Consider the following 72,089-nt stretch of genomic DNA (forward strand, 5'->3'; position numbering starts at 1 on the left):
GCAGTGAATGTTGAGGAATGGGGTGAAGGTCAAGGCATTGGATCCAGTCGTCCTCATGGTTGGGCAGAGGTCGATGACCATCATGAGCCGAACCAGTCAGATAATACCATTCCTCATGAATCGAGTCAGAAAAGTTCATCTGAAGAAAAATTTTTCGATGAAGACGCCATAAAAGAGGCTGAAGCTGGAGGCTCGGACATTTACCCGGTGTCCTCAACATCTAAACTTTCCGCTAGTATAGGGATCGCAGAGGATACATTCATTCAAATGCAAAATGAAGACCCTGCTGCAGCCCTTCGACTCCTGTTGAACACAAGTCAAGCCAACACCTCAAGTGACAAGATTCCTGGTGCTTCGTCCTCATTTGATGCTGAAATAAACTCTTCAGTACGCCAAGATTCTCTGCTCTTGAAGTTATCAACGGAATACGCACGGAAAGATGTGCTTAAATCCATTGAAGAGAACCCCTCTGCTGCCTTTGGGCACCTGAACTTTTTGAAGAAATTGCACAACCCCCTTACCTCTGATGAGACTCTAGGCAAAGTTATCCAAATCGAGGCCATCATTGACCAATTTGCAAGTGCTGTGCAGAAAAAACGCGAAAATGGCACAAGACTAGATGCCCAGAAACAGGCACATACCCTTCTGCTCGAGAAAGCCCGAGCTGCTCAACATGAAGTCGAACGTCTCACCAAAGAGGCGAAAGAAGGGTCTTCTGAGATCAAAGACTGTGATGATAACATCTCCTCCTGGGAGGCAACTATTACGGATCTGCTGCTTCATATCGATGATCTAAGGCAGAAAATTGTGACAGAGCAGGCCAAACGCAAGGAACTCCAGGAGAAGGCCGCTAACTCGATCCAGAAACTAGTTGATGAAAAAGGGAGGGAAGGCCTGAAGGCCTTTAGTGCATCTCAGGCTATAGCAGATGAGGCAAAGGTTATGGAGAGTGCTGACCAGGTCTTAACTAAAGAGATGGCCTCCTTGAAAAAGCTGTATGGGGATTTGGTTAAGAATTTGTAGAATTTGTGATTTCTTTATTTCGAATTCTGTATTTCGATTCTACTTTTTGATGTAATATTGACAAATGCCCTTTTGTGGCAATTTACTGTTATCGCCATTTTTATGTTTCCAGTATTTCTCTTATTCTATGCTTATTTTAACTTCGAGCAGTGTTGGTTTATATTTTTTCAAATACTTACCATTTATACTCAAAGTATGTTTCTGAGGAGTTAGCTCCTCCAACTTATAAGCACCATTCGAATAGATCTGAATTATTTTAAACGGTCCTTCCCAATTTGGGGACCATTTGCCCAAGGCTCGATCCTTACTATCCATGGGCAGGATAACCTTCCAAACTAAGTCTCCAATATTAAAAGTTTTTGACTTCACTTTCTTATTATAAGCCTTAGCAATTCTTTCTTTTTGTTTAGTCAAAACTTCTAATGCTCTTAATCTCTCCTCATCTAAATCAACCAATTCATCTGACATCATTTTCCAATAATGGTCGATTGGAATGTCCATTTGTTTTTGTACCCTGGCTGATTGCAAATAAGTCAGTCGAAATGGGGTAGTATTAGTTGATTCCTTAGGAGAATTTCTACATGCCCATAGAACTTGATCTAACGTTTTATTCCAATTTCTTGGCTTTTGGGCAATGTGTTTTTTAATCAAGTTAATTACAATCTTATTGGCCGCTTCGACCTGACCATTTGCTTGCGCGTAATATGGTGTTGAGGTTAATAATCGAAAGCCAGTTTCTTGGGCAAATTCTTGCATTTTTCTTCCAGTAAAAACTGAACCTTGATCAGTGGTAATTGTTTCGGGAATACCATACCTATAAATAATATGATTTTGAATGAAACTAATTACTGCTTCTTGATCAACATTTGGCAAAGGGACTGCTTCGATCCATTTTGTAAAGTAATCGACACCAACTATGATATAACGCTGGTTCTTAGAAGAAGCAGGCTTGATTTCACCAATTAGGTCCAAAGCCCATCCTCTGAAAGGCCAAGGTTTGATTATGGAGTGTAACTCACTAGCAGGTACATGCTGTATCCCTGCATGCTTTTGGCATTCCTGACAGCCTTTAGCAAATTCTATGCAGTCTTTTAACATCGAAGGCCAATACAAACCTTGTCGAAATAAAAGCCATTTCATTTTATGGCCTGCTTGATGTGATCCACAGGCCCCACTGTGAACATGGGAAACTGCCAAGTATGCTTCTGATTCACTTAGACATTTTAGCAACACTCCTTCTGCAGTCTTTTTAAACAAATCATTTCCCATAACCACGTAATTTAAAGCCCTATATTTGACCTTTCGAGCCACATTGCCTATTGGATTTTCCAAATATTCAACAATGGACTTTCTCCAATCATTATCTAACATATTGTCAATGGCCAAAATTTGAATTTTTTCCTGGAGATCATCCATGCTTTCATCTTCATTATTTTGTGGTGTACTTGCCCCCACAAGTTTTGGCATTGGCAATTTAGTGCTTAATGGCTCTGGTAACACCAGTTTATCTTTTATTTCGATCAACTGAGTTAACTTTTCCTTCGACATTTTGTACCCTGAAGCTATTTGGGCTAAATCATTTGCTTCTTGGTTTTCTTGTCGAGGTATATGCTCAATGTTAATGTAATCGAAATGATTCAGAAGAGAACTTGCTATAACAAAATATTTTGCTAAATGTTCATTAACACATTTGTATTCTTGTGTTAATTGCCTCAACACTAATTCTGAATCACCCCTTATGTTAACATTTCTTGCCCCCAGGCTAATTAAAATTTCAAGGCCTGTAATTAGAGCCTCATACTCAGCCTCATTATTAGAACAAAGCCCTTTGATTTTATATTTGAATTTAGTTGGAACTTTATTGGGGGATATTATTAAAACTCCAATTCCAGTTCCATGTTTGTGTTTCGAACCATCGAAATACAAAATCCAAGGCTCTGTATCGACATAGTCTTGCGGCATTTCGATCACTGAGTGATCTACAATAAAATCTGCCACAATTTGACCCTTAACAGATTTCAAAGGCTTGTACGTTAAAGAATATTCTGTTAATGCTAAAGCCCATTTTCCAATTCTACTGTGTAAAATAGGTTTTGACAACATGTGCTTAATAATATCATAATGAGAATATACATAAACATCAACAGGCTTTATATATTGCTTAAGTTTTGCACAAGAGAAATACAAACAAAGACAAAGTTTTTCTATGGCAGTATATCTAGTTTCTGCATCATTTAGTACACGACTAAGATAATAAATTGCATGCTCTACGCCATCATCATCTTCCTGAGCCAACATGCTACCAATGGTCTTGTCAGACGCAGCAATATACAACTTCATAGTCTTGTTTCGACTAGGAGGCATTAACACAGGAGGCTTGATCAGATATTCTTTAATTTCATCGAAAGCCTTTTGATGCTCTTCATTCCATTTGAATGGTTCATCTTTCTTGAGTCGAAGTAATGGCGAAAAAGTTTAAGCTTTGCCACTTAGATTCGAGATGAATCGCCTCAAGAAGTTGATTTTTCCTAGCAAAGACTGAAGCTGTTTTTTGGTCGAAGGAGGCTTCGTCTCAAGAATAGCCTTTGTCTTATTTTGATTTATCTCAATGCCTTTTTTATGCACCACAAAACCAAGGAAATCTCCTGCATGCACACAAAAAGCACACTTTAATGGATTCATTTTTAATCCATGTTTCCTCATTCGTTCGAAAGATTGCCTAAGGTAATCCAAATGGCTATCTTCCGAGGAAGATTTGATGATTATATCATCAATATAAACTTGCATAAATGTGTCAATAAAATCATGAAACATGGAATTCATGGCCCTTTGATAAGTGGCCCCAGCATTTTTCAACCCAAAGGGCATAACTACCCATTCATAAGTGCCTAAAGCACCAGGGCATCGAAATGCTGTTTTTGACACATCACTTTCAGCAATAAATATTTGGTTATAACCAGAATAACCATCTAACATGCTTAAAAATTCGAAACCAGCTGCTGAATCTACCAACATTTCTGCTACTGGCATAGCATATTCATCTTTAGGTGTAGCATTATTTAAATCCCTAAAATCTATGCATACTCTAAGAGTTCCATTCTTTTTAATGACAGGGACTATATTTGCTAACCATTCGACATACCTGGCAGATATGATGAATTTACTCCTCAGCAGCCTTTCGATCTCTTCCTTAATCTTGGACATGATTTCTGGTGCGAATCTTCTTGGTAGTTGTTTTACTGGTCTTTTTCCATCCTTAATAGATAATTTCATTTCGACCATTTCTCTGCTTAACCCAGGCATTTCGTGGTAATCCCAAGCAAAACAGTCTTTAAATTCTCTAAGAAGAGGCACCAGCTTTTCTTTTAGACTTGAGGTGATATTGGCACTGATATAGGTTGGCCTTTTTATCGAGCCATCTCCAATGTCGATCTCCTCCAAAGGATCTTGAGCCTGCATCTTTGGCGCCTCACTTATGGGATTTTTTTCAAAACCCAGTGGCTCATCATCATAAATGCAGTCCAGTCTTCGATCCTTTGTTTCTTTGTTTTCATGATCTTCGATCTTGGCTTCAACTGCCATATTTTGTTGGGATTCAGCCTCAAGGGCCGTATTTAGTCTATTTTCGGCCATATAAGCCGTAATTCTGGCCCATGCAGTGGCCTTAGGCATATTAATCTTCACATATATTCCACCCAGTTGGTGGAATGACTCCATCTTTAGAGGAAACAGCATCAATTTCCTCCCTCTCCCATATAAACCCATGGGTAGGATGGAGTTTGACAGAGTGGATAACATTGTCACTTGGCTCGAAAGCAGTCTCCTTGTCACCACAAGGTGCTATGTTAGCCAAATTTTTGTCAAAAGTTTGTGGAGTAACATTATCAACCTCTGACTTATAGAAGCTTTGATCTGCCTCTATATTTTCAACAATCCCATCCTCCCTCCAAATAATGAGTTTCTGGTGGAGAGTAGATGGCACAGCCCCAACTCCATGGATTCATTCCCTTCCTAATAGCAAGTTAAAATTAGCCTTGGACTGTATCACCAGGAATAGAGTTGGTCGAACTATACTGCCTACAGCAACATCTACTTGAATGGCTCCCAAAGAATAGCCAGTTTTGCCCTCATAATTAGAGAGCACAATGTTGTGGGCAGATAGATCAGTGTCATGTTTCCCGATCTTGTAGAGCATAGATCGAGGCATTAAGTTGACAGCCGCTCCTCCATCTATGAGCACTTTGTTGATTCCAACATTCTCAACTTTTGCCCTGATGAAAAGAGGTTTGAGATGACTTTTCATTTGAAAGTCTGGCTTTTCGAAATAAGCTAATTGTTCTTCCACACAGCCATTGTTCATAACATAGTAGCACACTGGCTTTGGGTCAGCCATATCAAAATGATCGAACTCATCTTCGATCTCAGTAACCTCAGACTGTACATCATATTCAGATGGCAAGATAGATACCACACAGATGACATCAAAGTCTGGTTCAGAATCCAGTAGATCCTCATCCTCCATCTTATCTTCATCCACTGGAGGCAGGAGTCTCTCTTTTACTGGCCTCCTAGACACTTCTTTATACTGGCCCGTTTGCAGATTCTGTTGGGCCAATTTCCTCTGACGCTGGAACCTGCGCCATTGGGTCCTCGTCATAGGATTCTTTCCTTTGTAATTGTTCCTATAAGAGTACCTATTAGCCTCCTGTAGGCCAATTTGCTTCGTTCCACTCGAACCACCTACTTCCATGGCCCCTTTGTTGAACCTTATGAGTCCCTGGTGCATCCATTTTTCGACCGGAACTGAACCAGGAGGAGCGAAAGTATTCCTTCGACCAGACTTTTGATTACTGTTCGACTGCACCATAACCCTTTTGCCTTTATCGAAATGTTGGTTCTGCTCTGCCCCCTTGTTAATAACTTGGTATTTTTTTAGGCCCTCAGTAGCCTCCCTATCACATACTGCACTGCAGCGAGGGCAGAGCATCACACTCTTGCTTTCGAGTTTGCATCTGTTCAAGAAATCAATTAGATCCTCCTCAGCCTGAGGATACACAACCTTCATTTGTTCGTTGTAATCCTCTTCAGATATGCCCTGAACTTGCACCTGAGACAACTCCATTGTTTCGACCATCATTATTTCTTGGGGTTCTGCATAGAGAGTTTCAGCAGCTTTGGATGTTTCAGCATTTGCCTGGGCAACCTTTGGTTTCTCACCAAATTTGAGCCTCCCTTCGTTGAGAGCCTTTTGAACCAAATCCCTGAAAAGAACACAACGTGAGGTTTTATGGCCAAGGAAATTATGAAATTTACAATAACCCCTTTTCTTCTGTTGTTCGATTGGGGGTACTTTCAAGCCCTTAGGAACAACAATTTGGCCATCTGTGACTAATAAATCAAATATTTCATCACATTTAGTTATGTCAAATGTATAAGTTTTAGACACAAATTTATCATTTTTAGGTTCAACAGGGTTTTTTCCATTGGAAGGTCTAAGGAGTTTACAAACATAAGGAGGTCCAGGTTTTAATTCTGCTAAATCAACCTCATTGTCCTCGATATCTTCATAAATAATATCGAACTCCTGGTCACTGTCATTGGTTTCAACATATGCAACCTTTTCCTTCTTGTGGAACTTAGAATTTCTAGCCTTTTCAGCCTTCAATCGTTCGAGTTGTCGAACTCTATCAGCCAATTGAGCCATATCCCTTAAATACTGGGTATCTAATTTCTTTCTAATCGAATAGTCTAGGCCACCAGCAGCCATTTCGACTAATTCATGTTCAGGGACTTGGGTGAAACACCTTGCCTTTAAGAGTCTGAATCTGTTCAAATAATCATCAATTGATTCAGGTGCCTTACGTCGAACGCTGGCTAATTCTTTAAGGCTTATCTTAGACTGTCCCATATAGAATTGCTCATGGAAAATCCTTTCCAATTGGTTCCAATTATGTATGGAATGAGGAGGAAGGGTAGTAAACCATGTAAAAGCATTTTTAGTTAAGGAATTAGGGAAATATTTCATTCTTAAATTTTCATTATTAGCCAAGTCCCCTGCCTCGACCAAATATCTAGCAACGTGTTCGACAGTGGACTCATTTGTCTCTCCTGCAAACTTAGTAAACTTAGGGATTTTCACACCCCTTGGTAATTCTGTCTGTAACACATACTCAGATAATGGAGACACAAAATTGGGCCTGTGAAAGCCCAAGTTCAAACCATTCTGTACTAAAATTGTTTCGACCATTTGGGCCAGGTTATTCTGCCTATCGAAACGGTTTTGTTGAATATTCCCTATTACTTCATCAGCATTTTGGCTTCTATTTACCAATACTATACCAGGGTTTGGTTCGACCTGTTGGGCTGGTGGCTCTACGCGTGCCACTGGTTGTGGTGCTTGAGCCATTTGCATCCCTGGGTTGTTAGGCATCTGTATCTCTTGGACAGGCGCCTGTATTTGGATCTGTCGAATTGGTGGTTGCTGTATGGGTGGTGCCCCAAAAAAGTCAGCAATTCGACTTATTTGATTTGTTAACATTTGGTAACTGTCATTTGTATTTTGAATTAAGGGGTTAATGATAGTTCCTATTTGTTGTGTTAACATGTTAACCATATCATGGTTACTTTCATCCATTTGTTGTCTGAGTGACAAAACGGATGTATTGGTTAAATTTTGAGGAATTACCCTACCTTGATTGCCCGCTACAGACCCTGATGGAGAGAACATATTAAGATTCTCTACGTTTGGTTGAGAATTTTGCAGCCCTGCCATCAAAGATGTAGGCATGCCATATAGAGGGTTTTGAGGCGGTCGAAAGGGACTTCCACTGGGATTCCCTAAACTGGGGTTATTCCATGGGGCAAAAGCAGACGCTGACGTGGTCGAACTTGCCAACGTCATGTTGGTCATGGGAGAAGTTACCCCTGTCTGATTCATAACCGTCGAAGCGGTCGAACTTATCGTGCCAACAGTTTGGTCAGGAATTGCTCCTATGCCAGAGTTTATATTGGCATTACTGACAGATGTCTGCGTTGGTTGTCCCTCCATATTCGGAAGGTCATTGTTTTGATTATTTGGGGGTGGTCTAGCCATCTTTGTACGAGTTTTAAATTCCGTTAAGTGTGGAACAGATTTCCCACTTCTTAAATGCATACAAGATCAAAACAATTAAGAGTGCAATAAACCAACAGCACTGAATAAAACTTTAATAATAATTTAAAGCAGAAACACACAATTGACTCGTCCCACCGGGCGTGCCAATTTGTTTACGCTGAAATTTGGTAAACAATCGCTAGTCTAAGTTAATTGCTTGCGAGATCAACTAGTGAATCTCAGGAGCATGTCATTTGTGTGTTTGCATTAAATGTAAAGCCTTTAATGTTCATCGTTGCAACAAACATTCACTGGTTTGAGATTTGCAGAAAGTAAAATTCTTTGACAGAAACGAAATGCTGGAAGTAAATTGACAAGGGAAAGGTAAATTGCAGAATTTAAAGGATCAGCGAGTTCATTCGATCGAATGAACCATTTAAAAGACAGGAATTATAAAGTGAAACGTAAATTGCATTGCACTTGAAATGTAAAGTTTACAGAAACTTAAAATGGTTCACAATCATACATTCTCCTTGCGTACTCGTTTCTCTCTGCGCTGGGTACTTTGAGTGTATAAGGATTTGTAGAAATGATTTGCGACCTCGAAATCTGACTAAAAAACTGCTATATATAGACATTCGAAAATAAACTGCCCTAACGGTCGAAACACTATCCTAATGCCAAGTGTCCTGCTACGTACACCTTGCATGCACATAACTGCTCCTTAGAACGGTTATCCATATCGCTCGAAGTCGAACTAATTTTGTGAAGTTTTGTCAGAAATTGCGCTAAGTCCAGAAATCTTGTTGCCTTGACTTCGATTCGACCATACGCCAGCTCGATTCGCCCAATGGTTCGAAGCCCTCTTTCTTGTCTTAGCCTTATATTTTGTAAATACTTCCTTGAACCTGTGAATCCTTTTCAATAGACTCTTCTTTCTTTTCGATTCAAACAGAATCCGACAAAATTCGTATTTAGAGCATATTTTTAGCTCATCAAAAATATGGGCTAACAGAAGGTAAATACATCTAATTAAGAACAGAACACTTGTGGAAAAATAAAATTGATTGCTGAAATCCAGGACTACCTTGTCTAACATTGGGTTTAATTTTGGGTGCAGTATGATTGGAGCTGCTACAATAAGTATTGGATTTTATGCTGTGATGTGGGCTCAGGCTCAAGATGAAAATATGATAAATGAGAAGAATGAGAACCATGATTTTGTCACATCTTCATCTCCTCTGTTGTAAACCTAAAGCATGGATGTGCGGTAAACCAGTTGTAATTGTAAACCATTTTGTAATAAACATGGATGTGCATTTTCATCAAGCTTTTTGAGGCAAAGGTAGAAATTAACATTCAAGTCTCAAGGTGGAAAAAGCCAAGCCAGTTCTTCCGAGGCCAAGGCAACTTTAATAATGAAGGAGCTAGAGGACCAAGACCTCAATGTCAGATGTACGAAAGATTAGGACACACTGCACTAGTGTTATATCTTCTATTGGATCCACAATATCAAGTAGATCTGAGATATGGAAATAATTCTACTAATAGAACTTCATTAGCAAAAGCTAGTTACTGAATTGGAAAAGACCGAGAGCTACACAGACTCAAAGTTATCCGCTACTGTATATAGGGTTGACAACGGATAAGACATTATAGTATTTGTTCCTTTATTCGTGTTGGAAAAAATATTCATCCTCATATAGATAGCAACTTTAATTAATTCCTATCTCCCTCACACATGGCATGCTAGACTTAGTCATGTTTCTTTCCGCAATATATCTCTTGTACGGAGGAAGTGTAATATCTTTGCATATAATCATACTTAGTCATGTTTCTTTACATATTTTGCAGTAACCATGAATGGTGTGACACCCTCTACCCCTCACATATATACTAATAAGGAATAAAAAATTCAAATATTAATTAAAAGTATTTTTAAAACATTTTTTTTTAAACAAGTCATTTAAAGGGGAAAAAGACTCACATTTATTTTCTTCTAAATCATATTCAAACTTGTCCAAATAAATAATAAAGTATTCTCGACTCAACAAGGTCGTCTAAGCTTCATACAATTAATATAGAACATATATCCTAATGTCACATCCTATCAGAGCGTTGTGTTCCCGTGTCCTCTAACATGAGGTTCTTCATAGTCATCCACCTATTCATCTGTTTCCCCGAACACAAGTTCAAGATCATCACAGGATCCAAACACAACAACACATAGGGAGTGAGTTATCGCATTCCTAGCTAATAGAAAAACAAGACAATTAAATATACATATTATATAAATGAGATACCACTTGCTTAAACATAGCTCACGTAACTTCACCACTTCGTCATTCAAAATTCACTTTTCAATTATCAATCACGTTACACAAGAATCTCACACTTCGATCAAGATATAATAACACATCAATTAGCAATCATATGCAATAGTTATGCTAAGACTCAATCCTATATGCAATGTGGTACCATGTCAGTGAAAAACTACCCTGAGGCGCTTAGGAGTACATAACAAGACACACCACACAATATTTAACTTGATATTTTAAGCTTCTTTAATAAAATATAAATCTCAAGAGAATATACTTTTTAACGGTGTTATTAATCTTTCATTCACGCGTGATGCACACTAACACGATGTGATATAATTTCCAGTTCACTCTAGAGGTTTAATTTATGATTCATGAGTAAAAAATATATTTGTTGAGAGATGCTAACAGCTTAATTAATCTTAAATGTATCTTAATATCTTAATGAATTAATCGTTAATTTTTAACAAAGAATACTTCGAGTTCACCCAAAAATTCATGTGTGGTTTATGGTTAGTCGATTTTTTTTTTATATAACTAATAAAACTGCGTTGATCAAGATAATTTTAGTTAGTTGTTTTTTATCTTTTTTTTAAATTGGCCGAAAAGATTATTTGATGGTCAAGTAAATAAGTTTTTTTAATAATTTTTAATGATTTTTAAAATGTTACTTGAAATAAAATTTTATTTTTTTATATTTTTTATTTTTATCCTGAATATATTTATTTAATTTTTTTATTACTCTTTTTAAATAAATAATAATTTTATTATTTTTTAACTATTTTACAATTTTTAAATACTTTAGCCGTTAGTTTAACCAAACATTTATTATTTGTTGAGCATGAGGGATTAAGATTATAGTCATTCCTCCACCTGACTCAATTCAATATTGATTTTGATAGACTTAAGTTTTACAAAATTAGACTTAGACACTTAGTGTATTTTGAGGAAAAATTCAGATTAAACATTAGATTATCTTAACCTGATTTAATGCCATATTCTTTAAAAAAAGTATAAATATTTTTGAATAATTGAGTATTAATAAAATTTTGTATAACACAAACCATTCTCAATTGAACATGCACACAGCACAGTTTTTGCAGTTTACTTTAGAGTTCAATTTATCTTATTTTAAAAAAGGCGTTAATTTTTTTTTTCTCAAAGACAGTTTTTTTGAATGATTATTTCCCCTAAAAATAATATTTCCTAAACATATAAAAGTCATTTATTTTGTTTTCCACCTCTGTGAAGACTTGGGTTATCAAGGACTATCCTGAAGAGTTAATAGTAACAATCTGCTTGAAATCCTATCTGCCATACTAGTTCTCTTTGCAGAGGGAAATCCAAGAGCTTGGATTTACTCAGATTTGATAAGGAGTTGATAGCTGTAGTTCCATTATGTCTTGATTAGATTTGTATAGACAAAATCAAAGCTCTTCAAAAACTCAGAAGAAGTCAAGCCAGAGGCAGAGGTGGAAGAAGTCAAGCCAGTCCTATTGAGGCAGAGGCAAATCTAATAATTATAGAGTAAAAAATAATTTAATTTGATAAGAAAGTTTCAAACACATACTACTAACCAGGGGTTGAGTATATATAGTGGAAGGGTCTAATATTCCAAAACGTGACAATTGAAGGTTTCAATCCTTGCTGAAAGAACTATTCACACTTAGTATATAATAGTCTCCCGAATAGGATTACTTTCCCAAAAAACAAAAAAATATGTTTCTCAAAATTAATTACCTTACTCTTAAATTTTTGTTTTTTTTATAAAATTTGTTTATATTAGTTTTTTTCTTTGTCTAATTTATTTTTTACATTCAATTTGGTTCTTTATTCTTTTAAGTTTATTTAAGTCTTTAATTTTTTAAATTGATTCGATTTAGTTCTTTATTTTTTAAAATCATTTGATCTTGTCGTCAAAATTAATTTAAATAGTTTTGTTATCTAAATTTTATCCTCTTGTTTAATTATGTGTTTTGTAGCGGTTTAAAACCATCACTTAGACAATATAATCAAATTAAATCGATTTAAAAATTTATATAATTAAATTAAACATAAAAAATAAATAAGAGGATCAATAAGTTAATTTAACCTATAAAAAATTTAAAAAAAAAAACACGCAACTAAACATTTTTTTAAAATACTAAAAAATGAAACTCCTAATCCTAATTTTAAAATTTGACTTAAAAAATATAATTGAACACATTAAAATGATCTTTTGATAAAAGGGGACAACTTTATTTAAAATTTATCAAATGGTAATGATTTTTGAATTAATTTTTAAATGTGAGTAAGACCGAGGATTCTCATTACTTTGGTGTAAGAAGTTATAAAAAATTTCAAGACTTTTATTTTATTAGTGAAGTCATAAAAAATTTCATGACAGTTATTTTTTATTTTTTTAATTTAGTAATGTAAATTCATTAATTTCCAACTACTCTAACGTTGTACAATGTTATTTTTTAAAACAACAACCACTCTAAAATCATTTTTAATTCTATTACTTCTATATATTTGTTTTGATAAAAAAAATGACTTCAAAATCGTCGAATATATATATTAACTTCTTATATGAATAAAGTTGCTTATTATATAATACATAATATAATATAAAAAAACACATTACTTCTATTAAGGGTTCATCAATTTCTATAAAATAAAGACTATAATGCTACAGTATTAATTATAGTCTTTAGAGTAAAAGTAATTCATACTTAATTATATTTTAAACCATAATGCTACAGTAGAATAAAAAAAAACATTGGACGATTTTAAAGTGGTTGGAAATTTATGACTTTACATTATTAAGTAAAAAATTTACTTCAAGAAAATAACTCCACAAAAGTCCTTAAACTTTTTACGATTTCACTATAAATAAATAAAAAAACACTAAAAGCACATTTATGACAATAAACCTATCCATCTACTTCTTATCTAAATTGTACTAAGTGGCGTGTTGGGTGGAACAGAGAATGTTATGGTTTTAATGGGTCTTTTGACCAAAATCAAAGGAGAGAATTTTATTTGGAATTTATTAACCATAGATTATTCTTAAATAAGAATAAGTTATGGGGATGCTAAGACTAAGTCGTAAGAAGTCATAAAAAATTTCACCTTTTATTTTTTTTATTTAGTTTTAATGAAATAATAAAAATAAAGCATTTTTTGTGGTTAAGATTTCATGTAGTTTGCTTTTTATTCATGCTATAGTCGAAGAGACCTGAGAGACTAAGACTAAGAGGTGCAGAGGCAGGAAAGAAATTTGATTACAATGGCGGGGAGTTCTTCATCAGCTGCTGTGTCTCTTCTTCCTCTAACAAGGCATCATGTGTTCCTCAACTTCAGAGGGGAAGACACCCGTGACAACTTCATTAGTCACATTTATGCTGAACTACAGAGGAAAAATATTGAAACATATATAGATTACAGACTATCCAGAGGCGAAGAGATTTCACCTGCACTCCACAGAGCAATAGAAGAATCTATGATTTATGTTGTCGTTTTCTCTGAGAACTATGCATCTTCCACATGGTGTTTGGATGAACTCACAAAGATACTCGATTCCAAGAAGAGATATGGAAGGGTTGTGATCCCAGTTTTCTACAAGGTGGATCCATCAATTGTTAGGAATCAGAGAGAGACATATGCAGAAGCATTCGTTAAGCATGAACATCGATTTCAAGACAAGATCGACAAAGTGCATGCATGGAAGGCTGCTCTAACTGAAGCAGCTGGCCTCTCGGGCTGGGATTCACAAGTAACCAGGTCTTTAATAATTACGTGCTCTTTTCAGATTTTTGGACTTCTTTTAATTTACTTAGATGCTTAAATTGTATTGATCTCTCCATTAATCAAGTAATTCTCTTGTCTATTTACAAATTCAAGACCAATATTATGTATGACTCCAATATCTGTCTCTATCCAATATATGGTTTTTTTTTTTTTTTTTAGCTAGAAGTGTTTATGGAGAAGTTTATTGAAACAGACTCTGATACTTTATTTTGTTTTATTATGAGCCAGACCAGAAGCCACACTTGTTGCAGAAATTGTGAAAGATATTTTGGAAAAATTGGATAGTTCTTCCATTAGTGATCATCAAGGAATTGTTGGAATTGAAAACCATGTTACACGAATCCAGTCCTTGATGAACCTTGAGTCACCGGATATTCGGATCATAGGAATTTGGGGCTCGGGGGGAATTGGAAAGACTACAATTGCAAGGCAAATATATCACAAATTGGCGTCGAAGTTCGGTTCCAGCAGTCTTGTTTTAAATGTTCAAGAAGAAATAGAAAGACATGGAATACACCATATAATAAGCGAATATATATCAGAGCTTTTAGAGAAAGACAGAAGTTTTTCAAATAAAAGACTCAAACGGACAAAGGTTCTCCTCATTCTTGATGATGTTAATGATTCGGATCAACTAAAAGATTTAATTGGAGGGCGTGGTGATTTTGGCCAGGGCAGTAGAATCATTTTGACCAGCAGAGACATGCAGGTGCTTAAGAATGCTGAAGCTGATGAAATCTATGAAGTTAAGGAGATGAATTTTCAAAATTCTCTAAACCTTTTCAGTATACATGCTTTTCACCAAAATTATCCAAGAGAAACATACATGGACTTATCAATAAAGGTATTGCATTATGCTAAAGGGATTCCACTAGCTCTCAAGATTTTGGGCTCGTTGCTTGATGGTAGAACAAAGGAAGCATGGGAAAGCGAGTTGCAAAAGTTGGAAAAACTTCCCGATCCTAAAATTTTCAATGTATTAAAACTAAGTTATGATGGGCTTGATGAGGAGCAGAAGAATATATTTCTTGACATAGCTTGCTTTTATAGAGGTCATGGGGAGATTGTCGTGGCACAAAAGCTAGAGAGCTATGGTTTCTCTGCTACCATTGGAATGGATGTTCTCAAAGATAAGTGTCTGATATCTACTTTGGAAGGTAAAATTGAGATGCATGATTTAATACAAGAAATGGGACAAGAAATTGTTCGTCAAGAATGTTGCAATAATCCAGGAAAACGCAGTCGATTGTGGAAGGTTGAGGAAATTCATCAAGTCTTAAAAAATAACAAGGTATAGTGATCTGTGACTCAAATCACTTTCACATAATCACATGGATTTACTTTATGATAAATTGCAAAGCACTTAGCTATTAATACTATAAAACTTCTGTAGCAACTGTTTTTCAAAGTTTATTTTTCTCTAATTGTTTTATTTACTTTTAGGGGACGGATGCAGTACAGTGTATATTGCTAGACACATGCAAAATCAATGAAGTTAAACTACATTCTAAAGCTTTCGAAAAGATGGAAAATCTGAGGATGCTCCACTTTGAGTCTTATGACCGCTGGAGTAAATCAAATGTAGTTCTTCCATCATCCCTTGAAAGTCTTCCGGATGGTTTAAAAATTCTTCGTTGGGATGACTTCCCTCAGAGATCTTTGCCGCAGAACTATTGGCCACAAAATCTAGTGAGACTGGGAATGAGACATTGCCATCTTGAACAACTTTGGGAACCAGATCAGGTTTTTTAAGCTTTCTATCTTTCTTTGTGTTTTACAATTTTAAATATAAAAGTTCTACAAGATGGTTTTCTATATTGTACTGGTATATTTTAATTTTTCATAAAATTTATAAATATGCTTTGAAAATAAATTTTCCTTAAACAAATGGAAGTTAGTGATTAAATTACAAATTACGTGTTAAAATAAACTCTTTTTTTCTTCTAAAATTACAAATATATGTTCATAATCAATAAAAGACATCCAAACATAAATCAAATTATTTTAAAATCAAATTTAATTAACATTAATTTAATTTAAAATTGGCTTCAAACGCACATATAGAGGTGTAATTAAACTTTTTTTTATATATACTTTTTACATGGAAATTGACCTAGTTTTGTTTTAGATATCTAATCGTGTACTTATTATATATGGCAGAAATTACCGAATTTGAAAAGATTGGACCTGAGTTATTCTCGGAAACTAATTCGAATACCGGACCTTTATCTGTCACCAGATATTGAAGAAATATTACTGACTGGTTGTAAAAGCTTGACTGAAGTTTACTCCTCTGGATTCCTCAACAAGCTGAATTTTTTATGTTTAAATCAATGTGTTGAGCTTAGGAGTTTGAGTATTCCGAGCAATATTCTATGGAGATCATCAGGATTAATTCTTGTTTCTGGCTGTGACAAGCTTGAAACGTTTTCAATGAGTAATAGAACCGAAGTGGTTCAATTATCCGGTTGCTCACACCATGATACATTTCCGACTGGGAAAGGATCGTATTGTCAGGAATATCCCAGAGTTTGGCTCGGAGGTATTGTCGAAGGTGGATTAGAGTGTTCACACGCGGGACCTTCCCGAGTCATGCGTACTTTTAACCCCGTTGTTAATATAGACAGACATGAAGTTGAAGACAAAGAAGTGGAGAAAGCCTTAAACTTATTATACTTGGACATATTAGACTCGACAATACAGAGAGAAGGGGTGACCCCAACATTATCAAGTCCGAATGAGTTGTGTTGGTTAGATCTCTCTTACTGTGGATCCCTTACAAGCCTTTCACATGAGTTTGACCTTTCTAAGTTGAAATTCCTCAAGAAACTTATTCTCAATGATTGCTCAAAGTTCGAAATATTCCCAGAAATTAAGGACACAATGGAAAATCTAGCTGTGCTCAAATTAGACAGAACAGCAATAAAGACCCTACCTTCATCCTTGTGCCGTTTGGTAGCGCTTGAAGAATTGAGCCTGCACAGTTGCGCAAGTCTTGAGACTATTCCATCTTCCATTGGAGATCTCAGCAAACTCTGCAAGTTAGGCCTTACCAACTGTGAATCACTTGAAACTTTTCCGAGCAGCATTTTCAAATTGAAGTTGACAAAACTTGATTTGAGTGGTTGCTCAAAGCTGAGGACCTTCCCTGAGATCTTGGAGCCTGCACAAACTTTTGCTCACGTTAACTTAACAGGAACGGCCATTAAAGAATTGCCTTTTTCATTTGGCAATTTGGTTCATCTTCAAACCTTGCGCCTGAACATGTGCACCGATCTCGAGTCACTTCCCAACAGCATTTTGAAATTGAAGTTGACAAAACTTGATTTGAGTGGTTGCTCAAAGCTGAGGACCTTCCCTGAGATCTTGGAGCCTACACAAAATTTTGCTCACGTTAACTTGACAGAAACGGCCATTAAAGAATTGCCATTTTCATTTGGCAATTTGGTTCAGCTTCAAACCCTGCGTCTGAACATGTGCACTGATCTCGAGTCACTTCCAAACAGCATTGTCAATCTGAACCTTCTATCTGTACTCGATTGCTCGGGGTGTGCCAAATTAACAGAAATCCCAAGCGACATTGGTTGCTTGTCATTATTAAGGGAACTGTCACTGAGTGAGAGCGAAATTGTGAACCTTCCTGAGAGCATTGCTCATCTTTCAAGCTTGGAATTACTTGATTTAAGTGAATGCAAAAAGCTTGAATGCATCCCTCGGCTTCCCGCATTTCTAAAACAACTATTGGCATTTGATTGTCAATCTATTACAACAGTGATGCCATTGTCAAATTCACCTATTCAAATCCCATCAAATTCCAAAGAGGGTGGCTTCAGATTTTATTTCACCAATGGTCAACAACTTGATCCAGGTGCTCGTGCTAATATTATGGATGAGGCAAGGCTTAGGATGACCGAGGATGCATATAGGTCTGTGTTCTTTTGTTTTCCAGGGGGTGAAGTTCCTCATTGGTTCCCTTTTCGTTGCGAGGGACATTCAATAACTATACATAGAGATTCTCTAGATTTTTGCAGAAATGACAGGCTCATTGGTTTCGCTCTGTGTGTCGTTTTCCAACTGCCAGATACCAATGATATGGAAGGCAGATACGGTTCTTTTAGTTACTGCCTAAAATATGAATCTGATTTTCGCATACACATTCTTCCCAACAATGATAAGTTAACAAGCCATTTCAATTGGGAGGGTCGAGAGCGAAAACTTGATCAAGATCACACATTTCTTTGGAAATATAACTTAGAATCCCCAGGGATGAGTGGCATGAGCCGTATGCTCCCTCGTGCTCGCAGCTTCACTTTTGAGATCAGTCCATATATTGATGATAATTACATTCGGCGGCGACCATCTTTCTTATCAATTGTCAGAGACATCAAAGCAACTGTCAAAGTAAAAGAATGCGGAATATGCCCTCTTTATACCAAAGAGAAAGATGATGATAATAATGCTGATGCAGGTGGCAATTATGGATCTGTGAGATTTTCAAAAAATGGCATTGAAGAACCTAGTGGAAGCAATGTTGCATGGAAGGAGGAAGCCCTTTAATAAGCTACCTAGTCAGCAAATATCCTTTTCTTCTGGCAAGTAATCATTCCTTGGTGTCTAAATTGGCTTATCACTAATACTTTTTACAAGTTTTAATTGTCTAAATTTAATTTTATTTACATTTTTAATATTTGAAGCAATCAGTTGACAATGGCATTCAACAGGTTCACTCAGGTGTCTAAATTGGCATTCAGCGGGTTCATTCAAGTGTGGACAAAGAGATTTCTAAGTTGTAGCGAGATATAGTTTGATGTGTTCCCACAAAGGTAACTTGGCTTGCTCGGTTTTCCCACAGCTTCAATTTCTTGAAACTCTTTCCATTTTGGCTTCATTAACTTCTTTAGCATCTTCTGGCCAGGACATGACCAAATATTACTTCATGCTTGCATAGCAGCAAAGGCAATATGAATTTTAGAGGAGCTCCATTTATAAAGGTAATTGGTAAATCCTTTCGATAGTTTCTGTTCAAAAATGCCTTAGTTACTCAGCTATGGATGTTACTAAATAATTAATTTCCATGGACAGAGTCTTTAGGTGATGTTTTTCTGTTATATTTTATTTTTAAGAGCACTAATTCACTGTTATGGTGCTGAAAATTTTCAGTTATGCTTAAGCTCTCTCTCTATATAAAATGCAGTGTCATGCTTATAATGTGTGCTTGCATAAGAAAACCAGTCTTCTATTTTTCTGCCTTTTCATATTTTTTTTCTCAGTTTGTTATTGCTTTGTCCTTCTATATAACAACAGTTTCCTCCTTCCTATCAAGCCTTATATTCCCAGTTTTATGACAAGGTTTTGGGATCTCTAGTTGTTGTTGTAATTGAATATCATAACATTGAATTAACTTTGTGCATCGGGCGGTGAAGCCAGAAAATTCTTTGCTTGGTTAACATGGAACAGTTGATGATATGAAGTTATTTCTTATTTTTCTTGGTTTGTGGTGTGTTTCCTAGCCTAATTCACTTTCACTTTTTGTTTACCTTTCTACATTGCCATTAATAAGTGATTCCTTTGGGCAGGTAACATAGGTAATCATTTTATTTCAGGAATTTAAAATACAGCTGGATTTGGTGTATACAACTCTCATGGCATTTTCTACATTCTGGCCCTGATCGTTTAGCTTATCTGCGCTTCATGTTGAATACGAGTCCAAATTCAAATATGTTCTTTCTTCACATTGGGGAAGCTTGTTTCGAGTTGCGACTTATAAGTGCTGTTAGCATGTGATTGTTAATTGTAGTTTGATAATCAAGTTGAAGACCATTTTAATGTATAATCAAGTTGATTGAATCTCTCAATACCATTTTCTTTTTCTTTTACTTCTTTCGCGACTTTCTTTCAACATGACAAACTACAAACTATCCTTATTCGGGGGATTTTAATGGTTTCTTTTAAGATTGCAATTCTTTAATTGTTGGAATTCAAGAATGAGATAAAGTCACTGCTTGAACAACTTTAACCCTTGAGTTTTGAAATTAGACTTAGTCACGGATTAATGTCCTACTCTTCAAAAAAGTATAAATATTTTTGAATAATTGAGAATTAATAACAAAATTTTGTATAACATGATTTTATAATGATAATTTTATTTTAAAATATATAATTTAAAATATACATTAATTTAAATGTTACACTTCTTTTATCCTCCAGTTAATTATACATAACATTACAAAGAGATGGGTAAACACATGTTGGGTTTAAGTTGGATAAAAGTCTAAAATTTGTTTTAGATAAAGATAAATTTTTACATATGATTTTATGTCAAAGAAGAGTCTAGAAATAATTGTGTGCAAAATTGATTTTAAGTTTAAAGAACTTTAAGTAACTTTTAATTGAATCAATAATTTTTATTAAATTTTATCTCTAACTTGCTTTTATAATACAAACATAAATTGTATTACTTTAAAATCAATTTAAATTAAAATTAATTTTATTCAAAATTAATTTTTTCAAAAAGCTTATTCAAACATTCACAAATTTTATAAATATTTGTAATATTCATTGATATTTATCAAAATATCTGTTGGATCACAGGCTTAACGCGCTTGTTGCAGGCTTAGCGCGTGTGCTTCCTGGCCGGCTTAGCCCATGACGCACGCTGAGTGCGCGTATTGACTGGGCCTTTTTTGATTTTTTCTTTTTTCTTCATTATTTCCCACTTTTTGCTTATAGTACCTTCAATTTTTATATCTGCATCCAAAATTAAACAAAACATCAATTCTTTAATATTTAAGCGCAAATAACTGCTAAATAATTATTTTTAAAGACAATTTTACCTTATTTTCTATTATCAAAATACAATTATTTAGCAGTTATCAAAATGTTATTTTATGAATGATAATGGTTGAAAATTAACGATTGGATAAATTTATTGTACTTTTTATATTTTTGGAAACTAAATTCTAAATTTTAACAAGACTAGATTTATCAACAATTTATATATTTAAGGACAAAAATAATTATTTACCTAAAGATAGAAGTTTCTCTCAAAGCAACTCGGTCTATAGTCACACTCACACGTTCATAATCTATTAACGTCACCCCTGTAAGCATGGAATTGAAGTAGTACCGCACGCAAACCACCAACAATTAACACCCCTTATACTTTCATAATTGCCATTATTTCCAGGTGCGTTTCCAATTCTTTTGTGTTAGCATATTTTTACTTTCCGGATGCCCTTCATCGTTGCGTCAGTATCTTTTTTATATATATAAAAAATAAAGATTAATTATATATTTAACTTGATATTTTAACTTTCTTTAATAAAATATAAATCTCAAGAGAATATACTTTTTAACGGTGTTATTAATCTTTCATTCACGCCTGATTCACACTAATACGATGTGATATAATTCCAGTTCACTCTAGAGGTTTAATTTATGATTCATGAGTAAAAAATATATTTGTTGAGAGATGCTAACAGCTTAATCTTAAATGTATCTTAATATCTTAATGAATTAATCATTAATTTTTAACAAAGAATACTTCGAGTTCATCCAAAAATTCATGTGTGGTTTATGGTTAATCCAATTCTTTTTATATAATTAACAAGACTATGTTGATCAAGATAATTTTAGTTAGTTGTTTTTATCTTTTTTTTTTAATTGGCCGTAAAGATTATTTGATGGTCAAGTAAATTATTTTTTTATACTAATTTTTAATGATTTTTAAAATTTTACAGTAATATTTTTTAAAATATTAACTTTTATCTTTTTATATTTTTTTATTTTTATCCTGAATATATTTATTTAATTTTTTTATTACTCCTTTTTAAATAAATAATAATTTTATTATTTTTCAACTATTTTACACTTTTCAATACTTTAGCCGTTAATTTAACCAAACATTTATTATTTGTTTAGCATGAGTTTAACAACTTTAATCGGTATCTTTATATTTGTTGAATACTTATATTGGGGTGTTGTTAAGACTAGACTCATTCTTCTATTTGACTTAATTTAATGTTGATTTTGATAAATTTGAGTTTTGAAATTAGACATAGATACTTGGTGTATTTTGAGGAAGAGTTCAAATTAATTAAGTATTAGGTTATCTTAACTTGATTTAATGCCATATTCTTTAAAATAAGTATAAATATTTTTGAATAATTAAGTATTAATAAAATTTTGTATAACACAAACCATTCTCAATTGAACATGCACACAGCAAAGTTTTTGCAGTTTACTTTAGAGTTCAATTTATCTTATTTTAAAAAAGGCATTAATTTTTTTTTTCTCAAAGACAGTTTTTTTGAATGATTATTTCCCCTAAAAATAATATTTCCTAAACATATAAAAGTCATTTATTTTGAATGATAATGGTAACAACCTGCTGGTAAATCCCATCTGCCATGGTAGTTCTCTTTGCAGAGGGAAATCCAAGAGCTTGGATACTCAGATTTGATAAGGAGTTGATAGCTGTGTTTTGTTCAGTAAGTATAAACTTTATTAGGACTTACGTGAACCATTAATTTGACATGTCCGATTATAAGTTGGTAGCTATGTTTCAGTTTTGTTGTGGTATATTTGTTGTATCAATGCGCAGTGTTGTAAATAATCGTATGGGCATGTCAGAAGAAGGGACCGGTTTAGGCAAATTATCCTAATGGGGTTTCTTTTAGAAAGTATTTCTCATAATGGGTCTGTTTTAAAATAATTTATAACATAAGTTTGTTGTTTTACATAAAATACATGTAAACCGCCAGTGTTACTTAGTGCATGTTGTTTTGATGTTGGTTGCTTAGCACGTGTTGTTCTAACATTGCTTGCTTAGTGTATGGTGTGCGTTAAGCACGGCATTGGGTTGAGCCTTTTTTATTTTTTTTTTTTGTTATTTTTCAACCTTTTTGCTTTTTGTTACTCCAATTTTTATATCTGTAGCCAATATTTAACAAAATATCAATTCTGAACACATTAATACAAATAACTGTTAAATAATTATTTTTTAAAAGAAATTTTACTTAATTTTTTATTATTAAAGTATAATTATTTAACAATTATCAAATATATATAATGGAAGGGTCTAATATTCCAAAACGTGGCAATTGAAGGTTTCAATCCCTGCAGAAAGAACTATTCACACTTAGTATATAATAGTCTCTCGAATAGGATTACTGTCAAAAAACAAAAAAACATGTTTCTCAAAATTAATTACCTTACTCTAGAATTTTTTTTTTTTTTTTATAAAATTTGGTTAAATTTTTTTTCTTTCTCTAATTTTTTTTTTACATTCAATTTGATTCTTTATTATTTTAGCTTCATTTAAGTCTTTAATTTTTAAAATTGATTCAATTTCATTCTTTATTTTTTAAAATAAGTTTAATTTGGTCTCGCCGTCGAAATTAATTTGAATAATTATATTATCTAAATTTGTCTTGTTTTTTAATTGTGTGTTTTATAGCGGTTTAAAACTATCACTAAGTAATTTTAAATAATCATATTCAATTTAGACAATATAATCAAATTGAATCGATTTAAAAATTTATATAATTAAATTGAACATAAGTAAATAAGAGGATCAATAAGTTAATTTAACCTAAAAACTTCAAAAGAAACATGCAACTAAACATTTTTTTTAAATACTAAAAAATGAAACTCCTAATCATAGTTTTAAAGTTTGACTTAAAAAATATAATTGAACACATTAAAATTATCTTTTGATAAAAGGGAACAATTTTATTTAAAATTTATCAAATGGTAGTGATTTTTGAATTAATTTTTAAATGTGAGTAAGTCCTAGAATTTTCATGACTTTGGTTTAAGAAGTTATAAAAAAATTTACAAATTTTTTTTAGTGAAGTCATAAAAATTTGATGATTTTTGTGGAGTTATTTTTTATTTTTTTAATTTAGTAATGTAAATTCATTAATTTCCAAGTACTCTAAAGTTGTACAATGTTATTTTTTTAACAACAACAACTCTAAAATTATTTTTACTTATACTACTTCTATATATTTGTTTTAATAAAAAAAGACTTTAAAGTAGTCGAATATATATACTAACTTCTTATATGAATAAAGTTGCTTATTATATAATACATAATATAATAAAAAAACGCATTACTTCTATTTAGAGTTCATCAATTTCGATAAAATAAAGACTATAATGCTACACTAGAATTAAAAAAAAACATTGGACGATTGTAAAGTAGTTGAAAATTTATGACTTTACACTATTTTCATTATTAAGTCAAAGATTTACTTTAAGAAAATAAATAGTCATTAAACTTTTTACAATCTCAGTAAAAATGAATAAATAAAAAAGAGGACTAAAAGCATATTTATGACAGTAAACCTATCCATCTACACAATTTTATTTTTTATTTGAAATTTATTAACTAGTGAGTATTCTTAAATAAGAATAAGTTAGAGGAATATTAAGACGTAGAAGTCATAAAAATTTAACCTTTTATTTTTTTATTTAGTTTTAATAAAATAAAAAAAAATTGATAACTTTTGTGTAAAATAACTTAATAATGTAAAGTCCTAAATTTTGAACGACTTTAAAGTCGTGCAATGTTGTCAGAGTTATGTCAATAATGTGTATTTTTTTTTTAGATTTTTCTATTTGTGGGTTGATTTTAAACTATTATAAGAAAAAAAGATAAGAGGTAACAGATATTACCATATTTGAGTTAGAAATCATTACATTATGACTTTTTTAATTGAAGTTGTAATTTTTTTTATTTGAGTTTAATTTTTTTTTTATTTACGACTTTGAAATCATATATTTTTTTATGTTTAAAGTTATTTGTTTTATGATTTTTTATTTATTTGTATTTTTTTTCTTTTGCTTTCAAATTTTGATAGGTCTCACCTAACCCACTTTTACATATTAAATTCTTTTCATTTTTTCCACACTCCTTTTTTTCTTCTTCTCACTTTCTCTCATTCTCTCTCCTCGTTTGAGTTCCTCTTCTTCCTTTTTTTTTTCTTCTAACTCCTTCAATCTTTTTCTTTCTTATTTCTTCTTCCTTATCCCCTTGTTGGTAAGTCTATTTTTTTTTTTGGATATGTTTGTTTTATTGTTAGGGAGAATGAGAGTAAAAAAATATTTTTTTGTTAATCAAATTTTGAGATCTACTGAAAATTAGATCTTAAATTCTAGATCATTAGTTAAGATATGATACTCTTAGTGATATAGTACAGCTTTATATAAAAGAAAAAGTAAATGGATATGTTTATTGCCATAAATGTATATTTTAATGCAAAATAAAGCATTTTTTGTGGTTAAGATTTCATATAGTTTGCTTTTTATTCACGCTATAGTCGAAGACCCGAGAGACGACTAAGAGGTGCAGAGACATTGAACGATTCTAAAGCAGTTGGAAATTTTAATAGGTCTTTTGACCAAATTAAAGGAGACAATTTTATTTGGAATTTATTAACAAGTGATTATTCTTAGATAAGAATAAGTTATGGGGATAATAAGACTAAGGCGTAAGAAGTCATAAAAAATTTCACCTTTTATTTATTTTTTATTTAGTTTTAATGAAATAATAAAAATAAAGCATATTTTGTGGTTAAGATTTCATGTAGTTTGCTTTTTATTCATGCTATAGTCGAAGACCTGAGAGACTCAGACTAAGAGTTGCAGAGGCAAGAAAGAAATTTGATTACAATGGCGGGGAGTTCTTCATCAGCTGCTGTGTCTCTTCTTCCTGTAATTAGGCATGATGTGTTCCTCAACTTCAGAGGGGAAGACACCCGTGACAACTTCATTAGTCACATTTATGCTGAACTACAGAGGAATAAGATTGAAACATATATAGATTACAGACTAGCCAGAGGCGAAGAGATTTCACCTGCACTCCACAAAGCAATAGAAGAATCTATGATTTATGTTGTCGTTTTCTCCCAGAACTATGCATCTTCCACATGGTGTTTGGATGAACTCACAAAGATACTCAATTGCAAGAAGAGATATGGAAGGGTTGTGATCCCAGTTTTCTATAAGGTGGATCCATCAATTGTTAGGCATCAGAGAGAGACATATGCAGAAGAATTCGTTAAGTATAAACATCGATTTGCAGACAACATCGACAAAGTGCATGCATGGAAGGCTGCTCTAACTGAAGCAGCTGAGATCGCGGGCTGGGATTCACAAAAAACCAGGTCTTTAATAATTACATGCTCTTTTGAGATGTTTTAGACTTCTTTTAATTTACTTAGATGCTAAAATTGTATTAATCAAGTAATTCTCTTGTGTATTTACAAATTCAAGACCAATATTATGTAGGACTCCAATATCTGTCTCTATCCAATATATGATATTTTCTTTTTTACCTAGAAGTGTTTAAGGAGAAGTTTATTAAAACAGGTTCTGATACTTTATTTTGTTTTATTATGAGCCAGTCCAGAAGCCACACTTGTTGCAGAAATTGTGAAAGATATTTTGACAAAATTGAATAGTTCTTCCAGTTGTGATCATCAAGAATTTGTTGGAATTGAAACCCATATTACACAAATCAAGCTCTTGATGAAGCTTGAGACACTGGATATTCGGATCATAGGAATTTGGGGCTTGGGGGGAATTGGAAAGACTACGATTGCAGGGCAAATATATCACCAATTGGCGTCACAGTTCTGTTCCAGCAGTCTTGTTTTAAATGTTCCGGAAGAAATAGAAAGACATGGAATACAACGTACAAGAAGCAACTATGAGAAAGAGCTTGTAGAGGGAGGCATAAGTATTTCAAGTGAAAGACTCAAACGGACAAAGGTTCTCCTCTTTCTTGATGATGTTAATGATTCAGGTCAACTAAGAGATTTAATTGGAGGGCGTGGTCGTTTTGGCCAGGGGAGTCGAATTATTTTGACCAGCAGAGACATGCAGGTGCTTAAGAATGCTGAAGCTGATGAAATCTATGAAGTTAAGGAGATGAATGATGAAGAATCTCTAAAACTTTTCAGTATACATGCTTTTCACCAAAACCAGCCAATAGAAACTTACAAGGAGTTATCAGAAAAGGTATTGCGTTATGCTAAAGGGATTCCACTTGCTCTCCAGATTTTGGGCTCGTTGCTTTATAGAAAAACAGAGGAAGTATGGAAAAACCAGTTGCAAAAGTTGGAAAAGTATCCCGATTCCAAAATTTTCAATGTATTAAAACTAAGTTATGATGGGCTTGATGAGGAGCAGAAGAATATATTTCTTGACATAGCTTGCTTTTATAGAGGTTATTGGGAGATTTTCGTGGCACAACAGCTAGAGAGCTGTGGTTTCTCTGCTACCATTGGAATGGATGTTCTCAAAGATAAGTGTCTAATATCTATTTTGAAAGGTAACGTTCAGATGCATGATCTGATACAAGAAATGGGACGAGAAATTGTTCGTCAAGAATGTTGCCTTAATCCAGGAAAACGCAGTCGATTGTGGAAGGTTGAGGAAATTCATCAAGTCTTAAAAAATAACGAGGTATAGTGATCTGTGACTCAAATCACTTTCACATAATCACGTGGATTTACTTTATGATAAATTGCAAAGCACTTAGCTATTAATACTATAAAACTTCTGTAGCAACTGTTTTTCAAAGTTTGTTTTTCTCTAATTGTTTTGATTTACTTTTAGGGGACGGATGCAGTACAGTGTATATTGCTAGACACATACAAAATCAATAAAGTTAAACTACATTCTAAAACTTTCGAAAAGATGGAAAATCTGAGGATGCTCCACTTCTTTAATTCTCATGTCCCCTGGAGTGAATCAAATGTATTTCTTGCATCATCTCTTAAAAGTCTTCCGGATGGTTTAAAAATTCTTTGTTGGGATGGCTTCCCTCAGAGATCTTTGCCGCAGAACTATTGGCCACAAAATCTAGTGAGACTGGAAATGATACGTTGCCATCTTGAACAACTTTGGGAACCAGATCAGGTTTTTTAAGCTTTCTATCTTTCTGTGTTTTACAATTTTAAAGATAAAAGTTCAACAAGATGGTTTTCTATATTGTACTGGTATATTTTAATTTTTCATAAAATTTATAAATATGCTTTGAAAATAAATTTTCCGTAAACAAATCGAAGTTAGTGATTAAATTACAAATTACGTGTTAAAATAAACTCTTTTTTTCTTCTAAAATTACAAATATAAGTTCATAATCAATAAAAGACATCCAAACATAAATCAAATTATTTTAAAATCAAATTTAATTAACATTAATTTAATTTAAAATTGGCTTGAAACGCACATATGGAGGTGTAATTAAACATTTTTTTTACATGCAAATTGACCTAATTTTCTTTTAGATATCTAATCATGTACTTATTATGGCAGAAATTACCGAATTTGAAATGGTTGGACCTGCGTTATTCTGGGAAACTAATTCGAATACCGGACCTTTATCTGTCACCAGATATTGAAGGAATATTACTGACTGGTTGCTCAAAGTTCGAAATATTCCCAGAAATTAAGGACACAATGGAAAATCTAGCTGTGCTCAAATTAGACGGAACAGCAATAAAGACCCTACCTTCATCCTTGTGCCGTTTGGTAGCGCTTGAAGTATTGAGCCTGGACAGTTGCGCAAGTCTTGAGACTATTCCATCTTCCATTGGAGATCTCAGCAAACTCTGCAAGTTAGGCCTTACCTACTGTGAATCACTTGAAACTTTTCCGAGCAGCATTTTCAAATTGAAGTTGACAAAACTTGATTTGAGTCGTTGCTCAAAGCTGAGGACCTTCCCTGAGATCTTGGAGCCTGCACAAACTTTTGCTCACGTTAACTTAACAGGAACGGCCATTAAAGAATTGCCTTTTTCATTTGGCAATTTGGTTCATCTTCAAACCTTGCGCCTGAACATGTGCACTAATCTCGAGTCACTTCCCAACAGCATTTTCAAATTGAAGTTGACAAAACTTGATTTGAGTCGTTGCTCAAAGCTGAGGACCTTCCCTGAGATCTTGGAGCCTGCACAAACTTTTGCTCACGTTAACTTAACAGGAACGGCCATTAAAGAATTGCCTTTTTCATTTGGCAATTTGGTTCATCTTCAAACCTTGCGCCTGAACATGTGCACTGATCTCGAGTCACTTCCAAACAGCATTGTCAAATTGAAGTTGACAGAACTTGATTTGAGTGGTTGCTCAAAGCTGAGGACCTTCCCCGAGATCTTGGAGCCTGCACAAACTTTTGCTCACGTTTACTTAACAGGAACGGCCATTAAAGAATTGCCTTTTTCATTTGGCAATTTGGTTCAGCTTCAAACCCTGCACCTGAACTTGTGCACTGATCTCGAGTCACTTCCAAACAGCATTGTCAATCTGAACCTTCTCTCTGTACTCGATTGCTCTGGGTGTGCCAAATTAACAGAAATCCCAAGCGACATTGGTTGCTTGTCATTATTAAGGGAACTGTCACTAGGTGAGAGCCGAATTGTGAACCTTCCTGAGAGCATTTGTAATCTTTCAAGCTTGGAATTACTTGATTTAAGTGAATGCAAAAAGCTTGAATGCATCCCTCGGCTTCCAGCATTTCTAAAACAACTATTGGCATTTGATTGCCAATCTATTACAACAGTGATGCCATTGTCAAATTCACTTATTCAAATCCCATCAAATTCCCAAGAGTGTAACATCTTCAGATTTTGTTTCACCAATGGTCAACAACTTGATCCAGGTGCTCGTGCTAATATTATGGATGAGTCAAGGCTTAGGATGACCGAGGATGCATATAGGTCTGTGTTCTTTTGTTTTCCAGGGAGTGAAGTTCCTCATTGGCTCCCTTTTCGTTGCGAGGGACATTCAATAACTATACATAGAGATTCTCTAGATTTTTGCAGAAATGACAGGCTCATTGGTTTCGCTCTGTGTGTCGTTTTCCAACTGCCAGATACCAATGATATTAAACGCAAATGCGGTTCTTTTAGTTACTGCCTAAACTATGTATCTGATCATGGCAAACACATTCTACCCAACAATGATAACTTAAAATCCTATTTCTACTGGAGGGATCAAGAGAGAAAACTTGATCAAGATCAAGATCACACATTCCTGTGGAAATATAACTTAGAATTCCCAGAGATGAGCTGCATGAGCCGTATGCTCCCTCGTGCTCGCAGCTTCACTTTTGAGATCAGTCCATATTATGATGATAACATTTTGCAGCCACCATCTTTCTTATCAATTGACAGATACTTCAAATCAACTGTCAAAGTAAAAAAATGCGGAATATGCCCTCTTTATACCAAAAAGAAAGATGATAATAATGCAGGTGCAGGCGACTATTCTGGATCTGTGAGATTTTCAAAAAATGGCATTGAAGAACCTAGTGGAAGCAATGCTGCATGAAAGGAGGAAGACCTTTAATAAGCTACCTAGGCAGCTAATATCTTGTTCTTCTGGCAAGTAATCTTTCCTTGGTGTCTAAATTGACTTGTTACCAATACTTTTTACAAGTTTTAATTGTCTAAATTTCATTTTATTTGAAGTAATCGGTTGACAATGGCATTCAACAGGTTCACTCAGGTGTTCCCAAAGAGATTTTGAAGTTGTGGTGAGATATAGTTTGTTGTTGCTATATCAGCATAAGTTGGCTTGCTCGGTTTTTCCACAGCTGCAATGTTTCATAGTCTTGTATGGAAATACAATAAGATAGTAAGCTAGTCTCTTGTTCTTCCGGTAACTAATCTTTCCTTGATGTCAAATTGGCTTACCACCGATACTTTCTAGTTTATTAAACTTTTGACATTTTATTATCAAATTCTATTTTTTTATTTTATTTTATTTTATTTACATTTTGGATATTTGAAGTAATTGGTTGACAATGGCATTCAGCAGGTTCATTCAAGTGTGGACAAAGAGATTTCTAAGTTGTAGCGAGATATAGTTTGATGTTTTCCCACAACGTAAGTTGGCTTGCTCGGTTTTCCCACAGCTGCATTTCTTGAAACTCTTTCCATTTTGGCTTCATTAACTTCTTTAGCATCTTCTGGCCAGGAAATGGCCAAATATTACTTCATGCTTGCATAGCAGCAAAGGCAATATGAATTTTAGAGGAGCTCCATTTATAAAGGTAATTGGTAAATCCTTTCGATAGTTTCTGTCCGAAAATGCCTTAGTTACTCGGCTATGGATGTTACTGAATAATTAATTGCCATGGACAGAGTCTTTAGGTGATATTTTTTTGTTATATATTATTTTTAAGAGCACTAATTCACTGTTATGGTGCTGAAAATTTTCAGTTATGCTTAAGCTCTCTCTATATAAAATGCAGTGTCATGCTTATAATGTGTGCTTGCATAAGAAAACCAGTCTTCTATTTTTCTGGCTGTTCATATTTTTTTCTCAGTTTGTTATTGCTTTGTCCTTCCATATAACAACAGTTTCCTCCTTCCTACCAAGCCTTATATTCCCAGTTTTATGACAATGTTTTGGGATCTCTAGTTGTTGTTGTAATTGAATATCATAACATTGAATTAACTTTGTGCATCGGGCGGTGAAACCAGAAAATTCTTTGCTTGGTTAACATGGAACAGTTGATGATATGAAGTTATTTCTTATTTTTCTTGGTTCACTCACTTTTTGTTTACCTTTCTACATTTCCGTTAATAAGTGATTCCTTTGGGCAGGTAACATAGGTAATCATTTTATTTCAGGAATTTAAAATTCAGCTGGATTTGGTGTATACAACTCTCATGGCATTTTCTACATTCTGGCCCTGATTGTTTTGCTTATCTGTGCTTCATGTTGAATACGAGTCCAAATTCAAATATGTTCTTTCTTCACATTGGGAAAGCTTGTTTCGGGTTGTGAGTTATAAGTGCTGTTAGCATGTGTTAATTGTAGTTTGATAATCAAGTTGAAGACCATTTTAATGTATAATCAAGTTGATTGAATCTCTTATTATCATTTTCTCTTTGTTTTACTCCTTTCGCGACTTTCTTTCAGCATGACAAACTACAAACTATCCTTATTGGAGGGTTTTTAATGATTTTTTGTAAGATTACAATTCTTCAATGGTTGGAATTCAAGAATGAGGTAAAGTCTCATATTGGATACTAATGAAAAAGTTGAACAACTTTAATATTAAGTTCACTTATGCTAGAATACCTACATTGAAGCGTGATTAAGACTAAGACTAGACTCATTGCACTCCCTAAACAACTTTAACCCCTTATCTTTGTTAGATATCTTTGTTGGATATCCACTACCTGGCCCAAATCAATGTGGATTTTGATAGACTTGAGTTTTGAAATTAGACTTAGTCACGGGTTAATGCCCTATTCTTTAAAAAAGTATAAATATTTTTGAATGATTGAAAATTAATAACAAAATTTTGTATAACATGATTTTATAATGATAATTTTATTTTAAAATATATAATTTAAAATATACATTAATTTAAATGTTACACTTCTTTTACTCTACAGTTAGTTGTACATAACATTACAAAGAGGGGGGCAAACACATGTTGGGTTTAAGTTGGATAAAAGTCTAAAATTTGTTTTAGATAAAGATAAATTTTCACATATGATTTTATGTCGAAGAAGAGTCTAGAAATGAATGTGTGCAAAATTGATTTTAAATTTAATGAACTTTAAGTAACTTTTAATTGGATCAATAATTTTACATTAAATTCTATCTCTAACTTGCTTTTATAATACAAACATAAATTGTATTACTTTAAAATCAATTTAAATTTAAATTAATTTGATTCAAAATTAATTTTTTCAAAGCTTATTCAAACATTCACAAATTTTATAAATATTTGTAATATTCATTGATATTTATCAAAATATAAATCTAAAAGAAGTTAAAAAATAAAATAAAACTTTTAAAACATATGATAAAAATAAATAATTTTGAAATATATATTTATATTTAAATTAAATTAGGATACTTTATTTTATTTTTAATTAAAAAAGTCTAAATAATTTATTTTAAATTACCAAGGGATCTAACTTAATTAACTAAATAAGATACAAAAATTATTATAAACCCTACTACTTGTCATCAATTCTGATAAATAAAAAAATTATAAATATTTGCAAGTACAAATACCTTAATTGCTACTTACTTGGTAAGAAGTCAATATATAAAAAGAAAATATATTTACTTTATAATACAATATTACCATCTAAAATATTCAAATCCAAATCAGAAGGGGTTTTACTTGCAATAATTCATACAATTTTTTAAATAACTTGTATTAGATGAACTTGGACTATTTTCGATTAGATTCAACAAATTTCTCAAAATATCAAAATTTATTTAAGTAAATAATATCTTTTAGGTGTAAATAATTATTTTTTTCATACAGACTTACCTTAAATCTACATACTTAATGATCAAAGTTATCTACAATCATGTCAAGCCATTTCAATTGTTTTATCATCTTTATCTCCGGCCCACGTTATGACTTCTCCAACCGCATACGCATTGCTGATATCCATGAATACACCATCACTCTTTCTTTCTCAGATAAATCTATTCATATTTTTTTTTTATTGTTTCTTTGGACTTTACAATTTCTTCAACTGAGAACATCCCATCACCTCTGCACATCTCCCCTCAACCTTCATCCAGCTGCAAATCATATTATAAGTCCAATTTCCAAGTTTATCCAAACTGATTTCTATAGCTATTTAGTTCTCTAAATCTGATTAAATCAAATAAAAGAGATTTTAGGGACATTTTTATATATTTTTATATATTTTAGGGACATTTTTATATACTTTTATATATTTTATTATTCTCTGTTCAAGAACATTAATTTTATGATTTTTGTTTATAATAATATATGTTTCCCTTTTTTGCCAAGGGATATTGTTGGAACAGGGGGCTCTTGGTCAGACTTTACTGATTATTTTGTAACATCCCTCAAGTCACAAGATCTTAAGCTAGCTCTAGAGCCAGATTCGAATTCTGATGGTACTTACTTCTATTCTTTCACTACTGCAAAAGTGAGATTAATATTTTAGATTCTTGTTAGATTCAAGCTGAATAAAGCTTAACTTGATTTTACCTAATTTTATTCTTGATAATTATACATATAATACTGCATGCCAACCAGGGATTCACTGTTTTTTAAATAGAGTACCGTGTGTGAAGCATTAATGGAGTAATGTGTTTATGTGCTTGTGACGATAAAGCTTGCATGTAGGGCAATGTTAATACCTTTAATGATAACTATGAAAAGAGTGGGTTATGGTATTCATTAGCTAGGATTTTCTCTGTTTCTCTTGTACAGTTGCGCTCTCTAATGTAATTAAAGATATGCTTTTGGATTAAGATTCTCTAACATTGATTCTATGCAAAGTGTGTTTGTATAAGATGATTGGTAACCTTCCAGCTAGTAATAATTTAAGAAAAAATAGTACTTGGACACTCATGTTATAGTAAGGCAAGGTTGAGGAAGACGGATCGCAATGCCAAGGTGCATCCCTAGTTACCAAACAGGTCATAGCCTTTCTAGTTAGGCTCTCAAATTGACACTCTAGAATTGTCTTCTTATTAGAGGTGTTCATGTTAAACATATTTACCTACAGTTGAAGATGATAAGTACATATTAAAAACTTTTACCTACAGTTAGGAGATGTAAGTAGAAGTTAATGACTTTTACCTACACACTATACATAGTAGGTAAAACCTATAGTGACAAACAATTAGTCGTCATTATACGCCCCTCAAAGTTGACGGAAGAAACGTCCGTAGGAGAAAGTCTATCATACATTTACCTACGGATTTTTTACTTATAGTGACAATTTTTGTCCGTAGGTATAGGTCATTTTTCTTGTAGTATTCCATGAATTTCATGCTTGCATTTTAAAGCATTTTGTTCTCTTTCTGTTGGGAAAATAATTTTTACGTATCTTTTTTATTATAAAAAAACTACATTTATATTTTTTGTAACTGCTTACTAGAGTATTTTATTTTCTTATTCTCAGCTATATATGGTGTTAGCATCAAACAAATATTGTATATAAAAAAAGCACCAAACAATTACACATTAGAAAAATCATTTGGAAAAGAGAAAGTATTGTAATGATTGATTGAAAACCTATATAAGTAGGGCAAAAATACTAAATGGGGTTCCTTTTACAAATTATTTATCTAAATGGGTTTATTTTGAAATTATTTACCTCGTGGGTCTATTTTTTTACTACAATGCGCCTCCTCGAGAGACGCGTTCCCTGTAAAGGTGACACGTGACATGACTTAGGACGCGCCCTGCGTACAGGCGCGTTGGGTTGCGCTGGGGATCCAAGCGCGTCCAACTGGTCCGTGTAATTTGCATATATAATACAATTTGCATATTAAACAAAATCAGATAAAGTTTAGTAGTGATCATCAACAAATTGTTACATATATAATACAATTTTCTTATTAATTTAAATTAAACATGTTAAATAACTTATAAGACAATTAAGAGACATTGACTTGATTCGGGAGACAATGACTTGATTTAGATTTTAATTTTTTTTTCTTCTAAATACAGATTGTTGAACTTATCCAGTCTACGAAAGCTAATAAACTTCAAACGAAACAAAAATCACTGGTTGTGGCTTGGGGGGAAGGAGTGGCTTGGAGGGAGGACCACGGGCCAGTAGGACGCGCCTGGGTCCCCAGCGCGACCCAACGCGCTTGTATGCAGGACGCGTCCTAAGTCATGTTACGTGTCACCTTTATGGGAAACGCGTCCCTCGAGGAAGAGCATTGTAGTAAAAAAATAGACCCATGGGGTAAATAATTTCAAAATAAACCCATTTAAATAAATAATTTGTAAAAGAAACTTCATTTAATATTTTTACCATATAAGTAGGACTATTTGAGAATAGTGGTTCCCTAAAAAGCCCCAAAAGTAGTAATGAAAGTAATTGAACCAGTTGGGTCCATGATAATTGGTATTCAAGATCGAAAAATATAAAATATAAAAGATAATTTTTCAAACATAAAACAAATAAAAAGTGAAAATTGGAACACAAGCAAGACAAAACTAACCGGCCTAAAATTTAAGAATATGTTAAAACATCAATCAACGTTATTAAACTTGAAACATATATTCAATTCTTATGAAAAAAAAATATTAAATTTGGAACTTTGATATATAACTTACTTTGAAATATCAGGTTAGGTCATTGATCACTATTCACTAATTCTATGAATGATTCATTCAATAAATTAGTTAGATCGGATATATATAAAATATTATTATAAGTTTAATTTTCTTGTTAATATAATTAAAGACTTTACTATTAATTATTCAGAAATAATTTAAAATATGATTTTATAAGAAATTATTACTTTTATGTATTCATTTTTAAATTAACTAATAAGGATTAAATTATAAAACCTTAAAAAATCAATGTTATTTTTATAATTTGTGTGTAGAGATCGTTGTATAATAATAAGCAGAGAAAATAGGAAAAGTAAAGATTTACTCTCTAAAGTCGTAGATATTTAAATAAAGGAGGTCTTAGTTAATATAAATAAATAGTATAATGTGAAATTCGTTTCTAAACTTATAATAATTATGCAAATCATAAAAGTCATAAACTAATTAGGTCATTAATCATCTAATTTACTTTTTGATAATACCCAAAAAATAAAAAATAAGTATTAAAAGATTTGTAGTATGCATGTACTACTACTCAGATATGTTAGTTAGACCCCCTTATATATATATATATATATATATAGATTGATTGATTGAATGGATGACAAATAAATAAAACATATGAATAAATAAATTCAGCGCATTTAAGGAATGTGATACCATTAATTTATTGACAATTCACATTAATTTATTGACAAGTGTATCAAATGTCAAGTAATAAAGACTCATAAGTATGAGTGTCAATTTTCAAGTAGTCTTTATTTTGTTTGGACAATTTCCAATTTATAAGAGAAAGAGATAAGATGAGATATAAAAGATAAATTTAAAAGGAACATGGTATAAAATAATAACTATTAATAGAAAACAAAAAAAAAGTATGGAATTCAATGAGATGGAAATGTTATGACCTATCATGCCTTACTTGTCTAAGATGTATTATTAGTGATTTTTCTCTATCAATCAAGTGAATTTATCCTGATCACATCTATTAGAATACTTGTCTCTGATGTCTCACGATGACAAGTCTATTTTACTTATCTATCTCTCAAATGTCATTACAAAGAGTCAATAGATAAAATGCATGAAGTTCTAATTCTAGATGTTTGCTTTGATGCATGGTCATAATGCAATCACTCTATGTCTAACAATAATTTTACTAAGATACCCCTTCCTTTTAGTTCGATTAGAAATTATCCTCGATCGAGCGATAAATTCCTAAAACAGATGTATGCAAAACCTTCCTTGTTTTTCAATTAAGGATTACCCTCTGTTGAGCACCTAACTCCCCAAAAATGATGCAAAATGAATAATGCATGAAATTAAAAGTAAGAAAGGACAATAGGAAATAAAACACATTTTGACTTTTTAGGTCTGTCAGACCCTAACTAAGGATTTAATCTCTCATAACCATAAGGGGTCTTATACTAGAAAAAGGGTATAAAAAATGATGGAGGAGAATGGGTGTATAAAGGGAATAGAAAATGATGAAAGAGAAAAAAATAATTATTTAAGGGAGAGTTCTGAGACTTTAGATGTGTATTAGAGCGTTCTAAAACTCGGTGTGTCTTTTATTTTTGTCTTAACTTTCTTTTTATAGTTGTTTGAATTAACTTAGGCTTCACTATCTTTCTACGAGTGGACTTGGGCTTGATTCTATTTTTGATATTTTCTGATTTTTTTTTTCTTTTAATTCCTTATTTTCATATCTGCAAGTCATAAATAAAAAAATATCAAATCTTAATATTTAAGTCAAAAATAATTGTTAAATAAATATTTTTAAATATATTTTTATTATAAAAAATAATTAATATATTTTTATCTTTTAAATATGTAAACATTAACTTTAGTCCTTAAAAATGTGTGATATGTAGTTTCAATTTTTATAAATAAGAAACACAAAAGTAAATAAATAAAAAATTAAGGATGACCCTCTTGACACATTTTGAAAAACGAAAGATTAAAAAGAAACAATATTTTAAAAATTAAAATCATTTTTTTGTATATTTACAAAAACCAAAAATACGTTTAAACCTTAAAATAATTATGGAAATTTGGCAATTTAAAATAAGCAAGTGCCTTGGGTATAAATTAAAAAAAGTTCTCAAAGTTGTTCGTTATCATTAATAAAATGATATATGTGACACAAATATACGAATTTATCACAAAATTGATTTTCAACATGATCATGTTAAATAAATTGGACGAAAATGTTAATAAGTTATTATTATAGGATCTAAATGTTAGTAATTTTTTATTGGATGAAAATAAAAATAATTTTTTTATGAAGATATTAGTAATTTTTGGGACCAAGATCTCAATATATTTCCATTAGACAAAGATGTCAGTAAGTTATCATTATTGAATCAAAATGTTAGAAATTTTTCATTGTATCAAAATATTAATAATTTTTTAATAGACGTAAATGTCAGTCATTTTTACTAGACATAAATATTAGTATGTTTCTATTAGACTAATTTATTAAACCCTAAATTTTGTTTCATTTAAGAATAAAATATAATTTTAGGATAAATTTCTCCCAAATTTTAAATTCAAGAACAAAAATAACTATTTATTCCTTTTTATTGATAACTCAAAAGGTATGACTTTCTGAAACTAATATGATATAAAATAAATAAACTTAAAAATAAATGAAAAGTGACTATATTTTAAATAGGATTAAAAGACAGGATTGTAAATAAAAAATCACCTAAAAAAAAAGAAAAAAAACAAATAGTTTTAACAAATTTACGTTTATTATTATTTAAAATGTAAACATACTTATTTATTTCAGGTAAACTATAAATTATAGTTAAAATCTTATAAAACTTAAAAATGAATTTAATATACAATTACTTTATAAAATTATTTCATCTTTAGTTTGTTATACAATAAAAGAGTGGTTCTTTAGTAGATATTTAGTTTTAATATTTGTGTATATATTATTTAATTTGTTTCAAAATTTACAATAATATAAAATATCCAAAGAAAATTGCTCAATGACATTGATTGAAATTTTATTAGAAGAAGTCTCTTATTTAAAATTTAATATTATATCATATTTTATTTTTGTGTTAATTTTTTTGAATGTTTTATATAATTATATTAGTATATTTGTTTTACTAATAAACATTTGGGATCTAATAAATTAATCTAATAGAAATGTATTGATATTTAGGTTCAACAAGAAATAATTGACATCTACATCTAATAAAAAAACTACTAACATTTTGATACAATAAAAAATTAGTAATATTTTGATTCAATAATGACAACTTACTGACATTTTTCTCCAATATAAATTTATTGACATTTCAATCAAAAATAAAAATCAATGACATCTTCGTCCAACAAACATTATTGAGATTTTTGTTCAACAAAAAATTACCGACATCAGACATTTAGGTCCAATAATAATAACTTACTGATATTTTTGTTCAATCTATTTAACATGATTAGATGACTAATCAATTTTGTGATAAATTTGTTCATTTGTGTCACATATGCTATTTTGTGAATGATAATGGTAAAAAATTAACAGTTGAATAAACTTATTGTACTTTTTATATTTTCAGAAACTAAATTCTAAATTTTAATGAGACAAGATTTATTAACAATTTACATATTTAAAGACAAAAATAACTATTTAGCTAATATATAATTATTAAACTGAATTGAAACAATCCAAAGGTTAATAAGCCCGCATACCTCAAATGGTGTCCCAGAATAATTTATCTTTATTTATGTGTAAAATTTATTGTGAGGGAGATTTTTTTTAATGGGGGGTTTGAACATATCACTCTCTTTTTATTTCTTGTTTCAATCATTAAGTCAATCTTAATACAGAATTAGTCTCTAATTTATTGGATTGAGGGATATCATTGATCTCTAATCTTAAAAAAATAAAACTCAATTTGAAATTATCTTTTTTATATTTATAGAAAAAAATGCCCAACCATTAAAATAAGTGAAAATTTGCCATGTAAACTAAAACAAGTTCTTGTATAAAAAAAAAAAAAAAAAACTAAAACAAGTTCTCAAAGCAAATCGTTGGACAGGTGCATAATATTCACATAATCACATTCACATCACACCCGTAAAGAAATTATAGAAAATTTTCCCTATATGAATAAGTTTCTCTCAAAGCAACTTGGTCTACAGTCAGACTCAGACGTTCATAATCTATTAACGTCACCCTGTAGGCATTGAGTTGAAGTAGTACCGCACGCAAACCACCAACAATTAACACCCATTGTATTCACCAAAAGAAAAAAAAAAACACAACAATCTTCGAATTGAAGAGAGAAAGACAGACAGAGTAGTAGTGAACGAAATGCAGGGCGCAGGGGTAACCTTTGTAATGGTTGTGGTTCAGGTCTTGAGTGTGGGTTTGAACACTATGATCAAAGCATCATTGTCCAAAGGGATGAGCATTTTTGTTTTTGTTGCGTATTCAAACCTTTTCGCATTCTGTTTTCTGCTTCAAGCAACCACAATTCGTCACAGGTTTGTAACTTGTTGCTTCAAATCAAAACCAAACCACTCTTGGGAACATGTCTGTCTGTTTTCAAACAGATACAATAACATTTTTGTCTCTTTGATTTCACAGAAACAGAGCTCCCACACCGATCAATAATTCCATACTCTTCAGGATTTTTGTTCTTGGCTTGCTCAGGTATGCTAACTGTTAAAGGCAAAATTAAATGACTTTTTTTTTTGTTTAGTGTTTAATGTTTGAAAGTTATTAGAGATATGATTAAGAAAGAAAGTAAAAGAAGAAAAGTTATAAATTTGATTCTCTCTACTGATAAAAACCAACTTTCTATAACATAGTAACGTTTGAAAGAAAAAAAAAAAAAAAGATTTCATCGTTAATAATGTAATTGGTCTTCTTGTGTTAGCGTTTCCATACAGACGCTCATTTATACTGGACTTGGGTATAGCTCTCCCACTCTGACGTCAACCATGGAGGATCTTATTCCAGCTTATACTTTCATAATTGCCATTATTTCCAGGTGACATATTTTTAACTTTCTGGATGCCCTTCATCGTTGCGTTAGTATCTTTTTTATACATATAAAAAAGAAAGATTAATTTTATCTTTAACTTGATATTTTAAGTTTTATTAATAAAATAGAAATCTCAAGAGAATATACTTTTTAACGGTGTTATTAATCTTTCATTCACGCGTGATTCACACTAACACGATGTGATATAATTCCCAGTTCACTCTAGAGGTTTAATCTATGATTCATGAGAGAGAAAAAATATTTGTCAACTTTATCTCTTAAATATATGGCTAAAGGTTTAATTTATGATTCATCAGTAAAAAATACATTTGTTGAGAGATGCTACCAGCTTAATCTTAATCTTAAATATATCTTAATGAATAAATCATTACTTCTTTATTAAGTGGTTTATGGTTAGTTCAATTTTATATATATATATATATATATATATAATAAGACTATGTTGCTCAAGATAATTTTAGTTAGTTTTTTTTTTAATATTTTTTTATTGGCGGAAAAGATTATTTGACGGTTTAGTCAATAAGTAATTTTTAAATTTTTTAATTAAAATAATATTTTTTAAAATATTAATTTCTATCTTTTTATAAATTTTTTATTTTTATCCTAAATATATTTATTTGATTTTTTTATTATTCTTTTTAATTTAACCAAACATTTATTATTTTTTTATTATTTTACACTTTTTAGATACTTCAACAGTTAATTTAATCGAACATTTATTATTTAATAAGTTGATTTTCAGCTTCTAACACTCCACTAAATTTTTTAACTTTTAATTAACTTTTTAACTAATTTTGAAAAATATAATTCAAGTCTTACTTATCATTTAATTAGATTAGGTTTATAGTTGGCCTATTTTTATTTTTTTAATATTTGTATTAGTTACTTTTGCTTAAGTTAAAATTTAAAAGGTGTAGTAAATCATTTGAACCTTCTACTTGTGTACATTGTTTTAGTTCTTACACATAAAAACTCTTCTATAGCTCGTGTACAAACAATTTTTTTTTTTTACAATTTAGTCCCGATCACCAATTGCAACATAACACTTTTTTTTCATGACCAGCTAAGGTGACGGTTTCAGAAGTCTTAATTACTCATTTGCTCTTTATGCTTTCTTAAATTTTGTATTTTAGTCTTTTTATTTTAAAATTTTATGTTTTAGTGTCCATACACGTATCATTTTTATGTTTAAGTTCCAACCTTTAATTGTCAAGTAATTTCGTTAATTTTAGGTGCTCTTACCTTGCCATAAATTTTTTGGAGGTCGTTAAATTAGCAGAAATTTGGAAAAGAAGATGATTCTGCCATCCATCTCAATGAGGCAATTTTTTTTTATGGTGAAACGCCTCACCCTGATTGTTCTGTTTTTTTCCTATGTTTCCTTGTCTCTTTTTTCTCTTCCCGTGCCTTCTTCCTCTCTTTTTATAGAAACGATCAAGACACTGACCAAGCTAAACTCATATCGCATAGGCAATCTCCTAAATTGTCCATAAAATTGTAAAGCCTCAACAAATTTGCCAATTTGCGCATATCCAACCACAATTGAATTCCAAGCTACCCAACCACTAGAGAGCATATTGTTCCTAGTGTACAAATTGGTAACCTTTATTTTGTCGAACACCTTGCGTGCCTTAACGAATTGAAATTGCCATAACAGAGGTATGAGGATATAAAGTCATATCATATATTCACATATTTTAAGACATATTTTGCAAACATGTAGCATAGGAATCAACTTGGCAACCTGACATAGTATGCAATATATCGTATACAATAAACCTATAATCCAACATGTTTTAACATATAATATCCGTCCTTTATGCATTTTTTCAAAAAATATTGTTAATACATATTAAAGGGTTTTTTTTCCCATTAAATTAAGCAACATATAACTTGTATGAAATTGTTTTATTTGGTACCTTTAAGGCTCCTACTAGATTTAAGGCATAAAAACTTTAACTAACGATTGATTAATTAATTGCTCCAACTAGATTTAAAGCTTTAGAAAGTCATAGATTGCAATTGTGCATGCTCTATTTTCACGAATATTATTTTCTTAAAATTTAAGAGATTAGTGCATGCCTTGATTAATATAATGAAGATGAAGAGAAATAATGCAAATATGTATTGAGGAAGAAGGAATAAAAAAGGCAAAGAGAAGAGAAAGAACGAAAATGGATATGGACTCCATCGTCGAAGGTCACCTTAGGTAGCGGTGCATGGAAAAATCAACTTTGTGGTTGTGTTAAGCAAACCTTGTGTGCTAATAACTTTACAAGATCACTTACCCTGTGTGATCTATTACTTTGAAGCACTTAAAGTTAACAGAGTTACTTGGAAATTGATGGCAAAGACTGAAACATAAAACATTAAAACATTGTTCGTATAAAGACTAAAATATAGATTTAAAAGTTTGAGCAAATATAATGAACAAATGAATAATTAACTCATTACCCATTACCATAACATGCCAACAATGCACATGAATCGACTTATCATGGCAATGTTAGCAAAAATTTAACGGTATTACATCGGAACTAATGACAAGGACTAAAACATAAAAAAATAAAATTGCTCATACATAGACTAAAACAATTTTTATGTGTAGGAGTACGTTAAAACAAAAAGTGTGTACAAGTCTAGGAACAAATAATTAATTAAACAAATTTAAAATAATAACTTATGATATTACTTGATATTTTTTATATGTTAACTTAAGAAAAATGACTTCAAACAAGATGACAAGGATAGAGAAGAGAGATGGGAGCTAAGAAAGTGAAGAGAGAAATCAGTTTACTTCTTTTTTTAAAGTTCTTTTACTCATTTTTTTAAAAGAGAAAGGAGAGGAATAATTTTTATTTCTCAAGAAAATTCGCAAACTCTATTGGAATGATATGGAGGAAAAGATGCATAATTAAAGTTGGTGAAAGATCTATTTACCTTCTAAAATGTTAGACCAATCACCAGTTTGTACACTTATATGAACTAATTAAAAAGTAGTGTGAACCATTTGCATTGATATGTGCTTTCAGGATGGAAAAGTTGGATCTAAAACTACAAAGCTGCCAAGCAAAATCCATTGGGACTGTGATCTCAATTGCTGGAGCATTAATTATGACCTTATACAAGGGATTGCCTATGACAAGTGATGTGATGCCAAACAATGTTTTTCTTTCATCTCAACAATCCAAATGGCTACTAGGAGGATTTCTCCTTGCAGTTGGTTGCTTTTTTTGTTCAATCTCGCTTGTTATTCAGGTAAATAAATTTTACTAAACATTTAATGTATATTTGTGCTCACATTGCAAAGAAGAAAACATCATATATCTACCATACTTATTAAATATTAAATTTCTCTATGGATAAAATTTTATCTAATAGAGTTGAAATTGTATTATTGATATAAATATTCTGAGTTTATACTAATTGCATAATGTACCATATTAATAAACAAATCCATTGCTGTAGAAAATAATAATTGTATTATTATATCATATTATTATTAGTTTATCCCAACTATTTAATTTCTACGAAGAAATCATCATTCAACAGAAAATGTGATTTATCTCGTTTTGATGAAAATCAATTTTAAACAATTACCATTCTCAATATCAGTCAGCATAAACTTATAATATTTACATTAAATAATAATTTAATTTTTATTAGAAAAAGATTATATCAATTAACTAAATCCTTTTTTCTCTTAATATATAATTAAATGATATTTTCTTTCTGTAGTGTGGCACTTTCTCCTCACATCATAAAAATAGTCGTCTTTTTATGCATTATGCAGACATGGACTATCAAAGACTACCCTGAGGAGCTAATGTTGATAACCATTAGTACCAGTCTCTCTGTTATCCTATCTTTCATAGTGGCTTTCATTGCAGAAGAAAATCCTAAGGCATGGACACTTAAACTTGATATGGAGTTGGTGTGCATACTTTATTCAGTAAGTATATAAGTTTGTACAATTGGAACTTGTGACCTTATTTTATGATTATATATAGTTATTTTATGGCTTTTGTAGGCAATTTTTGTGATGTCTACACGAAATGTGGTGAATGTATGGGCGTGTCGAAAGAAGGGGCCTGTATATGTTGCTATGTTCAGTCCTTTAGGGATTGTCATAGCACTTGCCATGGGGATTGTATTTTTGGGAGATGCTTTATATCTTGGAAGGTACGTAAATGTGGTAATCAATTGTGAGGAAAATAACATTAGTGGAAAGTAGTAAAAATTGTTGATTTTTCCTAATAATTAATAAGTTGTTGGGTTTTGATTTGTTGTGCAGTTTGATAGGAGCTGCTATAATAGCTATTGGGTTTTATGCTGTAACATGGGGCCAGGCTCAAGAGGAAACAATGGGTTACGAAAAGCATGGAACTTGTAGCATTATCTCATCGCCTTCTTCTGAAACCCCTCTATTGCTGAACAAAAGCAAAGATTCAAGTTATTTTGTTTGATAGCATGCAGAGTTCGAGGATACTTTATGCCATGATGGGTACATTACGGGACAACTATGTGAATTTTTATCGTAAACATTGTCACTGTATTAGATACGACATTAGTATTGACGAATCGTAGCTGGCAGGTGGCAAGTTGTTAGCTAGGTCACTAATTAACAAATATGTTTCCTCTCCATTGCCCTTGCTATTTCCTGAAGAAAATATCTGACACATATCATACTCCTTCTAATGACTTTTTTGCCATTTGTGGGTAACTTTTTTCTAAATTATTATTATATGAGAACACTTTTTGAATTGGATAACTTTTTTTCTAAATTATTATCAAATTAGAACACTTTTTGAATTAATTCTCATTTACAAATAAATTGTAAAAGTAACTACTACTTCATAAATAGAAATCATAAATCTTTATTATTTTTTCTACCAATAATTTACCAATAAAGTATTACTTTGCAAACCCACTCGAAGAACCTAATCCAATTGGTTTTTTCTTAATAAATCATAAAAATTACTTTTATTATCTAAAAGTTATAAAAAAAATTAAAAAGAAAACATATTTTATGGTTAGCTGACTCTAAGTCCAAAAACATTTGTACACGTGGGAAAAAAGAAGTCTCATAATGTTTTCTTAATCATTTAAAGTAAAAAAAGTAAACCTAAACTAGCTTATTTCTTCATGTAAGTTTCCAAAACCTAACACACTATTACACTTCTTCTCCGTATTTGACTTGCGAAACTGAAGCTAATAAAAGAGTTTGCCTTAAAGTAAACAAACATTAAATATCCTAATAATTAAAGAAGAAAAGTTGAGGATTTGATAAGAAAGCAAATGAATCATATTCATATCAATAGTATTATTTTTCTAAATTTTCATGAAATCATATTTTTTTTTTATCTCACGATTTACCTATCCAATATTTGCAGTTGAAATTGAACTAAGGGTCCTGATCCATTTGCAAGAATATTTTTGTTTCAAACATACTTTTTCACCTGATTTCCAAACATGCACATAATCTTGTTGATAAACTATTTCCAGAAGGCTTAATGTCTAATTGTTCTTTTTCTTTGGCACATAAAATTGTGCAAGTAACTTGCTAATGCATTTAAGAGTCAGGGTATACTCAAAATGGTGGCTACAAGATCCCTTGTGCTAACTCTTATTCCCGTGCTTTTTTATTTTTTGGCAGTTGCTGGGAATGACATTGAGTGCATATTTGCATTAGCTTTGGTAATGCAAGTATAACTAAATTTGCACGTCCAATCTATGAAAAGACGCGGAAGCAACAGTTTTTAGCGTTGATATTAACGTCATCCAACACCAATCCAAACACATGGTGATGGTGGGTTCTCCAAACTTGCCTTTGTGTCTTTGGTCAGTGTGCATTTGAGAAATGGACCTCCTTGACGTTTGAGGGAAGCTACAAGACATAATATCTCATCTCAAATTTCAATGGATGGTGACAGAATTAGCAATTGAGTCTTGTTTACTTAATGGTGTGTTAAATATTGTTCATGGTATAAATGTAAGAATTTAGTTTGATATTTTCTATTCCTGTTCCGTTGATCAATTATTGTAACCGTTGATAAATTGACATTTCTTTTACTTGTAACACTGATTAACATGTTTATAAGTGCATTGCGCATAGAGATGCTAAGCCTAAATATAAATTTTGATGTTACAGCCATGGAGTGCACAACCATACTCTAGTGAAGATAAATTTGTACAGGTAGAGATTACTATCAATAAAGTTAAATAGTTTAGTTCATATACTCAGTGATCATGATTCATGGTGACATGAGATAGTTCCAATTGCCACGAGTTCCAGTTGCAATCCGCTACTGATTTGTAAACACGAAATACTTTGTGGATTGGTATGAGTAGAGTTTTAAGTTATAAGATAAGGTATATCTATATTGGAAATTGAATTTTTATTATTATTAAGGTTTAGGTAATTTAAATGTAAAGTAAAATATTACATTTTATTAAATGAATTATAGTTGAATGAATGCATTGAGAATTTGATTTTTTTATTATAGTTGGTGGTAATTTTCACTATAAATAGGGAAGATAATTAATGGAGAAATAACATATGAAGAGAGAGTGTACAAGAAGAGAGATTGTGAACCAAAGTTCCTTTGTTGAGAGAAAAGTATCTTTGTGTGAGAGTGTTATCATTTCTTGTAACCATTGAATGAGATATTCGGATTTGTAGAGTGATATACTATTTAGGGTGAGTTACAATCTTGTAATCATTTTTGTGATAGTGAAATATTTTTTGAGACGATTCGGTGGACGTAGGTAAGAGGTATCGAACCACATTAAATTATTGTGTTTGTTATTATTTTTCCTTCGGTGTAATCTTTGTTGTGTTCTCACGATCCTTTGTGGGTGTGTGCAATTTTATGAGAGCATTGATTATTCAACAATTGTATCAAAGTTATGGCTGAGAGCACACAAAGGTTTAAGATGGGGGAGAAGACATCACGAGGGTACAAATATGTTGGTTCAAAATGGGGATGTGCAAGGTGTATAAGGAGAAACACTTGGTGTTGCGAGGACAAAAAAATAAAGGTAACATTTTTTATTTGGATGGACAAGCCTTAAAGAAGAACCATGAAAGCAAAGTGATGTTTCCTAATGTTGTAAAAGTGTTGGGAGATATTTTCGATGGAAGGGGGGTTTGTTCACTTTCAAATTGATTGAAGGATATTTCTCTTTTGGCTTGAGGGGGGAGAACGATAGAGTTTCAAGTCAAAAGATAAGGTGTATGCATAATGAGAATTGAATTTTTTTTATCACTAAGGCTTAGGTAGTTTAAATGCAAAGTGAAAGATTACATTTTTCTAGATGAACCTTAGTTGAATGGATGCATTGAAAGTTGTTTTTGTTTCAACTTCTAAAAGAACTCATTTATTATAGTTGGTGACAATTTTCACTATAAATAGATAAGAAAATTAGTGGGGAAACAACACAAGAAGAGAGAGTATGTGAGAAAAAAGATTGTGAATCAAAGTCACTTTGTTAAGAGAAAAGTATTTTTATGTGAAAATATTATCATTTTTTATAACCACTGAATTAGATACTCAGATTTATATAGTGATATACTATTTGGAATGAGTTGCAATCTTGTAATCATTTTTGTGATAGTGAAATATTTGTTAAGATGATTTCGTGGACGTAAGTAAAAAGTGTCAAATTACGTTAAATTTTTGTATTTATTATTATTTTTTATACGATATAATATTTATTATATTCTCATGATTTTTTTGTAGGTGTGGATAATTTTTTTTTTGGTAATAACATGTGTTGAGATCATGGCCTAAACTGGTGTATAGTTGCTTTAGCATTAATCACATGACTGTAAAATCAAATATCAAAAGGACGTGCAAACAAAGCATTATCAAGTCAAACAGTGTGCTCAGAACTGGTGTATAGTTGCTTTAGCATTAATCACATGACTGTAAAATCAAATATCAAAAGGACGTGCAAACAAAGCATTATCAAGTCAAAAAAGTGTGCTCAGGTGACAGGAGCAGAGTAATGCACCAACACCGACAGCCTCAAGCACAAATTAACATTTTGCTTCTTAGAAGAAAAAAATTGCTACCATGCTATTCATGGATACAGGCGAAGTTTTTCTATCATGTATCAATTTTATTGATTGATTATTACAAAATGCATCAAACTATAATTGGTGGTTTACTCCATAGTTGCACAATGGAACTATGCCAATTATGCAGAATTGTGTGCAAATTTCTGCGTAATTATGCACACCGACAAGACAATATATCCCTTTATTCAACTTGTGTTGATTGTTTTTCTATTTGGAATAATGTTTCACTTGTTTCTCCCAAATTCCTCTCCTTTTAAGCTTTAAATTTGAGACCAGCAACCTGAGAAATTTAATTAGAGAGAAAATTAGCAGATTGGAACTCAACCAAAAGATTTAAAGAATAAGATGCTAAATTTCAAATATGGGACCCTCCCCATTGGGCATGTCTTTACAACAATCCGTGCCTGGCTCATAAATTTTGTAGGTGACGGTGAGATCGAAGAAGAAACGCAGCGTGTGAGTCGCAATGTTGGTGTATGATTCAGCTAGTGAAAGGGAGGAAGAGAGAAGCCTAGGGAGGGAAAAGAAGGAAAGAAAAAGATAAAAAAATCTTCATTTTGGACCATGTGACATAATTAGTTTAATCTTAAAATAAGTAATTTTAAAATAAATGTTTTTTTAAATAGAAATAATTCGGGCAAACACATTGAAAATATTTTTTTTATATTTTTATTAAAATAAGTATTTTTTTAACAAATAAATTTAAACAAATTATCAATTAATATACTAAAAAACACTATCAGTTTAAAGACCACTTAAAAGAGATAAACACTTCAAACATGGCACTTTACGTGGTAACTTTTTATCCATTGGGGCATCACTAATAAAAGATTATTAAGTGTATATTTGGATTAAAATTTATAAACTTAAATTTTTTTATCAAATAAGTTTACAAATGTATCTCAAATATTGCTTCCCTAAAATAGAGTTTGAATGCAAATTTTAGATTTGTAAGATAATTAAACATAATTTCAAACTAATTTTACTCTCATATTTTTAGACCCCTCCCACTACATACCCCTTCCTGACAGAATGTGATTTCAAGGACAATTTTGCATCAACTTGCCATTCCCTCAAACTCATGACGAATTTGCTGATTTCAAGAACTATTATTCATGTATTTGGTTTCACATTCTTGTGATAAAAGCTTCAAAGCTCGCCTATTTGACTTATACAACTGAAGCTAATAAAGTAAGAAGAAAAAGGTTAGGAGAAATGACCGGTAAGAAAGCAAACAGCTTAAATAGTTATATTATATGATTTTGCTAACCGTATAATTACTACTAAAAAAACACTTTTTTACGACACACTTTGTATGCCGGTTACAATAAAATCGTCTTAAAAAATAAATCAATGGTACTTTTGTAATTATCGAACTGAAAAAAGCCACATTCTAAGACAGTTATTGAAAATCGCCTTAGAATATGTGTTGGTCATAAAAATTACGACGAGTTTTACTAAAAAATCGTCGTAATCTCACGGTCCACATGTTGTCAAGGGCATTCACACGCTTATCTCACGGTCCACACCCCTTGGCATTCACACGCACAACCCCTCGACCTCGAAAAATGAGCAGAACCAGCGATGCAGTGACTGAAGAAGCCAAAGAAGACCAAGGGTCCGAAGCCTTAAGAACCTCTTCTCTTTGTTTCCTAAAATCAATTTTCAACTTCCTCGCAATCTACCTCCCCTACAACGAGGACGACGCCATCAAGTGTATATATGGATCTGGATCGCTACAATAGAAATCTGGACGACATACAGAGGGAGGCACAGATGATGAGCCTGATAGAGCACCCCCAACATGGTGAGGGCCTACTGCTCCTTCGTGGTGAAGCGGAGCCTATGGGTGGTGATGGCATTCATGGCGCAGGGCTCCTTCCTGCACCTCGTGAAGGCCGCTTATCTCGAGGGATTCGAAGAGGCCGCCATCGGATCTATCCTCAGGGAGACTCTCAAGGGGTTGGAGTATCTCCACCGACCCGGCCACATTCATCGCGACGTCAAGGCTGGGAATATTCTCCTCGACGATAATGACAAGGTCAAGCTCATTGACTTCGGCGTCTCCGCTTGCATGTTCGACACCGGCAACCGTTAGCGCTCCATATTATTTTTTTAAAAGCAATAATAAAATTTATACTTAATTTAAGGGGATAAACTTTTTTACTAAAGATAAAATATAAAATATAAAGATTATTTTTTAAAAGAAAGTAAGAATATTAATGCTTACTATACGGACTAAAGTATGAATAAATTATATATACTAAAGATAAAACATTAAAAGTACTATGTCAATAGAGTTTACTCTACCTGACCAGCATGAAGATGCAATTTCAACTTCATTAGTTGGTAACGAAATATAACTTCTTCTTTTTCATTTTAATTTCATGCAAACAAATTCATGTCATGTTTCTCTTTGTTATCAAATGACGTGAGTTGAACATGCATACTATGTACACAATAGAAGTTGGAGTAAAACATCATTATCCACGTTATTTAATTATAACTCTTTGTTTTTTCCTTTCTTAGTGTTAATTTAAAAAAGTATTTATGTCAAATGATCCAAAATAAGTTCTAGACTTCCAATTAATGAACTAAATTACTATTAAAACATTCTACTCCTTGACCTTATAAAAAATATTAGTCATATGTTTACTTTGTGCCAATGTCTTTGGTAAATACAAATTATTCTCCTTAACCATCAAACTTGAACAATTTTGAACATAGAATTTAACAAGTACAAAGATATTCAACAATATGCTGTTGATGACAATCTATATAAACAACAAGATTAAATTTTCATAGTATTGAATATGAAATACGGCCTTGACAATCATGTTAGCTTTGGTCTTCAATTGATTAATTATATTACTCATCTATTAATACTTCAATCATTCAGAATGGTTATACACAGATTGAACTGTTATTTTACATTTTTGGAGTATAAGCACGAAAATTTTAAAACAAATTAATACAACATCTCTGAATTTGTATGTAACTTATATAAGGAAGCTTAAATTTAATGTAATATATCAAATGAAATAACAACAAAATCATAATATCTATGATTCATGTAAGATTTCAGACATTGAAGCTCAAGAAAGTGAGCAAGATCAATAAACACAACCTCATCAGCCCTTTTAGGAGCACCCTCAATCTGTAAACTTGATAAAGTTTAAAAGAAAAAAAATATTATTTTATAGAAATGCAACACAACAATATCATAGAAGCATGTTTTTTTTGAAGCATATTAGTTGTCTCAACCACAACACAACACTAAAATATAAAATTTAGTTTTTTTTAAATTAAATCATATACTGATGCATCATTTCAGTTCGTAATAGTTTATAATAAATCAATATGTCCGTTCATCATTACACAGAGAGAGAGAGAGAGGTGAACTTTAATATAAAATTAGTTTCTTTTGTTTCTTCCTTTATCTCCGATCCTGTAATAGTATTTGTACTGGTCACAAAGAAAAGGAGAGAGAGAGAGGAGAGGTGAACGAAATGCAAGGCGCAGTAACTGCAGCAATGGTTGTGTGCCTCTTCTTGACCGTGGGTTTGAACACTCTCATAAAAGCAAACATGTCTAAAGGAATGAGCAATTTCGTTTTCGTTGCGTATTCAAACCTTCTCGCGTTCGTTTTTCTGCTACTAGCAACCACAATCCGCCACAGGTTCGTTGCCTCAGATCCAAAGTTCCAAACCACTCTTAGGAACATGTCTGTTTTCAAACATAACATGTCTCTTCGATGCATTTCACAGAAACAGGGCTCCTACACCAATCACTAATTCAATTATCTTCAGAATTTTTCTTATTAGCTTGCTCAGGTATATGGAAATGCCCAAAAAATTAAAATTGTTGTTTTTTCTTCCGTATGTAATGTTTAATCGTAAATGAAGTGTTTTTTTTCTTCTTCTTCTTCTTCTTCTTCTTCTTCTTCTTCTTCTTGTGTTAGCGTTTCTGTTCAGACGCTTTATTATATTGGACTTGGATATAGCTCTCCCACTCTTGGCTCAACCATGGAGGACCTTGTTCCAGCTTATACTTTCATTATTGCCATTGTTTCCAGGTTACAGCAATTTTAGTTTAATTTTCTTCATCCCTTTCATAGTTGTATTTGCAAAACTAACTGGCTATCCAACTTGCATATTAAAGTAGAGAAATTATGGTATTCACTTGACCTTGGAAAATAATTTTATAATATTATTAATTAATTATACATAGATAAATTTATTAATTTTTATAATGGTTATTTTAAAAAACATACTTAGACTGATTTTGTTATTAATGGACAATATAATTTTTTTTACATTTACAGTGCATGGGGATCTGATAATTGATGTAAGTTTTTTTTTTTTTTTTTTACTGAATGAGTCTTATTTATCATTTAATTCGACTAGCTTGAATTTAGCTTAATTAGATGTTATGAGAATTATCTAGTATTTTATTTTTAATTTTTTTTAAGAAAATAGTATTTTCTTTTCTTGAAAAGCATCAACTTTATTTTTTACTAGTAGTATTCTATTTCTTAAATTTCTTTTATACTTATTTTTTTTTCCTTTTATTTCTTTATTTTTCTTCATTACCTTTGTCATTTTTTTGGCATCCATCTCACACTCCGTAGAGAGGCACAAGACAATCATATTTGATAAAATAAACGAACCGTCAATTTGTTTCAAATATTTACATTCTTCATTTGAAAATTATAGTCCACAAAAAATATTAAATATTGTTTTAAGATAAAAGGGAATCTCCAATAGTAAATTTTCATTAGAACTTAGTAGGTTGTGTACTAGCGTATGAATAAGCATATGTTTTGTTATTTGCTTTGCTGGAAAGAAATCAAGGAGGGCTGCTTGTTTCAGTGGGAAGTGAAGAAGACAAAAAGACAGAGTTGACAGTGACACCCAATGGGAAAAACCTGAAGCAATTCTGTTTTTTTTTTAAAGTTAAATATTACTTTATAGTATCATATACAAATCTTAAAATAATTTTCATTATAAATATAATAATAAAAATTTATCACTTTCATTAAATTTAATTATTATTACTATTTTAAAATATAGTTTACATAATTTTATCATTCTTTTTTACTTATCCAATTATGTAGAAAGAACCTTTTTTTCAATTCCTTTTTTAATATCTCTTCATCCAAAACAATGCATATTTTTTTAATCTTATTTTAAGTCTATTTTCCTTTCTTCTAATTTTTTATTCCACCAAAAAGAAGATGAACCTATCCCAAGAAAGGTAGTAGACCTTGATGAGAAAAAATAATTTATTTGGTCTCAAATATAAAAAGAAAAAAAATGATTCATATTAATTAAAAAAGTTAATTAATTATATTAATTTTAATTAAAAAATTAATTTATTCTTCATTAGAATTTGATATTAATAAATTTTTTTTTATCAAAACTAACACCTTAATTAAAAAATATATTTTAAAAATAATAATAACATTAAATAAGATAAAATTAATTAAATTTTTTTTACATATATAATAGTTTAAGTTGGTAGAAGATTTGTTTACCTTCTTGAATGTTAGACCAATCTCCATGTCTGCGTGTATATGAATTAATTGAAAATGGAGAGTGAACTCTTTAATATATACTTAGGATGGAAAAGCTGGATTTAAAACTACGAAGTTGTTGGGCAAAATCTATTGGGACTGTGGTCTCAATTGTTGGAGCATTAACTGTGACCTTATACAAGGGGTTGCCTATGACAAGTGGTTTGGTGTCAAACGATGTGATTCTCTCATCACAACCATCAAAATGGCTGTTAGGAGGCTTTCTTCTTGCAATTGGTACCTTTTGTGGTTCAGTCTCGCTTGTTATCCAGGTAAATAAATCTTACTACTAAACATTCAAAGAATGTGTTTGTATATTTGGGTAGTTAGAATATGTGCAAAACTTTATTCTGAGTTGAGTTTTATTATATAATTAATATTAATTAGTTAGTGCTGGGTAATTAATGCTTCGACAAATAAATTTATCCATACACATAATAGATTGTGTGAAAATAATAAAGATTACACGGTAAGAAAAATAATAATAGACATAATAATTTAATGTGTTTTGACACTTTTTGTCTACGTTCACGGAACCGAGTCAAAAGTATTTTTCTATCACAAAAATTATTATAAGATTGTAACCTATCATAAATAGTGTATCACTCTACAAACTCGAGTATTCCACTCAATGGTTACAAAAAATGATATTACTCACAATGATATTTTTCTATCAACGAAGTGACTTTTTTCGCAATCTTTCTTTTCACACACTTTTTTTATGTGTTCCTTCTCCACTAATTATTTTCTTTATTTATAGTGAAGATTGTCACTAACTATAATAAATAAGTTCTCTAGGAAGTTGAAACAAAAACAACTTCCAATGTATCCATTCAAATAAGTTTCATCTAGTAAAATGTAATCTTCCATTTTACATTTAAACCGCATAAATTTTAGTGATAAAAATTCAATTCTGACTATGTATTAAATGAACCTTATATTTTGGCTTGAAACTCTACAATTCTCCCTTTCAAGCCAAAAGAGAATATATCATTTGATCAATTTGAAAGTGAACAAACTCCCCCTCCGACGGAAGTATCTCCCAACACTTCTACAATATTAGAAAACTTAACGTTCTTCTTCACTTTGCTATTATGGTTCCTCTTTAAGGCTTGTCCATCCAAATAGCAAATGTTACATTTATTTTTTTTTCCTTGCAACACCAAGTGTCTCCCCTTGTACACCTTGCATCCTCACTTTGAATCAACATACTTGTGCCCTTGTGATGTCATCTCCCCCATAGAAATCATATTGACAACAACAGAAAGTACAAATCTCACATTTGAGAAAGTTCGAATAGCACCATCATGGAGCTTCATTCTCACACTCTTTATGCCTTCAATCTTCATTTTCCACCCCATAAGTTTTCAAAGTATCAAGCCTCTCTCGATCTCTACAAATGTGCTTTGAGGCAGCATAATTCATCACCCATTTTGTTTTAGCAACCTCATTGTTTGTTGCCAAAAACACTTCATCTTCATCTTCAACACTTTTTACTACATTAGTTTGGGAGTTGGCGTCATCTTTGTTCATATCTCATAATTTTTTCAAGTCCTCCTTCATATGTTACTCATATCTCGTTGCAGAGGCGATTGCGATTTTGATCTTCCTCTTGGCCCATCATGTCTCCTTTAATGATTCCTTCCTCGCTCAGATTTCACCACAGCTATTGCATGGTGTTCATCATCAACATTTTTAGTTCTCATCATTGTCTCATTTTCTCTAAGAGCGACGATCACCTCATCCAAATTCAAAGTTGATCTTCCCACAAGCAACATTTTAATCAAAGCTTTGAAGGACCTTGGTAGTGAGACTAGCAACAACAACACTTGCTCCTCATCAGAGAGTTTACCATCTGCATTCAACAATTGACTTACTAGTTGATTGAACTTATTGACGTGGTCACGGAGATCTCCTCCCATCTCCATTTTGAATTGATACAACTCCATCTTCAAACAAAGACATTTGGTTAGCGACTTTGACGCATAGATATTCTCGAGTTTCTCTCACAAGGCCTTTGGTGTTGTCTCCTTCAACAAGTTGTGCTTTACTCGAGAGCAAGGGCTAATCGAATCGTGCTCACAAACCTCCTTTGGATCTTAGTCCACTTGGTTTCATTTATAGAAGCTGACCTTTCATCTTCTAACGTCTGATCAAGACCTTGCTGCACCAAAAAATCTTGAATAGTACTCTGTCAAATCTTAAAATTTATTTTTCTATCAAACAATGGTATCTCAAACCTTTGTGTGCTCTTGGCCATAGCTCTTATACCACTGATGGGTAATCAATGTTTCCACAAAAAAAATTACATACACTCAGAAAAGATCGTGAAAACACAACAAAGATTACACCGTAAAAAATAATAAGAAATACAAAAATTTAATGTGCTTTGGCGCTTCTTGCCTATGTTCACGGAACCGTCTCAAAAATATTTTCTTATCACAAAAATGATTACAAGATTGTAACTCACCCTAAATAATGTATCACTTTACAAGCCCTAGTACCCCACTCAATGGTTACAAAAAATGATAACACTCTCACACAAAGACACTTTTATCTCAACAAAATGACTTTGTTTCATAATCTTTCTTCTCACACACAGTCTCTTCATGTGTTTCTTCTCCATTAATTCTTTTCTCTATTTATAGTAAAGATTGTTATCAACTATAATAAGTAAGTTCTCTTGGAAGTTGAAACAAAAAAACTTTCAATGCATCCATTCAAATAAGTTTCATATAGTAAAATGCAATCTTCCACTTTACATTTAAATCACCTGAAACCTTAGTGATAAAAATTTAATTCCCCCTTTATATTAAATAAATCTTATCTTTTGACTTGAAACTCTACCATTAACACACGTATTTTATTATGTCTAGTTGCAACCAACCATCCAAACCTTTGTAATCAAACTTTAGTTACCCGCCACCTTTTTTCTTGTAATTTTAAAGAAATTCACAAACAACAACATCCATATTTGAAAGAATTAAATATGTTATTGATTTCTAATAAGTATTTAATTTTTGTGTTTATTTTCTACTAAATTTTTTACTTCATTGAATCCCTAATAAAATAATACTTTTATTTTTGGTTACTAACAACTTTTTTTCAATTCATTCCTAATAAAATAACAAATTTTATGTTTGTTTTTTAATAAAAAAATTTCATTTGTTACTAATCAGGATTAAAACAAAATTTGGTAATCTATCAAAAAGTAAGCATAAGATTCGTCAATTTATTAGTGATTAAAATAAAATATTAAGAATAAAAAATAAAATTATTATTTTATTAGAAAACTAATGTAAAATAAAAATTTATTAGAGAATAAACATAAAAATTAAATATTTATTAGATAAGAAAAATATATTTAAGCCTAATTGAAAATAACAAATCCAGCTTGTGATAAAGGGCCACCAACTCCACGTGTGGCTTGTAAAAGCTCAGATTTTTCTAACAATAACTATGTTTTTTCCCTATTATTAAATGTCATTTTCCTTTTGTAGTGGTACTTTGTCCTCACATAACAAAAATCAAACTTTTTTTTATACATTATGCAGACCTGGACTATCAAAGACTACCCTGAAGAGCTAATACTAATAACCATTAGTACCAGTTTCTCTGTTATCCTATCTTTCATAACTGCTTTCGTTGCAGAGGAAAATCCTAAGGCATGGATACTTAAACCTGATATGAAGTTGGTGTGCATATTCTATTCAGTAAGTATGGATACTATCACAAAATAGAAAAACAAAAGCTATATGTAAGACCAATAATTTTGTACTATTGGGATTTGTGACCATTTTTTTTTTTTATGATTATAGTTATTTTATGACTTTTGTAGGCAATCTTTGTGATGTCTACACGAAGTGTGGTGTATGCATGGGCATGTCGAAAGAAGGGGGCTGTATATGTTGCTATGTTCAGTCCTTTAGAAATTGTCATTGCACTTGCAATGGGGGTTGCATTTTTGGGAGACGCTTTATATCTTGGAAGGTATGGTAATTATGAGTAAAAGAATCTTATTGCTTAATTAGTAAATATTGTTTGATTTCTCCTAGTATTTTAAGATGTTGAATTTTAATTTTTTTTGTGCAGTATGATAGGAGCTGCTATAATAGCAGTTGGGTTTTATGGTGTAATATGGGGCCAAGCTCAAGAGGAAAAGATTGTCTGTGAAAATTATGAAATTAGTACCATTATCTCATCGTCATCTTCTGAAGCCGCATTATTGCTGGACCAAAGCAAGGGCAAAAGTTCTTTTGTATGATAACATGAGAATTGAGATATTTGAACGCCTAAATACTCAAATTCGTTTTCGAAAGTATATTGCGTTGATAAATGAATTTCTAAAAGATAAAAAATAAATTTAATTATTAGCATAAAAAATAAGACAAACTAATTTTATAAAAAATTTAATGATAAATTGGTCTTTAAACTTTAAAACTTAATGTTAAATTAGTTATTGAATGTTAAAGTTTAATGACAAATTTATCTCACAAATATAACAATAAAGTTAATTTGTTATATTTTTGCACATTTAATAAATAAATTTATATTTTTTTATCTTTTAGAGATCAATTTATCATACTTTTAGAGATAAATTTGATTATTTATTCTATTTTAAATCTAAATGCAGAGCATTTTAAAGTGTTAGATCACAACTAAATTTCTTTTAAGTCCTTTCTTAGGATTCATCAGTTGAAAATTTAACCGAAAAGAATCTTCGTACTTTTAATTCATACAGGACATGTTTGGCTGACCATTAAAAAACCTAGTATTTTAAAGTGCTTAACATATTTTTGGAGAATAAACATAATTTATCGCATCTTCAGTTACCTTAAAAGTATAGTTATACATTAAAATTTTGTTCGAAAATTGGGTTTTCCAAAAGTAAAACTTGAATTGCTTTTGTAAGTTTAATTTTTAAACTAAAGTTTACAAATTTTAATCCAAAGTTACTACTTAGGTTGAACGGATAACTAACGTACCTGTCCAATTTTTTAATATTTTAAATAATGAATGAAAATCGAGCAATCTGTAAATAAGATTGTAAATGCCAAATACTATCTCTATTCTAAAACAAGTATTTGAAACAAAAAATATTCCAAATTAAATATTGTATATGACTTTTTAATATATTTTTTTTACTTATATTTCTAATAAATATCATTTTAGTTTTTAAATCTAATATTAATACTACTGTGTTTCATCTATTTAATAAATTAATTTTATAAAATTATTATTTTTATCTATTTATTAACTTTTCTTTTATCTATATAAAACAACCTAACACTGTTTATTTTGAAAATAAGGGTGTATAGTGATATTATTAATCAGGAATTGGCACTAACTAGAGAGCAATATTCAATCGTATGGACTGAAATGAGAAGTTGCGAGTCTGAATGAAAGGAGGTGGGCCAAAAGGTCTCGACATTTTATCCAATTAAACATAGTACTCCAAGCATGTAATAATTAAGTATTCTATGCAGGGAACTGCTAGCACCAAGCAGTTTTACTGGTATATCTAATGTCACATGAAAATGTCAGTTTTATCCTTTTGTAAGTCCAATATGGATTGATAATCTGTAGGTTCAATAGGAATTATTAATCCATAAGCTTAAATAGTTAATCATATGGTTGTTAATCCGTATCAATTATACGGATTGTCAATATGTATGTTTTAAATGTTTTTAATATTCATTTTTTTTTCTTTGGCGACAAAAAATCATCGAATTTTACTGTATGAATCATACGGATTGTCAATTTGTATATTTTGAATTTTTTTTAAAATTATAATTTTTTATACATTATTGTATTTACAAAATTTGATATTCAATTGGATGTTGTATTTATATGTTTATTACAGTAATTAATAATTAAATAAATTTGATATTTAATTGAATGATGTATTTGAATGTTTATTATAGTGATTGAAAATTAAAAAATATAATATTTAATTAAATGATGTATTTAGATGTTTATTACAACAATTCATAATTAAATAAATTTGGTATTTTTTTACATATGTAAATTTTTATTAAACTTATGATTTTTATTTACAATTTATATATGTAAACAAATTAATTATCACAAAATTTATTATGTTAATTTACATGTGCATTAAATATACATTAAAAATTTTAGTATTATATATAGTGACATTAATTATTTTATAATATAATTAGTTTATTAATTCAGTTAATTAGTGTGTCATGCTAACGCAAAAATCATAGGTTTACGGATTAAAAATCCATGTTGAACTTATAAAAGGACAAAATTGACATTTTCTTGTTATACGGGTGTACCCGCAAAATATTAGGTGTCCCTAGGAGTTCCCTTCTATGCATCAACTCTCCCCATGTAAAAAAAATTACAGTATCACTTAATATAGTTATCATGATGTATGGTAACTTTATGAATTTTTATAATATTTATCTTTAAAATTATACTATCTAATAATTTTTTATTAGTTTAGGGTGTAAAAAATTTATGACAGTGTATAAAAGGTAAATTCATTATAATTATAAATAATCATCCATCTAAATATAAATTACTAATTGCTTTTTTAAACAACAAAACCTCTCGATTATTAGTCTTCGTCCTTTAGTGCACATCACCCTTAACCACATCATTTTTCTGAGGTAGCAAAATTAGTGGGTGGGTAATGGCTATGATGAAAACGAACGGACACCATTTCAATCATCCTTACTTTTTTATTTTTGAAAACGAAACAAGACCACTTGTATACGTAAGATAATGAAAATTATGCACATATGACTTGAACGGTACGGTGGTATGGAACATTACAAGAAAAAGAAAACGAGTATGGTTTTGTCATTATTAATTATGCCATGTAAAATAATTAATATAAGATTATTTTAATCTTGAGTTTCAATATTTTGTGGTCTACATCATGTAAGACATAAATGTGTGAAATAATTTGTTTGAGATTATTTTAACTTATTTGGTAGTGTTGAATTTGAGATTTTTTAAGTTATTTTTTTTGGAGGCAATTTTTTTTAGTCGAATAAAATTATTATAATTGATAAAGTTTTTCGTCCAAATAATTAATACTATCTATGTAAGCCAAAGGTGCGGAAAATGAGTAGTAAAGCATAGAAAACAGTAGGAGTAAAGAGAAAAAGGATGAGGTAGAGAGAAGGTGGGAGTGGCAGAGAGAAGATTACAAAGAAATGGGGAGATGGGTGAATTGTAGGGGCAATATATTCCCATTCCTGGGGATGGTGATGGCTATGCTAGCTCAAAGTGGAAGCATGGTGGTAATCAAAGTTGCCATGACTGATGGAATAAACAAATATGTCATGGTTGTGTACTCTTTGGCACTCTCCACCATCTTGCTTCTTCCCTTTGCCTTGTTTCTTCACAGGTTCTCTTTTCTCTTTTCTCTTTTCTCATCTTCTTTTTATCTCTTACATTACATGGAAGGAAATGTATCTTCTTTGTTTGAAAGAACAAAGTTTAACAGAAATATTTTTTGGTATAATTCCCCTTTTTCATTTGCAGGTCAGAGCGTCCTCCTCTTACATTCTCTGCACTTTGCAGTTTCTTCTTGCTTGCATTCTTTGGGTTGGTATTACTTCTATCACTATTATATTATGATGCTTCCATTTGCACTTGCTAGTTAATTATAATACTTTGTGTTATACCTCAATTATTTATAACTTAGGATGCTATTCTTGTCAATTATGTACTAATGTTCTTTTTTTTTTATCATATCCTATTTTCCAGCTTCTTTTCTTGGTTATATTTATTATTCATGTGGTCCTAGTTCTGATAAATGTGGAATATCTCTGATTTAGTATTTTACCGTGCAGGAGTTCAGGACAGATAATGGCTTATGTTGGCATAGATCTAAGCTCTCCTACTCTTGCATCAGCCATGCTTAATCTCATTCCAGCTTTCACTTTTATACTTGCTCTCATTTTTAGGTAATTTTTTTTTTCTATTGATGTACTAATGTGACTTTGTACAACTCAAATTGTAAATAATAGGATCTTGAGGATGCTTGTTTCTTGAAAATTTTGGAGTCTGGTGCTTAATTAGCCTTTAACCAAACCAGTAGGAAATATTTTTCTTCATAAAACCAACAGTCGATGTCATCATTAATTTGGTTTTATTTAGAAGGATTTTGAGATATGTTGTGTTATCTTCACACATGAAAAACGTCTCTCAAGAAACAAATGGTAGTTCAGTTTCGTAACTTTCCTTTTGTTTTATTTGAAATATTTTGGATTTTATTTCTGCGAAAAGGAAGAAGGAAGAAGGAGACAAAAAGACTTTCAAAGAAGTGGTCAAGTAAAATTTCACAATACAAAATGTTTTTAAAACTTTGGTTTATAACATCTCCAAATAGCATCATGTGATCCGTTTAACTTACCTAATTCAGTGAAATGTAACTTTGCTGTTACTGTTTTAGATTGCTATTTGCTATTGGGACAGCATTAAAAAATTAGAGAAATCATGGAGAATTATTCTTTTTTTATTCTTTATCTATTTTGAAGACAATCAATAAATAGATTCATATCAAGACCTCAGCAAAATTAAATCGATTGAATCCTAGTTAAACAATATGGAACTATCCTTTCTTAATTTATGTCAAACTTCTAAATTCTAATTGCACTTAATTTATGCCAAACTTCTAATTGCAGTGTTCTTTATTAATAATATCTCAATTTAATGGTTTAGGATGGAAGAAGTACATTGGAAACATTCCAGCAGCCAAGCCAAGTTCTTAGGAACAATAGTATCAATTGCTGGAGCATTTGTTGTGATACTGTACAAGGGCCCACCCATCTTTAAGACACATTTGTCAAACTCTTCGAACAAATTTCTATTTTCGCAGCAACTAAACTGGATCTTGGGAGGGATGTTCTGTGCTGGCGATTCTATAGTTTGTTCCCTGTGGTACATATATCAGGTTGGCTTAATTACTTCCTACTATATTTTTTTTTTCATCAATGAGTCTTTACCAAGAAAATAAATGAGTTAATTGAATTTTTGATCCCCCACACTTTACGTCATGTGCAATTTTAAGTCCCTTAATTTTAATTGTTGATATTCATTCCTTATAGTTTTATAACAATAAGAAAAAATATACAAAATGTTTGATAAAATTTTTTTTTATAGAATATGACAAAAGCCATTTTTTTGTATTTCTTTATCTGTGTGTCTATATATAACAAATCTATACAAACTAAAGATATATTATACGCCTTTTATATTTTTGTTAATTATTGAATGAAATTTCAGGGTAAGAAACTTAATCCGTGTAACTGGGAAGTTGAGGATTAAATATTTAGAATTTGAGTATCAAAATCATATAATTTGAATTGTTTTTTTCCTTTTGCTGCTACACGTTTCAGGCTTCGGTTGCATACAAATACCCTGCTGTAACAACCATAGTATTCTTCCAACTCTTATTTTCAACCATTCAGTGTGGAGTATTTGCCTTAATTGTAGTTCAAGATCAAACGGAATGGGAGCTGAAGTTAGATATTGGGTTGATTGGCATTGTATATCAGGTAACAGGTCATTGCCCCATCTGTCAATTTGAAAATGAGAGGATTGAAAGATGAGAAAAGGAATCATTTGACAAATGTTTCACTAAGAAATGGTTGAAAAATGAAATATTGAAATCAAGCCAGATTTTTCGGGAAATATTGATTATTAATAAAGTTAATGAATATTTTATAACTAATGTCACAATGACAAAAAATAAATAATAATCATAATAGATATTTTTTGATGTAATTATTATTAAAAGTAACAATTTACTATATATAATCATTTGTAATTAAATAAAGGTGTAAAAATCTTTTATTAAACTATTTTTTATTTATCAATAAGATCTAACTTAATTGATTAACTATGATGAATGAGATAGGTGAAATCAGTTAATAAATTATTTTCTCTTTAATTTTTAACACTGTTAAGTATTTACAAAGCATCAAATTAAAAAAGGGTAATTAATAGTTTACTACTGTGGCAATTAGCATGGTTTAGTTCGATGTCTACTCAATTTGGTTGTTGTGGTTCCTAATTTAATGCTGATTGTGAATAGGCAATTGCTGCAACATTGATACGTTACATCTTATGCACGTGGTGCGTCCTTAAAGCTGGACCTCTGTTCTGTTCTATGTTCAAGCCTGTGGCAATCATCTTCTCCGTTTTCATGGGTGCAATTTTTCTCGGGGATGACTTAAGCCTTGGAAGGTAAAATTTTATAACTAGAAAAAACCACTCTGCAACTAATTGCTTTTCATGGAGACTTCAAAAATTATTTATCAAGAAAAAATGAAACATACACTTACTTGTATGTCCAAATTATGCCAATTCCCATCAATTTGTCAAAATAATGGATTTTCTTTTCTATTACACTGACGATTAATTTTTCTATTGACTTTTTGCAGTTTGATTGGTGCGGTTATAATCGTGATAGGATTTTATGCCGTACTGTGGGGAAAATCCATAGAAGATAACAAGATTGAGAAAGGGGTTGAGAACTTGGAGTCATCGTGCCATAATGTTCCTTTATTACAAAATAGGACGTAACAGGTAGGTTGAATATTTGACATGGAGAACAATGTGATATTGCAAAACACTTAAAAAGTTAGTTAGAAGTTGTAATGTTTATGTATTGGTTTTTCATGTATCTATTTTTAATAATAATAATATTTTTGAGAAAAATGTTTTCCAAAAATATTTTTTAGCTAAATTTCACTCAAATTTTTTTCATGGGATATTGACAATCTAACTTTCCCAACTTAACATTATTCTTTTTTTATGTGAAGATATTACATTATTCTTATTGGATCACTTAATATATAATAAATAATTAGAATAACTTATAAAAATATTAGATAAAATATTATTAACTCTTTGATTCATAGGAACTTATGCAAATAATTTTAAAAATATTTATCTTCAATTAAACAAATTTTATTCATACTTGAGATTAATGATATTTTATTTTTCTTCTACCGAATGTCCGCTAAAAAGTTGGATCTGACTTTTTTGTTGTTCCTTTCTCAACTTTTCCTTTGCTGTCCCTTGAAAATCACATATTTTTAAAATTAATCACAAAATTAAATATTAACAAAACTAAATATTAACACAATTATATGGATAACACCGGACAGTTGGGAAAAGGAAAATAGAGAAACTAATTTTCTAAATAGTTAAGGTTTTTAATTGTGAACAAAGATTTTCTCACCTTCCTCACGAGTGTGGATTCAAATTCCTTTGTGTTACTTAAATTGCTTGGTGGATAAAGCTATCTAGGAAATTACATAACATGCGCATAGGACTGGTTGAGAAGTAATTGCAATTTGATGAAACTACTTGAGCTTTAAACTTGTATAATAATCTTTTAGGTGAGTCTTTCAACATATATAATATTGGTTCCTTACTTAGTAGTTTGGGAGAACCGTCCCTCTTTATCACTTTTCTTATAAAAAACCAATTAACTAAAAAATATTTAAACAAATTAGCAAATCTAATAATAATTATAGAAGCTAAATTAAATTAATACTCAAAATAGGAATTCCAAATGAAAATAAATGAGACCTAAGTCTAACGACTTTCTTGTTTATTTGAATTAACTCAGATTCTTTGTGTTTTTGAATTCTTCTTTCTTAAATGAAAACCCAAAACTAATTCTTTAATTTTTTTTTAATTTTAATTATTGTTTTCTCTCAAACAATTTCAATCTAAATTATTCTTGTGGTATTTATTAGAATTTTCTTTGGGAGTTGTGAATCGTATCATTGGATCCTTAAAAACAATATTCAATTCTTACTAAGGATAGTTAACTCTTACCGTTTCAAAATTATTACTTGCAACAACTTGAATGCACTTGTCAAAGTCTATTTAAAATGCTACTAGCTAGTATTAAACACGCTCTATTAACGCGCCGTAGTTTGTAACTTTCTCCAAAACACGCTCTATTAATTAACTTGTAAAATTCATGTAAATTTTATTAAGAATTAATTAAGTTTTTAATCTCAAAACCTTTTACATTTTTCATTTTTAGTCTTTTAACAAAAAAATTGACTGATTTTAATCTCTAGTATTTGCGTCCGTGATTTTTTTGTCCTTTTCGTTTAAATTTTCTGTTATATGTAGAGATGATGGTTAATTTTTAATTATTCAAAAATATTTCTGGTGGCTTTATTTTACTGGTGGTAAAAACTGCCGAAAATTGATTGAAACCATTTCTGACGGCCGTAGCCGCTAGAATTGTTTCTTCGATAGGAAAAAAAAACCACTAATAAATCAACATAAAGAAAATTTAAGGGTGTGTTTGGTTTACATTTTTACTTTTTATTTTTATTTTCTGTTTTTATTTTTTAAAAATTGTTTTCATTTTCAGAAGATTAGAATTTTGAAAATATGTTTGGTTTGACTTTTTGTCTTCAGTTTTCATGAAATAAAAATACTGAAAATTTATGATATAATGACTTCTTATCTTTTTGTATTTTTAGATTTGTTTAAAATTACATTAATTGTCACCACAATTTCATTTTATCCGAAATGAAGTTTATATTCTCAACTAAAAACACTGAAAACGAAAATTTATTATTTTTATTTTCGGATTGTTTCCTGTTTTTATTTTCACTGAAAATGTTTTCAGAAATCCAACCAAACACATTTTCATCACCGTTTTCTATTTACAATGAAAATGAAAACAGAAAACAATCAAACCAAACATTCACTAATCTTTCCGGTTCATCTTCAAAACAAAAGAATTTTCAGCCATATCAACAAACACGGGGCAATAATCAACGAATTGAAAAAGAAAAAAAGTTATTTATGCACGCAATATGGATTACCTTCATTTCAAATCATCATGAATATTGTAATTAACACATTATGGATTTTATTAATCAACACGGAGTATAATGCAAGGTGAAGAAAACAAAGGAGGAAGAAAAGAACAGAATTATTTATGCACGCAAACTGCTGTGCCCATGTAAGATTGATAAAAAAGTTTGAAATGCTTTAATTGAGATGGAGACTATACGATGTAGTCATATCCTATCTAAATCATGTCCTTGTATTAGGAAACGACTTTATAGTTTGACCCGCCAGTCATAACTAGGAAGTGGCAAGTCATTAGCTAAGCCACCGACAAATATTTTACTCTCGGTCCTTGCTATATTTCCTGAAGATAATATCTGTCATGTCATATATCTTTCTAATATATATATTTTTTCTGTTTGTAAGAAATATTTTTTTAAAAAAAGTTATTTCTTCTTTTAAGATTTCATTTCAATTATTTAGTGTATTAATTATTTTTTGATTAAAGTGTCTCAAATTGTTTCTTTTCCTCCCATGAAAATAGAAGAAAGATAAATAAATTTTCAATGAAATTAAGGATAAAATTGAAAAAATGCTAAAATTATGGATAAATTTAATGCTAATAATTAAATTAATCAACTTTCTTAATAAATATGACTTTGTCGGCTATGTCTTATAATTAGGAATAAAAGAAATACATATTAAAAAAATATTTCTTTCTAATTCAATATCTTATAAGAATGTGAGTTGAATTTATGTTATTTTGTTGATGTTAGTTAGTTGTAGGTAATTTATAAATATTTTTGTAATATTGGTTGTGATTTGAGACATGATTTTTTTATATAAGTTTAAAATTTAACTCGTTTAAATTTTTTGGTGAAAAATTATATATATTTCTAATAAGTGATTCCTTTGTCACCGTTATTATAATTATTGTTGTTGATCGTAATGACATTAACATCAGTTAGAGAGAAAAATTAAATTATATTAATATAATTTTGATAATTATTATATTATTTTATAACTTTCAATTGAATAATATTTTTTAAAATTCACTATAAAATTGAAAGTTCGTTTTAGATAGATCATATATATAAAATTTTATATTAATTCAAAATGATTTGTTATATTATATATATATATATTAAAATTAACATAATATAAATATTTTAAAATATACTAAAATATAGATGATTTAATTATCTTATTCTTGTTGTTCAATTTTAATATAATTTTTGACACAAATAATTTTAATAATATATAAATATAATTTAATGATTTGATGAATAAAAATCATTATATTTCAAGTAAAATAATGTAACAGATCTAAATTACCCTCATAGATCCTTCATCATATATATATATATATATATATATATATATATATATATATATATATATATATATATATATATAAAAGTTTGAACGAATTACCCCAAATATCCTTCTCTTACCATACTAAATCATATTTGACCCCATTGAAAGTATTGTGAAAGTTCCACCTGCACAAAGCACAGTGGAATGGATTGGGTGACTGACTCTTGTTTTTATTGCAAAATTAAGAATAAGGTGAGTAGGTGACCGAAGTGTGTTAGTATATTATAAGTACGTTTGGGAATATTTTGGATTTTTAAAATTAATTATACAATGAATAAATTTAATTTTGATAAATGAAAAGAAGTACTATTGAATAAAATTAATAAAAGATATAGAAAAATAAAGACACTTTAATCATTTTATTATACCCAGAGGTTCTAGACACTTTTTCCTCTTTTTTCACTCCCAAGATGGACGGACTGCTGCATAAACGGGCCCATATTACTTTTTATTCATCCTTCTTTTTTACGTAAGACACAAATAATGGAAGGATTGAAATTTATGATGGTTTTTTTCATTCTCATGAATCATGGTGTCGCCTTTCACTCATAACAAACATATTAAAAATGTTAGTACAATTGATAAGAATTAGATTTTATATCCTACAATGTGAGTTTGAATTTCATTGTTAATGTGAATAGTTGATAAATTATATGTAAATACTTATATAAATATTCTTTAAGCTTTGGTTCATGAGATATATTTTGATCTTGGTGAATCTTTCAAATCTAACTCACCTAAACTATAAACTAAAGGCTATAAAAGAAAACATATTAAAGTTAACTGAATCCTTGGTATGTTAGCATATTGTTTCATTTTTATTAAAGGGAGCTATTGTCCCATTTTCTGATATATCTCAATTGTGACGCATTCAAAAAAAAAAAAAAAGAAAGAAAAATTACATGTATTATAATCGAACACAGCATCCATGTTTTTTTATTTTTGAAAATTATAAGATGAATGAGAATCGAAAACCGCTAACCTATATATATATTGTCCCATTTTCAAACACTATTTTCTCAATTATTATTTATTCAACACCAGATGGGATGAAATGGGAAGTGGTATATACCTTGCTTCTGGATTTGGAACAATCGCAATGAGTCAATCTTTTCTAATGTGGGCAAAACCAGTGAGGATATAGTTCTTCAAATTCAATTCGCAGAATTGTGGTAGACATTGATTCATCCTTTGGGCTTAATTTGGCCACTGCCTTCTCCTATTATTAGTGATGGGTCAAAAGAAGAAGAAGAAGAAGCATATAGTAATGGGTCAAAAGCTCGGGACATTCTGTCCTACTCCAATAATTTATTTTGTTGCATGTTTGCCAAATAAATAATAATTGATGAAATGGTGTAAGAAGTCACATTTCAAAGAATTTGTAAATTGTAATTTAATCATAACATGTATTAAATTAACTTTTTTATAGTTATTATTTAAAAGTAAGCTTACTATAAATTTTTAAAAGCGACACTTACTATAAAATTTTTATTGATTAATAGTGTAAAATAAGTATGAATATTCGTACATCTAAATTACTAATTACTCACAATTACTAATTGTTTTCTTAAACAGCAAAACCTCTCATTATTTTTCCAATGCACATCATCATTAAGCACATTATGTTTGTGAGGTAGCAAAATTAGAGTATTTTTTTTATGATCTAGTGAGATTTATCAAAATTAATTATTTTCGATTAATTTTAACCACTAGTTGAGAGAGTACTAAAAAAAGTATAGAATGATTATAGCTACGTTTCTCTTTTTCATTTTACTTTTTTTTTTCTCTTTCTCTTCTTTTTACTCCAATCAATACAACCAAAATTGGGGTGTATTCTTGCAGATTTTTGTCCAAAATAAAATAAGACAGTGTATGCGCGTAACAAAAACAATTATAGCAATTAACAAATTGTTGGTGTAAGTGGTATCAGATTTTATTTTTTCAAAATCTCGGATTTAAGTTTTGTACATGAAAAAATGTAGTTAAAAAAAATTACACTAAAAATGATTAATCAAATTTTCTGATAGATTAATCATTAACAAAAATTAATAAATACTTGATATCAATAACAAGTTAATAGAAAAAAAGCTTATAGCATATCCAACAATCAATTTAACATCCATAAAAGAAAGAATTTTTTATATATTATTAAGTCATGATATAACAAGAACACAGATAAAGAAAAATTAGGAGTGTAGAATGGCAAGATATTCCAATATCATTATTCTATATGTAATTATTAGATGACAAAACTAATGCAAATGTGACGTGTATGGAACAGATAGCCCTTTAAGCTAGGGAAGGACTAAGGAGAATATTGTTGAATTCTTAGGAAGGTGTTAAGTTATCTAATCGAAACGTGGAGAGAAACAGTTATGCATAAAGAGCAATAAGAACAAAGAGTGAAAGGATGAGGTAGCTAGAGAGGGTGGGAGTGAGTGGGCAGAGAGAAGGTTTCAAAGAAATGGCCACATGGGTGAATGGTTGGGGCAAATTACTACCATTTCTGGGGATGTTGATGGCTATGCTAACTCAAAGTGGAAGCATGGTGGTAATCAAATTTGCTATGACTGATGGGATGAACAAGTATGTTATGGTTGTATATTCAATGGCACTCTCCAGCTCCATACTTCTCCCCTTTGTCTTGTTTCTACATAGGTTCTCTCTCTGTCTCTCTTTGTTTCTTTTTTTAAAATCTATATATATAATATTTTCCTTTCTTTCCTTTATATATATCTCTCTTGCACTACATGGAAGGAAAAACACACACATATATGTTTTGTTTCAGAGCACGAGTTAAGTCAACAGAAAGATTTTTGTTTAATAAAATCTTATCCTTTTTCATTAGCAGGTCAGAGCTTCCTCTTCTCACAGTTC

General features: G+C 30.9%; 5 protein-coding genes and 1 pseudogene across 8 annotated transcripts in view; all 6 read left to right on the forward strand.

Moving 5' to 3' along the window:
- The first annotated feature begins 13,651 nt into the window (after positions 1-13,651).
- Positions 13,652-32,147, forward strand: LOC114406463. Its single transcript, XM_028369172.1, has 12 exons — positions 13,652-14,199; positions 14,455-15,517; positions 15,670-15,969; positions 16,387-18,774; positions 25,873-26,396; positions 26,637-27,699; positions 27,853-28,155; positions 28,555-30,620; positions 30,735-30,897; positions 31,057-31,124; positions 31,216-31,291; positions 31,875-32,147. Exons 1-8 carry the CDS (start codon positions 13,706-13,708, stop codon positions 30,565-30,567), a joined length of 8,148 nt encoding a protein of 2,715 aa, XP_028224973.1. The 5' UTR covers positions 13,652-13,705; the 3' UTR covers positions 30,568-30,620; positions 30,735-30,897; positions 31,057-31,124; positions 31,216-31,291; positions 31,875-32,147.
- Positions 32,148-40,422: 8,275 nt separating this feature from the next.
- Positions 40,423-46,042, forward strand: LOC114410100 (WAT1-related protein At5g40210-like). 2 transcript variants are annotated; one of them, XM_028373880.1, is made up of 7 exons: positions 40,424-40,837; positions 40,941-41,006; positions 41,233-41,346; positions 44,394-44,619; positions 45,155-45,313; positions 45,392-45,543; positions 45,656-46,042. In XM_028373880.1, the coding sequence occupies exons 1-7, from the start codon at positions 40,665-40,667 to the stop codon at positions 45,825-45,827; spliced, it is 1,062 nt and encodes a 353-aa protein (XP_028229681.1). In that variant the 5' UTR covers positions 40,424-40,664; the 3' UTR covers positions 45,828-46,042. The 2 variants fall into 2 exon arrangements, with proteins under 2 accessions (XP_028229690.1, XP_028229681.1); XM_028373889.1 differs by lacking the exon at positions 41,233-41,346 and having other exon boundaries at positions 40,423-40,837.
- Positions 46,043-51,012: 4,970 nt separating this feature from the next.
- Positions 51,013-51,542, forward strand: LOC114406470 (annotated as a pseudogene).
- Positions 51,543-52,829: 1,287 nt separating this feature from the next.
- Positions 52,830-59,340, forward strand: LOC114410113 (WAT1-related protein At5g40210-like). Its single transcript, XM_028373900.1, has 7 exons — positions 52,830-53,123; positions 53,212-53,277; positions 53,406-53,519; positions 55,066-55,291; positions 58,574-58,732; positions 58,858-59,009; positions 59,112-59,340. Exons 1-7 carry the CDS (start codon positions 52,954-52,956, stop codon positions 59,281-59,283), a joined length of 1,059 nt encoding a protein of 352 aa, XP_028229701.1. The 5' UTR covers positions 52,830-52,953; the 3' UTR covers positions 59,284-59,340.
- Positions 59,341-62,090: 2,750 nt separating this feature from the next.
- Positions 62,091-65,712, forward strand: LOC114410123 (WAT1-related protein At5g40240-like). Of its 2 annotated transcripts, none has more exons than XM_028373912.1 (7): positions 62,091-62,403; positions 62,541-62,603; positions 62,852-62,965; positions 63,723-63,954; positions 64,400-64,558; positions 65,098-65,249; positions 65,447-65,712. In XM_028373912.1, the coding sequence occupies exons 1-7, from the start codon at positions 62,210-62,212 to the stop codon at positions 65,586-65,588; spliced, it is 1,056 nt and encodes a 351-aa protein (XP_028229713.1). In that variant the 5' UTR covers positions 62,091-62,209; the 3' UTR covers positions 65,589-65,712. The 2 variants fall into 2 exon arrangements, with proteins under 2 accessions (XP_028229713.1, XP_028229720.1); XM_028373919.1 differs by having other exon boundaries at positions 62,102-62,403; positions 62,541-62,607.
- A 5,752-nt stretch (positions 65,713-71,464) lies between these two features.
- LOC114410134 (WAT1-related protein At5g40240-like) overlaps positions 71,465-72,089 on the forward strand; it is a 4,243-nt gene continuing 3,618 nt past the window's right edge. Inside the window, exons 1-2 of one of the 2 annotated variants that reach the window (XM_028373933.1) lie at positions 71,465-71,870; positions 72,061-72,089. The exon at positions 72,061-72,089 is cut by the window's right edge and continues 37 nt beyond it. In XM_028373933.1, coding sequence (XP_028229734.1) covers positions 71,677-71,870; positions 72,061-72,089 — 223 coding nt within the window. In that variant the 5' untranslated portion in view covers positions 71,465-71,676. The remainder of the gene's footprint in view (positions 71,871-72,060) is intronic. The other variant, XM_028373941.1, reaches the window with a different exon arrangement.

This window comes from Glycine soja, chromosome 1, assembly GCF_004193775.1.
Source record: "Glycine soja cultivar W05 chromosome 1, ASM419377v2, whole genome shotgun sequence".
Classification (NCBI taxonomy): domain Eukaryota; kingdom Viridiplantae; phylum Streptophyta; class Magnoliopsida; order Fabales; family Fabaceae; genus Glycine; species Glycine soja.

What these genes read in the sequence shown, in the direction of transcription:
- LOC114410113 (XM_028373900.1), top strand. Translation starts at nt 52,954, where the DNA reads ATGCAAGGCGCAGTAACTGCAGCAATGGTTGTGTGCCTCTTCTTGACC. An exon ending in GCAACCACAATCCGCCACAG is followed by an intron (nt 53,124 to 53,211) that starts GTTCGTTGCCTC and finishes TGCATTTCACAG; the next exon opens with AAACAGGGCTCCTACACCAA. An exon ending in CAGTCTCGCTTGTTATCCAG is followed by an intron (nt 55,292 to 58,573) that starts GTAAATAAATCT and finishes TACATTATGCAG; the next exon opens with ACCTGGACTATCAAAGACTA.
- LOC114406463 (XM_028369172.1), top strand. Translation starts at nt 13,706, where the DNA reads ATGGCGGGGAGTTCTTCATCAGCTGCTGTGTCTCTTCTTCCTCTAACA. An exon ending in TGGGATTCACAAGTAACCAG is followed by an intron (nt 14,200 to 14,454) that starts GTCTTTAATAAT and finishes ATTATGAGCCAG; the next exon opens with ACCAGAAGCCACACTTGTTG. An exon ending in AAGTCTTAAAAAATAACAAG is followed by an intron (nt 15,518 to 15,669) that starts GTATAGTGATCT and finishes ATTTACTTTTAG; the next exon opens with GGGACGGATGCAGTACAGTG.
- LOC114410100 (XM_028373880.1), top strand. Translation starts at nt 40,665, where the DNA reads ATGCAGGGCGCAGGGGTAACCTTTGTAATGGTTGTGGTTCAGGTCTTG. An exon ending in GCAACCACAATTCGTCACAG is followed by an intron (nt 40,838 to 40,940) that starts GTTTGTAACTTG and finishes TTGATTTCACAG; the next exon opens with AAACAGAGCTCCCACACCGA. An exon ending in GATGCTTTATATCTTGGAAG is followed by an intron (nt 45,544 to 45,655) that starts GTACGTAAATGT and finishes TTTGTTGTGCAG; the next exon opens with TTTGATAGGAGCTGCTATAA.
- LOC114410123 (XM_028373912.1), top strand. Translation starts at nt 62,210, where the DNA reads ATGGGGAGATGGGTGAATTGTAGGGGCAATATATTCCCATTCCTGGGG. An exon ending in TTCTTGCTTGCATTCTTTGG is followed by an intron (nt 62,604 to 62,851) that starts GTTGGTATTACT and finishes TTTACCGTGCAG; the next exon opens with GAGTTCAGGACAGATAATGG. An exon ending in ATACTTGCTCTCATTTTTAG is followed by an intron (nt 62,966 to 63,722) that starts GTAATTTTTTTT and finishes TTAATGGTTTAG; the next exon opens with GATGGAAGAAGTACATTGGA.